At 35.0% G+C, this 64246-nt stretch overlaps 1 long non-coding RNA gene across 3 annotated transcripts; it reads right to left on the reverse strand.

Annotated features, from left to right (window-relative positions):
* Positions 1–43620: 43620 nt before the first annotated feature.
* On the reverse strand, positions 43621–49051 carry LOC127842926 (uncharacterized). 3 transcript variants are annotated; one of them, XR_008031986.1, is made up of 4 exons: positions 48573–49051; positions 45450–45621; positions 44686–44834; positions 43621–44496 (listed from the first exon to the last, which is right to left on the reverse strand). It is a non-coding gene; the product is annotated as an uncharacterized LOC127842926 (long non-coding RNA). The 3 variants fall into 3 exon arrangements; XR_008031987.1 differs by lacking the exon at positions 48573–49051 and adding an exon at positions 48103–48265; XR_008031985.1 differs by lacking the exon at positions 48573–49051 and having other exon boundaries at positions 45450–47582.
* Between the last annotated feature and the right edge of the window lie 15195 nt (positions 49052–64246).

A 64246-nucleotide genomic window follows, 5' to 3' on the forward strand; every position in this document is an offset into this window, starting at 1 on the left:
AACTCTTAAAAATTTTCGTCCATTCCATATGTACAACACGCTTTGTTTGTCGGACAAAATGGCGGCCAGATAAGCGTTGCTGAGGGTGTGTGTGAAAAATCGATATCTGATTGGCTGATCGAAAAATGTGGGCGGAGCGATCGATACTTTGGCGACTGGTCAATTGACATGACGCCTTATCAGTGATCGCTCCGCCCACTTAATCACGTGGCTCAGCGGGAAGAAAACCTAGACAAGCTAACACCAAAATGGCTTCTTTGCCTATAGACTGCATATAGATTTACGCGATATTCCGGATGATTTTATGGACTTGTTTAACACCATATTACACTTGTAAAGGGGTTGATGCCATTTAGTTATTCTGCAAATGCAAAAAATATACGATTAAAGAGAACATCAGCTATATATAACGAGTAAATCGGTACATTAAACACGCTCACAAACGCTTGCGCGCTTACCGAAATCGAACCCGTTATTACGTGTAATGGTGGTATTTGCAATAAATTAACACTTCACCGGTATTTACCCGTGTTATTAACAAAATTATTACCGAAACATGTGCCCCCCCTACCCGTGTATTTGACACGAAATAGCGCTTTATAACTGGGAATTCGGTGAAGTTTTACGCGCTTTCTGACGCCGGGTGGGTACCTCAATCCCACATGTTATTGCGTATAAAAGTGATATTAATCATATTAAACATTGCTTATGGGACATTTATCCATCACTATAATTTAAAGCGCAAAAACAACACAGTAAGTTTGGACATTGTCTGATATAAAATTAGCGTTGTACGAAATGGAATACGGTCAGGCTATTATAAATTAATAAGGATACCAATATCAGACGCTCGCGCAGGTACCGACTTCCCCGAAGTAACTGCATTTATTGGTTAACTAATATCAGTAATAATAACTTTTTTACAATAGCATTTATCGATACGTCTTTATTAAAATAATAACAAAATGGTTTTCACTTGTTTCTGACACACACAGAAACGCGATTGTTAACGGGGATTTCGTAAAGTTACACGAATTGGGTACCAAAATTCTCAATTATTTTACATGCACACGTGACATAATACATACTTAATAATGCTTAGTTATTGCTTATATGACATTTCAAGTTTGTGAAATGAATTAATGTTCTATAAAGGGGATCTCGGTAATTCTTGAAGCTTCCACTCGCTCTTGTCAAGACCGCATTGCCGCGTTGGAAATGGTATAAATTTAATTCATCTAACTTATCTTTCTGGATACCAAATGTCAGAGTTGCATTAACCCTTTTTACACCGTTTTGCCATATTTCATTTCCGTTTTTTAATCCGAACAAAATAAACGAAACTCGTTTAAAAAATGAGATCTAGGCATTCGAGCTCCTAGTGTGGATTAAAAGCGTTTATTTGTGACACCACATGAGTGCAAATGTGTAGATACCGTTAATAAGATAATATCACATGTCACCTTCAAATAACATGTATGATGTCAATTAAGTGCATTACTATCAGAGTAATACAACACAGCATGAGTTAGGCTTCATGCTGGGTTTTATTTCTCTTTAAGTAATGCAGATGAACCTCGCTTCTGACCTAGTATTGATAAAACTATTTAAAAAAAAAGTTAAATATTATGTGATAATCAGATCGATAACATAAACTATTTAAATCTGCTAGTATATCCGATAAAAATATATTATAATTGTCTTTGACAGTGTTGACGTTCAGTTGTTCGTGGTGACGACCGCATGTATTTATACATCTCTAACACTTCTCAAGATCTCTTTCGGCTTTGGAAACGATATAAATTAAATGTCACCAACTAATCTTTCAGGATATCGATTGTCCGAGTTACATAATCCCCATTGACACCTTTTAACCATTTTTAATCGTTTATTTTAAAGAGGAAAACAAAAGAAACTCGTTGGAATAAAAGTGAACCTAAACATGTAGCTTGTCTAGAAAATGGCGGACAGGTCGTTGCTAACGAGTGCGCCCGATTAATCGATCGCTGATTGGTGGATCAATTCTAGTAGGCGGAGCGATCATAGATAAGGCGTCATGTCAATTTCTAAGCCGAGTAGTATCAGATAATGGCCTCCGAGGCAGCGCGTTTGTGAATTAGTCATGCGTGAATAACCCCATGTCAGTATCAATCGATATGTTATACCACTTATTGGTCGGTAATGTGTACTCCTCCACGATAAAATCGTGGACTGTTATTTCGGAGTCTTTTGATGAAAAGCTCGATGTTATCATCGTGGCAATTGTGCATTTCATACATAATTCAGTTATACCAAAACATATATTTTTACCCATAATTACATTAAAAAACACAAACAAATTAATTATTTATCGATATCGTCTTTTAGATAATAAATTATTGAATTAATTACTGAAACGTATACTAATTAAACAAAATGCAAATCGCGTATTAGGCGTACGTATTAGACGATTTTACGTTGCTATGCGCACCTGTCGCTTAAATCATTTGACATTTTGACAACATGGCGGACATACATAATTAAATTGTGACTCGGCAAACATGGTAAATAACGTCGTAAACGATCGAATTAACAATGGAGATTATACATTCAGAAGGAATTAATGAAATGTCTGTGATAATCAACGATGCATTAAAATGTTTTGGATAGCAACAACATACCTATTTGTAATCTACACAGTGGGTGTATCACGATATTTCACGGAAACGAGTGCTTGCATATTGTTAGCGATCAGTTTACTCGCCATATTAAACATCTGACAAAATTATCGTTAGAAATGGGATAAGACAAACATGGTTTCATTTATATGTTAGTGGATCTGTGTATAATAAGATTCATATGCATATATTGCTTTATTATGTTTGTCGTGCTGTACAGTGTATTGAAACTGCATGGAACTTAAATGTGCATTGCAAGGTAAATATATTAATATATATCAAAGTAAGTTAAATGCATCGATAACTATATACCATTAAATGTGCTTGTTTATATTTTATGTTTTTCCACAACTGCCTCTGATGCGATTACATGTTTCGCCCTCATTCAGGTATTCACGGAACGTTTTTGCCCTTTTTTGCCAAAACTGCGCGCTAAAATGCCCTTTTTGAAAGTAATGCGCCATGCCCCTTTGCCCTCCTGGGAAAAACGCTATTCATCATACCCGTGAATCACAATCAGTTATTACAGAATATTCCAAATTTTCCGAAAATCCAGGCGAGCGGTCGGGAGTTTTTCAAGGAAACAACAAAAGGTTGTCCGGACACTTGTCCTTATTGTGTTAATCTTCATTGCGATGTGGATGCCACCAGAGGGGGTAATCACGTGATAATCAAGATGGCGACGTTCATGCTGATGCAGGTATGGTTCGCCGTTTTATACCCTTTATTACTTGTTTTTATTGTTTAAATGCCGCTCACTTCCCAGCCATATCAGCAAGAAAGTTACTATTATTTATTTAGTGTTGATATTCGCTCTTTATCTCGACTTTTCTCGCTGCGAAATGTCTTAGCGGGACTACCTATGTAAAGCTCCACTAACAAAATTTGCTGGGACTAAGGTCGAGATATAAAGCGAATTTTAATACGAAATAAATGATAATCACATGTTTACTGGCTGGAAAGGGAGCGTCAATTAAAAATTAAACAAAAGTAATAAAGGGTATAAAACGGCGAAAAGCGAAAAATAACCGTCTCGGCATGCACGTCGCCATTTTGACTATCACGTGATTACCCCCTCTCTCTGTGCCACTGTTCATCGTGACTGGATTGCGCCTGTTGAATACACAGGTGGTTAGCGCGTGGCTATGATATTAATTAGTAACAAGAACTATCTTTAAAAAAGATATACGGCGTTGATTGTGATTGGAGTTAATGAAAGGTAAAGAGTTCAATGAATGAGATCAAGGATAGCGAATGTCTTTTTCTGTGCAGTTCTTAGATGCATCACACGCAGTACGCGGAGTTTTCGCGGGTTATTTTACATTATTACATATTGCTGGTCATAAACCTATAGATATCAAACAGAAAAACAAAAGAGAATGGAAGTGAAATTAAAACATATGAGTCAACCGGCCACACGCGAAGTATCCGTACATATTTTAAATATTTATACGCACGTTCTTCGAACAAACCGATTTTAGTGGTTTGTCGGGCATTGCTATTTGATTCGATTATTAACAGTATCGAGAAACATCGCGCTCATACTTAATACATTAGTCAATATGGTGGAATAATTCTTGTTAAATTAAATTAAAACAAGGCTATTGTCAAGCAATATGAACCCTACCGGCTCCACCAATGTCAGACATTCCATCATTTTCAAAATATTTTTTTTGGTTGCCATAGCAACCACAATTTTTGACGTAGGAACAAAATGAAATGACGTGCATAATGTCCATATTGCCATTTATCCATGTTGCAAGTTTCATGAAAAAATATGAAGAACTTTCAAATTTATCGCAGGATCCAGAAAAGTGTGACAGACTGACAGACCGACGGACAGACGGACACACTATTTAGTACTAAATATGAGAACACAGCCTTTAAGTACAAACGTTCTCGCGCTGGCAATCATCTGAAAATAAAAGGTGCACGCACAAACTGTATTGATGTCGAGATTGAGTGTAAAACTGTTCTATCTATTAAGCCTTTTTATTAGAGATAAAATTGTTTCATGCTGAACACGCAGTAAAACAGTGTTACAAAGACGCGGACATGTTTCCAATGTTCTGGTCGTATTCTCAAATCAGCCCATGGGATAAATGAAGTGTATCGTAAACGATCGAATTAACGATAGAGATTATACATTCAGAAGGATTTAATAAAATGTCTGTGATAATCAACGATGCATAAAAATGTTTTAGATAGCAACAACATACCTATATGTAATCTACGCAGTGGGTGTATCACGATATTTCACGGAAACGAGTGCTTGCATATTGTTAGCGATCAGTTTACTCGCAATATTTAACATCTGACAAAATTATCGTTAGAAATGGGATAAGACAAACATGGTTTCATTTATATGTTAGTGGATCTGTGTATAATTAGATTCATATGCATATATTGCTTTATTATGTTTGTCGTGCTGTACAGTGTATTGAAACTGCATGGAACTTAATTGTGCATTGAAAGGTAAATATATTAATATAAATCAAAGTAAGTTAAATGCATCAATAACTATAAACCATTAAATGTGCTTGTTTATATTTTATGTTTTTCCACAACTGCCTCTGATGCGTTTACATGTTTCTCCCTCATTCAGGTATTCACGGAACGTTTTTGCCCTTTTTGCCAAAACTGCGCGCTTAAATGCCCTTTTTGAAAGTAATGCGCCATGCCCCTTTGCCCTCCTGGGAAAAACACTCTACATCATACCCGTGAATTACAATCAGTTATTACAGAATATTCCAAATTTTCCGAAAATCCAGGCGAGCGGTCGGGAGTTTTTCAAGAAAACAACAAAAGGTTGTCCGGACACTTGTCCTTATTGTGTTAATCTTCATTGCCATGTGGCTGCCACCAGAGGGGGTAATCACGTGATAATCAAGATGGCGACGTTCATGCTGATGCAGGTATGGTTCGCCGTTTTATACCCTTTATTACTTGTTTTTATTGTTTAAATGCCGCTCACTTCCCAGCCATATCAGCAAGAAAGTTACTATTATTTATTTAGTGTTGATATTCGCTCTTTATCTCGACTTTACTCGCTGCGAAATGTCTTAGCGGGACTACCTATGTAAAGCTCCACTAACAAAATTTGCTGGGACTAAGGTCGAGATATAAAGCGAATTTTAATACGAAATAAACGATAATCACATGTTTACTGGCTGGAAAGGGAGCGTCAATTAAAAATTAAACAAAAGTAATAAAGGGTATAAAACGGCGAAAAGCGAAAAATAACCGTCTCGGCATGCACGTCGCCATTTTGACTATCACGTGATTACCCCCTCTCTCTGTGCCACTGTTTATCGTGACTGGATTGCGCCTGTTGAATACACAGGTGGTTAGCGCGTGGCTATGATATTAATTAGTAACAAGAACTATCTTTAAAAAAGATATACGGCGTTGATTGTGGTTGGAGTTTATGAAAGGTAAAGAGTTCAATGAATGAGATCAAGGATAGCGAATGTCTTTTTCTGTGCAGTTCTTAGCTGCATCACACGCAGTACGGGATGTTACGCGGAGTTTTCGCGGGTTATTTTACATTATTACATATTGCTGGTCATAAACCTATAGATATCAAACAGAAAACCAAAAGAGAATGGAAGTGAAATTAAAACATATGAGTCAACCGGTCACACGCGAAGTATCCGTACATATTTTAAATATTTATACGCACGTTCTTCGAACAAACCTATTTTAGTGGTTTGTCGGGCATTGCTATTTGATTCGATTATTAACAGTATCGAGAAACATCGCGCTCATACTTAATACATTAGTCATTATGGTGGAATAATTCTTGTTAAATTATTTAAAACAAGGCTATTGTCAAGCTATATGAACCCTACCGGCTCCACCATTGTCAGAAATTCCACCATTTTCAAAATATTTTTTTGGTTGCCATAGCAACCACATTTTTTGACCTAGGAACAAAAAGAAAAGACTTGCATAATGTCCATATTGCCATTTATCCATGTTGCAAGTTTCATGAAAAAATATGAAGAACTTTCAACGTTATCGCAGGATCCAGAAAAGTGTGACAGACTGACGGACCGACGGACAGACGGACACAATATTTAGTACTAAATATGAGAACACAGCCTTTAAGTACAAACGTTCTCCCGTTGGCAATCATCTGAAAATAAAAGGTGCACGCACAAACTGTATTGATGTCGAGATTGAGTGTAAAACTGTTCTATCTATTAAGCCTTTTTATTAGAGATAAAATTGTTTCATGCTGAACACGCAGTAAAACAGTGTTACAAAGACGCGGACATGTTTCCAATGTTCTGGTCGTATGCTCAAATCAGCCCATGGGATAAATGAAGTGTATCGTAAACGATCGAATTAACGATGGAGATTATACATTCAGAAGGATTTAATGAAATGTCTGTGATAATCAACGATGCATAAAAATGTTTTAGATAGCAACAACATACCTATTTGTAATCTACGCAGTGGGTGTATCACGATATTTCACGGAAACGAGTGCTTGCATATTGTTAGCGATCAGTTTACTCGCAATATTAAACATCTGACAAAATTATCGTTAGAAATGGGATAAGACAAACATGGTTTCAATTATATGTTAGTGGATCTGTGTATAATTAGATTCATATGCATATATTGCTTTATTATGTTTGTCGTGCTGTACAGTGTATTGAAACTGCATGGAACTTAATTGTGCATTGCAAGGTAAATATATTAATATAAATCAAAGTAAGTTAAATGCATCAATAACTATATACCATTAAATGTGCTTGTTTATATTTTATGTTTTTCCACAACTGCCTCTGATGCGTTTACATGTTTCTCCCTCATTCAGGTATTCACGGAACGTTTTTGCCCTTTTTGCCAAAACTGCGCGCTAAAATGCCCTTTTTGAAAGTAATGCGCCATGCCCCTTTGCCCTCCTGGGAAAAACACTATTCATCATACCCGTGAATTACAATCAGTTATTACAGAATATTCCAAATTTTCCGAAAATCCAGGCGAGCGGTCGGGAGTTTTTCAAGAAAACAACAAAAGGTTGTCCGGACACTTGTCCTTATTGTGTTAATCTTCATTGCCATGTGGCTGCCACCAGAGGGGGTAATCACGTGATAATCAAGATGGCGACGTTCATGCTGATGCAGGTATGGTTCGCCGTTTTATACCCTTTATTACTTGTTTTTATTGTTTAAATGTCGCTCACTTCCCAGCCATATCAGCAAGAAAGTTACTATTATTTATTTAGTGTTGATATTCGCTCTTTATGTCGACTTTACTCGCTGCGAAATGTCTTAGCGGGACTACCTATGTAAAGCTCCACTAACAAAATTTGCTGGGACTAAGGTCGAGATATAAAGCGAATTTTAATACGAAATAAACGATAATCACATGTTTACTGGCTGGAAAGGGAGCGTCAATTAAAAATTAAACAAAAGTAATAAAGGGTATAAAACGGCGAAAAGCGAAAAATAACCGTCTCGGCATGCACGTCGCCATTTTGACTATCACGTGATTACCCCCTCTCTCTGTGCCACTGTTTATCGTGACTGGATTGCGCCTGTTGAATACACAGGTGGTTAGCGCGTGGCTATGATATTAATTAGTAACAAGAACTATCTTTAAAAAAGATATACGGCGTTGATTGTGGTTGGAGTTTATGAAAGGTAAAGAGTTCAATGAACGAGATCAAGGATAGCGAATGTCTTTTTCTGTGCAGTTCTTAGCCGCATCACACGCAGTACGGGATGTTACGCGGAGTTTTCGCGGGTTATTTTACATTATTACATATTGCTGGTCATAAACCTATAGATATCAAACAGAAAACCAAAAGAGAATGGAAGTGAAATTAAAACATATGAGTCAACCGGCCACACGCGAAGTATCCGTACATATTTTAAATATTTATACGCACGTTCTTCGAACAAACCTATTTTAGTGGTTTGTCGGGCATTGCTATTTGATTCGATTATTAACAGTATCGAGAAACATCGCGCTCATACTTAATACATTAGTCATTATGGTGGAATAATTCTTGTTAAACTATTTAAAACAAGGCTATTGTCAAGCAATATGAACCCTACCGGCTCCACCATTGTCAGAAATTCCACCATTTTCAAAATATGTTTTTGGTTGCCATAGCAAACACAGTTTTTGACCTAGGAACAAAAAGAAAAGACTTGCATAATGTCCATATTGCCATTTATCCATGTTGCAAGTTTCATGAAAAAATATGAAGAACTTTCAACGTTATCGCAGGATCCAGAAAAGTGTGACAGACCGACGGACCGACGGACAGACGGACACAATATTTAGTACTAAATATGAGAACACAGCCTTTAAGTACAAACGTTCTCCCGCTGGCAATCATCTGAAAATAAAAGGTGCACGCACAAACTGTATTGATGTCGAGATTGAGAGTAAAACTGTTCTATCTATTAAGCCTTTATTAGAGATAAAATTGTTTCATGCTGAACACGCAGTAAAACAGTGTTACAAAGACGCGGACATGTTTCCAATGTTCTGGTCGTATGCTCAAATCAGCCTATGGGATAAATGAAGTGTATTCATTCTGACCTTGTCGCGGGAAATTTTATTTGAATTTTATTGGACAGTTACAAAGGTCAGGTAAGGTGAAAAGCTGGCGTATACAGCTTTGCCGAAAAACATAAGTTTGAATAAAAAATAATCAACTATAACAAAAAATCTACTTCTCTGAATAACAAATTTACTATCAAATATACATATTTGCAGGAATTCAACAGTCCTATATTTCCCTGAGTGCATTTGAACAATATTTCAAAAGCGTTAATAATCCAAACATTTTTTTAACGCCTGATGAGGATGTTATCTACTTCTTGGAACGGTATGAGAGAAACGAGTTTAGTGTACTGCTTGATAAATTAAATAAGCCCATTTCAATAGAACTAATTAATAAAGCTATTAAGGAATTGAAATCTTATAGAAGTGGAGGATATTAATATGCATATTAATTGAGTTTGTTAAAACTTTTTTTCCATGGTAGAGACACCCTTTTGCAATATATACATACACTTTTTCACAAAATATTTGATAGTGATTATTTTCCAACTACCTTGTTAGAGGGTTTTGTTGTTCGTTTGCACAAGAAGGGTAGCTTAAATGACAAAATAACTAAAGAGGTATAACATTATTGGATACGTTAGGAAAACTGTTTACTCGCATTATAAACATTATACTCACACATTGGGCGGAACAGTATTATGTATACGTTGAAGCACATGCGGATTTTAGACAATATATGAGCCCTATTGATAATATTTTTGTACTGCATGGTCTTCTGACACACTTATTTAATCAAGGAAAACAGATTTATTGTGTATTTGTGGATTTTAGTAAAGCCTTTCATTTATGTAGTCCGAGAAAACCTTTGGAGCAAACTTATTGAACTAGGATTACGAAGCAACATTTTTAATATTGTAAAATCGATATACTCTTCTGTTAAATCTAGAGTAAAATATTGTAATCAATTAAGTGAAGATTTCGAATGTATACTAGGAGAATGCTTATCGCCGTTTCTGTTTTATATGTATTTAAATGATTTAAAATAAGTGCTCGCTGAAAGTGGCAGAAATGTATTAGATGTAGATAATTTCAAATGATTTCTTGTGTTGTATGCAGATGATATCATTCTTTTTGCAAATAACGCTGAGGAATTGCACTAAAATCTAAATGTATTTCATGACTATTGTAAACGCTGGAAGCTAGTAGTGAACAGCGATAAAACCAAAGTCATGATATTCAGAAAAGGGGGACGGTTGCCAAAAAAACATTTCGTTCCACTACAATGATATTGCAATTGAGATTGTTACTAAGTTTAATTACCTTGGTGTCGTATTCACACTGGTGGCTCGTTCTCTGATGCACAAAGCACATTAGCTGGCCATGCCTTGAAGGCTGTTTTCAAGATGAACAAATACCTATATAAATATACCGTCATTACGGTGAAATACAGGTTAGATTTGTTTGATAAACTTATATGACCTATTCTAAATTACGGAAGTGAATGTTGGTTTTTTTTCAAGGGCGATGCTGTAGAACGTATTCGTATGTAATTTTCTAAAAGCCTGCTGTCAGTGTTTTCATTATTATTTGGAACAACAGTTTTTTTTTAAAAATAAAGCAACAGATTAGGCCGGGGGTCTAGGGGGCAGCCTAGGCCCCCAGTGGGTCCAGGGCAACGCGCCGGTAGGGGGTTCAGGGGGGCGAAGCTCCCCTTGAAAAAAATGAATACGCAACTTTGGCTAATAGATATCAGTGCTCTGGCTGAAATTCTTGATTGGCAAAAAGGACATAAGCCAAGAGAAGAAAACAATATTATTTTCTTTTATTAAAATAAATTTTACCTGATGAGAACTTCACATTTTATTTACATCTCGCATGAGACTAGTCTCATGAGATGAGTCACTATCACTGTAACTGGCACTGCTAAATTTAATAAAATGTCTTAATAGCTGCTTTGATCTCTTCCCTCAATTCTTTCTGATCTAATAACATGACAGGGTCTGTTTGAACACAAGTGTCACTAGTAGTAGTAGAAGGAGTAGCTGAATCTATTTTCGTTTTCACTGACAAAGGTTGTGCTAATTTTTTTCTATTTTTAAAACTGAGCCATTTCGAAACTGCCTGCTTAACAAAGAATCCTCACATCTTGGCCCATTTATATTCACCTGTAACAAAGCTTCTAACATGTCATTGGATACTCTATTCCTGTGTATAGTTTTAATATTTTTTAAAGAACTCGCTCCTCTCTCCGGCCAGGCATTTGTAACAGGAAGTACAGCTGCAACTTCAGCAATAAATGTTATCTTGGGGAAGAACTGCTTATATACAGGGATAGATAGCAGTTGTATTAAAAACCACTCTGTGCTTGTCATCTTGGATGTAGAGTTATGTGGAAATGTTGGTTTCAAAATATCCCTAAGATGGTATTCATTCCATTCCACTCTGTTTTAAGCTGATCAGACAATTCTTCTCTTTTTTCTCCTCTGTAGTAATGTCTAGCAAGTATCTGTATTTCTATATTGCCATGTTCCTTAAACTGTGCTGTATCATTTGGAATACCCTGGATATCAAAAATACTAAATGAGGTTATGATTTCTGAAGTATCAGTAAACCTTCGGTCAATATCGTCTTTCAACGCAGCAATGTAATTTTTTTAATAAAGACTGAATTTCATTCATGGCTTTTGAGTTCAAAGAGAGTTCAGCACTGATGTTATTAATTGATTCTATATCACTTTGCAAAACCGTAATTGGTGTTTCTTCTTGAAGAATACTATCAAGTTTGTCTTTTGCACTATTGACTTCAGGGATAATGGCAGAAAAATTGAAAGAGCTACTCTGGAAAACTCTTGACAGATGTGACAACACAGGTAGTATATGTCTCAGAATGTAAATAACACCAAGAAATTTTATGTTTCTTATTTTCTTAGAAAGTCCCAAAACTGTAGCATCTTCAGTTTTAGCAAGATCTAAAGTTTGTAATTAAGCTTCATAGTCACTGTAGACTGCTGTAACAGAAGAATAAGACTTAACCAACTGATCCTACAGGCTTTCTTCAAGCGTGAAGCAACTTTCTTAGATGCACTTTTACTCAAATTCAATCCTTTAAGTTCCATTTGTACCTTAAGATAACATGCCATTCTTTTGGGCGAGTTTTCAAAATAGTTCCACAACTGCCTTAGAACAAGTTCTACTTCTTTCACATACTTTATGCCTTCATTGCTGTCTGTACAAGAGAGGGCGAGTTTATGACATATACAGTAAAGATTAATAAGAGTTGGGCACTTCTCTCTAAGTAATGTAGCAACCCCTCCTTTTTTCCCAACCATTACCGATGCACCATCAGAGAAAAATCCTGTAAATTTACCAAGATCAAGCCCATTGGTGTTTATTGACTCAAGAAAAAGATCAGAGATGGCCTTGGCATTTGCTGAAGAAAAATGTTCTAAAATGTTCTGACAAGAAAGAAATGATGTTTGCACACTGCCTAGCTCCTGATCAAAATACTGAATTAATGTAATCAAATGTTCTGTCACGCTAATATCTGATACTTCATCTGTCAGCAAACCATATGCTTGGGCCTTGTGAGCTTTCTATATTACACTATCTTTGACTGTATTACCAGGTAACAGAAAAAAATCCCTTTGTGAACCAGCAGACTTGTGGTTAACAAATCTTAAATTCTCATACTCAAAGACATTTTCAATCATATCAAACAATGGCAACAATTTCCTATTTGATACCAAGTTTTTCATAAAAAAGTAAACAGTGGAAAAACTTTTTCATATAAAGATGATTCAACATTCTTTTTGTGGCACACTTCAGTATGAAAAATTGACAATTTATGAACTATTTCTGTTTCAATGGCTGATTTGTGCATTTGAGAAGCAGCATGAACTTTAAGAGCATCCTCCAAGAATCTAGTAGCAGGTGCGGTAACAAAAACATCTCTTTTGTTTAAAGGGGCCTTTTCACAGATTTTGGCATGTTTTGAAGTTTGTCATTAAATGCTTTATATTGATAAATGTAAACATTAAAATTTAAAAGCTCCAGTAAAAAATCAAAAATAAAATTTTAAAAAAAGGAAAAAAGGAGCCCTCAGCAGGGCTCGAACCAGTTACCCCCAGAATCCTGAAGTAAAAACGCATTAGCCAACTGAGCTATCCTGCCAAGCATACATAGCATGCGTATTTTATACGTTATATAAGCAATCTTCGTAGTTGCACAAATTTAAACGACAACAACAGAACTCTCCAAATTATTCAATCGTTTCGCGTTGCAACGCTTTATAATTTTTCGTCAAAAGATGCATATAATGGGTATATAAGACCATGGCAAATGTTCAGTAATCCTTTTTCCTCACAAATATGATAGCTAAACCGAAAATTTGCGAATCTGAAACAACTTTTTTCAATTTTGTCAATTTACCAAACCGTGAAAAGATCCCTTTAATTTATGATTTAAGTTATGCTTTTTACATAATAAACAGTACATTCCCTGCCCCTCAATAAATGACAGCCACCAATAATCAGTTAACTTGCTATGATTAAACTTTTTTGGTGAAATTCTTTTCTTTTCAGAGTCAGAAATGTCGCTGCAGAAAGCTTGTTGACATAAATATCGACTGTTAACTTTGTTGGTACAACCTTCAAATAATGACTGTGTCAAAGTTAGACATTTATCAGTAAAAGGCTTGTGCTTTTCTTTACTCCCAGAATCTGATGATTTTTCCGAACTGGTAGGCTTATCCGTATCTGTCATATCACTTCCTGAAACTGTAAGCTGATTTATGTTGCTCTGCGATGGTGTCACATCAACTGCCATTGCTTCACTTGTGTTTAGGTTCGCAGAACCATCATTTGATACTTCAAAAGATCAAACCAGATTAAATTGCATTGAGCAGTTTTTTTCCTCATCATAGTTTTTCATATCTTTTTTATTTTATTATTTTAATCATTTAATTTGAAAATTTAGTGATCAAATTATTAAGTTATTTGAGCAGATCAAATTCTATCATCATTATATGTTAAGTTTCTGGCACCTAAAGATAAATTTACTCATAAAGTAAGAACAAAATCAAACTAATATTTACATTGTAGTAATTAATATGACAGGTCTAATTACAGAATATTTATATTTGTCCCTTTGTATTAAAATTATTAAATGAAAATTGTCCTCCGCTCCATTACAATGGCAAAACGAAGTCATAATTAATGTAAGAAGCTTTCAAACCTTACTTAATTTAAAACTAGATATATATATGAAAATCAAAGCGCTGAAGGCACTGAATTTGTTCGCTATTGCATAATATTAGAAGCAACTCATTTTTCAAACTTATGTTATAGCTTTTTATAGCGCAAGTTTGAAATGAATACAACCCATTCAAATTTTAAAGAGTTTGTCTTTAAGCACAAGTCGAGATGTGTGTGACTGTTTATCCTCATATTTATGTTATATGAATAACTTAGACAAAATAACAACAATATGTCTTTTTTTCACAATTGGTCGCTGCACTGGCAACCATCTTCAGAATTGTGGTTGCCTTGCTAAAGAATAACAAGCCTATAATAATGTACATGGTGTGATATGTGTATCTAATACTTTATCTATTTTCTTTAACTTATTGAGAAACAATTTTGCCCACATGACAGACTTTTAATGCAGCATTAAGCCCCGTTTTCCCTGAAAGCAGCCAACATGTACAGATTTCAATGATAAACTTACCATTGTCATGCACAAGCTGTTTTAAACACTAGACCGGCCAATATGTCCCACAAGCTCTAAAACCTATTGTTTACATAATTACAGGCAGTCGTCTGCTGGCATTTATCGTCTGCTGAATTTGACTGGAGTTATCCACACAGGCAGTTATAGGTTAAAATAATAAAAAGTAGCTAAGGCATACTGATTTGCAAAATTGCGTCTGCATTATTTGTGAGCTTCCCTCACAAATAAAAAAACGCAACAAACAAACAACAACTTCAAACAAGGGTGATTGTGTCAAACTATAAACAGTTGAATACAATTCGAAAGTTCAATTCTGATATTGCGGACAACAAACGTCACTAAGAAAAGTAACAACAATCGTGAACAAAGCCGATCTAAAACAACGCAAAAAAGATAACGAGAACCAAAACAAATATAACACATAGTTATTGAACAATAACTAACAATATAAACAGGAAGAAAAATCAACTGTGTCATTTTCTTTCTAACCAGATTTAGCTTTAAAGCCAAAAAGATTGCGTTTTCTTTTCTTGCCAACAGACTCCATGCTGAATTTATACATCGGTTTCTGTAACAACGCTTCTGATTGGCTCTTTCGTTTTAGACCGACGAATCGTCAACGATGTTTTAATAAAAACGGCGCGGTGTAAAATATTTCTGTTAAAACGCTTCTGATCAGCTCTTTCGTTTAAGACCAACGAATAGTCAACGATGTTTCATAAAAACGGTGCGGTGTGACACCACTAAATTTATTTCACTATCGGATAAAAAACAACCGATTTTTCGAGATTTTCAACCGATGATATGGATCGCCAATCGGTTAATAATGAAAACACTGCTGCTGGGTGTTAAAAAACGAAAAAGTACTTAAAACGATTTTATATACGGCGAACTTGGGCGTCTCGACTTTGACAGTCGAGATACAAGTAAATATTATAACATTATAAAATATTGGGTTAAAATATTACATACTAGTAGTAATAAATTCAATAAAAAAGTGTACCTTGCATTGTTGAGTGACTGCGAAATATACCATAATAAAAAAATGGTGTTCCCTACTACGGGATTTGCTAAGCATACTTGATTTTTACGATGCCTGGTATTTCCAGGATGTCGGTCACGATTCTGTATTTCTTGTGTTAAGAAAACTAAGTGCTTTTGTCTACGCCGCTTTTTAGGTTTGATCAACGAACATGTATGCGCCCATATGATGTTTTTTTTACCCATTAGCTAGCTGAAACGTGTAAATTGCTGCTGTTTTTGAGTGTGTATGTGAATGAAATCCTGTATAATGAGTATTTTTGTTTGAGTTCTTGTTTACGCCTTCTTAGTTCTGTTTGTTGAGTAAATGTACATGTATGTTAGAAATAATGCATTATGTATTGATAAGTAGGATTACTCCTCGTAATCTAAACGTATTTAATCTATGTATGCTGCCGAATATTTGCTTTAGCTGTATAATCAGTATTCTGTGTGAGTTCTTGTTTACTCTCTTTATGTTTTGTTTGTAGAGTAAATGTACGTTAAAATTAATGCAATATGTAATGATAAGTATGAGAACTCCTCTTAAATATTATTATTACGGTTAATATATATTTCCTGCTGTTAATTATTTATTGTCACTACTTATGTAATTATTATTTAAAACGTTGTTAACCTCGCTTACCCATAATATCATGTACTTGTTATAATCATGTTCATATGTCTATTACTGTTATTATATTGCTTGTACTAAAATGTGTCCACATGGGCCATTGGCCTTCTGAAAATGCTGTAAATAAAATCAAAAAAAAAATCTAAATCTATATAACAAGCTATTCATCTAATAATGACCCGAGAACAGGGTGCATCGCTTTGAACAGCCATAACTTAATCACTTGTGCAGCGATTTCCATGAACTCGGTCTTATTCAACGCACAAATGAATTTCCATTCTGTAATCCTTATCTTGTAATACTTTTACAAATGCTGGGTCAAATTTAAAGAAATAACACGATACACAACTCGCGTGTACTACTCGTCATGGATCAGACCCGATTAAAGTATAAAATCTTCAGGAGTAACGACCCACCTTCGCGTTGGACCAGTGAAATCACTCGTGTGTTTAAAATGTCGGCCAGTTGAAACGTATGTAAACAAAGCTTTCAAACGGCGCTGTTCATTTAGTTTTTATGCATAACATAACGACAAGAACGGTAAGAATGTTTTTTGCATACGTTTTATTGAATTATGGTACCGGGGGTCCGTGTACATTGCAGGGAAAATGCCCTTTATTCCATGTAGATTTCAGTCTTGGATCGGGTCTGATCGATGACGAGTAGGTCACGCGAGTTGTGTATCGTGTTATTTCTTAAAATTTGGCCTAGCATTTTTCAGAGAAGTTGAATTTTCTTTATGATTTGATCATTTTTCATTCAAAATGACGTTTTTACCAATTAATACCATAGCCACCCGCTAACCACTTGTGGTTGAATATGGCGTAAACAATCACGTGAATGGAATACATTCGAACGCGCTGATCTGTGCTGTCATACTTGCCTACGGTAACTCGGTAGTCAATGCAATAATGAGCAGATCAGTGTCTTCGTCTGGTTGTGGAACGCTGTGTTCCGGTGTGAAAAATAATTCCGGGCGAAATGAGACGATAATCATGGATAACAACCCCCGAACAAGCGTCCATCGTGTAACTATTGCAAGCAATCTGTAATTGCGAGAAATATACTTTCTATTATTAGAGTGTTGAATGATGCAAATCGTTACGCGTATTTACACATATACCGTTTTGTCGCCGTACGGTTTTTGTGCATATGTTTTATAGCGATGCGTTGTTGGTATAAAGATGAGGACTAAGGACCGATTCACACCCATTTATGGATGTGTGTTGTTTGTACACTGTAACAAAAACACAATATATCAACTGATGACAGTATGAAAGAGACTTTATTACATAATCAACGTTGCTTAAAATTATTAAAAGAAGTTATTTTATTGGTATGCGTTTGGCTCCCGTTGTATCATAAAATAAATTAATCACAAACTGGTTACTGAATAACCTTTTATACATACAATAAAGGTGTATTTTCAGATTGATTAATTGAACAAAACGTTATTTACTTTTATAAGATAGGTTTTTGAACACTCTAATCTAATCTCAAATGTGTAAACAAAGTGTCGGTAAATTAAATAATCTTCACATCAATCAATGAGTTAGTTTCATGTCAAACTTTAACGTGCATGTACAAGTCAACCCAATAAATTCGACAACAACAGACGCCACGCGTATTCCATACTTTTATTGACCCAATTCACCTCTAAGACGCGAGTCCATGTGCACTCAAAGTAAAATCTCCCACACGCTCGCATCAACTTTTATATTCAGATAATATGGTCTGTCTCATTTGTGAACATCACATTTGTGGGCCGTTTCAGTACCACTGTATGGAAATCCGTGTGTACACACTTGTATTGCCATGTTGCAAATTAAGACGTTACATGAACTAAGGTGGATTGTGTCTGTACGTTCAATCGCAGTGCACAGAATGCCAGTGTGGTATTGGCCGAATGTATTTTTTTTAGCATGCGAAAAGATTGTCACTTAAAGTATAATGATTACATGTCTTAAGGTTTATTAATGTAGGTACTTTATGCCGCTGCTTCTGTAAGGATCTAGTAGTATTTTTATGCCCCCGAATCGAAAGATCGGGGTATATTGTTTTTGGCCTGTTTGTCTGTCTGTCTGTATGTCTGTCTGTCATTGTATGTGTGTGTCACAAAACTTTTACCTTGGTTTAACTTTTATAACTTTTGCAATATTGAAGACAGCAACTTCATATTTGGCATGCATGTGTATCTCATGGAGCTGCACATTTTGAGTGGTGAAAAGTCAAGGTCAAGGTCATCTATCAAGGTCAAAGGTCAAATATCATTGTATTTTTCGTTCCTAAAACTTTAACCTTCGTTAAAGTTTGGTCACAACTTTTTTAATATTGAACATAGCAACTTGATATTTGGCATGCATGTGTATCTCATGGAGCTGCACATTTTGAGTGGCTAAAGATCAAGGTCATCGTTCAAGGTCAAAGGTCAAATTTATGGCTTCAAAGCGGCGCAATAGGGGGCATTGTGTTTCTGACAAACACATCTCTTGTTTAATAGACAACTGATTTGATAGGAATACGTTTTATAAGGTCATCGCTTTTCGCAGTTGATCTGTATATTGCAAAGTCACTCGGTTTCGTGTAGTATAAAACAGAAAGATTAGTTCGTGTCTAGGAGGAAACGGATATACGAATACGTTTAAAATAGGCCAGGCCAATTTCAACATTAAAACTGAAAAATCCTAACGTGTAAGTCGTGTTATTGCAGCAGGGTTAATTCGCCTGGAAATAACTATCGACATGTTTGAAATAGCATTATGGCACGAGTTGTTGAACAACAAAGATGTCGTGCAACAGGATAGAATTGAGGAAGGTCCTACATTTGTGTCGGGAATAAGTCGCACATGAGGTAATATTTCACTTTTTACTTACAGTTCGACCGGGATTGGGACGATTGTGGCTTACTGCGACTCGCTGGTGAAAACGTTGGTTAACGGATCGATTTACGTCACGGTTTGGAACGTGTTTTGTGGTTGTTTCAGACGGCACGGGAATAATGTTACTGCCCCGACCATTGCTTTAAACAACTCTGCAAACCCTGTCACAATTATCCATCCAGCCATTATTGTCAAACATATAAGTACGCTGTACTGGAGAATCAATCTTCATGCAAAGTTGTCGTTTCTTGCTCTCACATACACGAGAATGTAATGAAACCGTCGTGCGAGAGATTGCTGGGGAATAAGATTGCTAGCATCAATGCAGACAGGTTAACACATGGCGGCCAGGGGCTGTGTGTGTGCAGAGCTCGAAAAATTTGTCGAAATATTGAGAATCTCTTGAGAGCTTTTGCACGAGATCATTATCGATTTGCCGGTGCTTATTTATATTCGTGTATCCAGCTGTGCGGACAGAATATGCTGAGCTTTTTGCATTTACATTTACCCCGGTTGTCCAAGATTTTATATTTACCTCTTTGTATAATTTGTGTACACAAATGTTAAGTATAACAATATGGTTCCGTGATTTAAACTCTTGCGCCATTACTTATACACATAGCTATATAAACTGTGAGTGCATGTTTTAGTCAATAATGATCCTTCGATTGTTTGTTTGAAATGTATGCATTCTTTCCCAGCGTAACTGTAAAATACAGTGTACAAATATGTTTCAATGTCCAGAAATAGTGGGACATTTTTCCATTTTACCCAATTAAAACATTCTGCTATTGCATTGGTTAATTTTAAAGAAAAGAAAACACTTTAACAGTTGCGTTCTCCTTGTTTTTAGGGGAAGACAAAATGGACCAATTTGATTTCCTACATGGAATACGGAACAAGAAATTTCCAAAAACGTCAATAACCTAATAGTCCGACAGAATATGACATATATTCGATCTTCTGTTGTATAATTAAAGGTTTATGTTAGGGACATGTTTCGAATGAAGAATTCAAATTATTCCTGGGTTGTATCATTGAGGATTTTGAGAAAATTAAGATGCCGCCCAAGATGGCCGCCGTTTCGACCTCTATGATGATATAATCTTGCCTGAATCTATTATTTTAGTTATGTTCATCCTATAATAGAATGATGTTATGGAGGTTAATGTTTTGGAAGTCAATCCTACTAAAAGTCCATATTAAACGCAACATTGCTACCAATATGGTCGCTTATGCAAACAATTGTACTTAAAAGTCAACTCAATTGAATCGGAATTTCAAGCTATACAAATTGAACTAATTGTTTTTTTGAATGGAATTTTGGCATTTTGTTAATAACAAATAATATCAACAAATCCAATAAATGTATCATTTTATTCAAACATGAAGAGAAAAAAGACTGTAGACTAAGTCGCAAAACATATACTTTCTGATCTACAACTATATATAGTTGCTGTCAATATTATATGGACATTCCAAGTGACGTTTCAATATGTAATACTACATCTCGGTGGTATGCACTTTCTGTTGAGTGTTAGTGGGTCATTGGGAAATAGTTGGTTAGAAAAGCTGCTTGAGACAACATTTGCTGAGTCTCCTAAATCCTAAATGGGAAAATTTATCTACATAATGTTAGGGCATTAAGAATAGTGACAGAGAAGCTGTTGCGAAATGTTTTCATTGAAAATAATTTTCAGACATTTGATGATCTAGTTGTATCTTAACAACATAGTATCTACCAAGTGTACGTCTAAATTTTGAGTGGATTGTTTCATTAAGGCAGTATATGTTAATGATTTATAATGATGTCTGTTCGAGCAGAAAGAAATGGTCCTTTACTGATGCACTTGGTATCAGTTAAGCTCATGTTCCAATACTTCTTTGCTGCTTCACACCCAAACTACGTGAGGTACATCTTCTATCATCTAAGGGAAATGGAGAAAATGCATGAAAATGTACAAAACAAGTTCTTAAAGCGTGGGCATGTCATGAAACATGTTATGGAGATATGGAATGCAATATTGAGCGACATAGCGTTCATAGAAACACTATCACACAAACGGCTTTTGTTATTTATATCACTTATTGTTTGACTAACAACCATTCTAATTTGTATATCACTTATTATTACACATAAAATGCGAGAATGATAAGATCATCTCTTCAACAATTATAGAGGTTGTGTTGCTAATGTAGCAGACGTTCGCGCACTGAATCCCATTCCTTTCTGTATCCAGGGTGGCGAGCTTCCTATTACCCTTATTGTCCAACTGTAGGATAGTTTTGGAAGCGTATCGACATACCACCATCTGCAGGTGTAACATGTACACCCATTGGCGATTGTAATTCAAGATCCATGAAGGTGGCAAAGACTGATCCATCCGTTGCCAGAGTGAGGAGCTTGTACTGGGAGTCGTTGGTGACGTGCAACTTGCTGCCTGCCGGGCTCTCCGCAAAACTCGGTACTGCATAACAGAATACATTATTACAATTAATAGATACAAGATACAAGAAACTTTATTTAACGTCGGATATGAACAACAGTAAACATTAGCTCATGAGAAATTTCCCGACAAACAAATGTATATAGTATAACAAGTCTAAAATGAGCTAAAAAAAGATTAAGCATATTTTACACGCATTTAAAGTACATGTTAAAGCACATTGTTAAAGCACATAAAACACAAATTAAGTACAAGTGTACATTAAGAGCATAATATTTTGCATGCAACAAAACATATACATATAAGACAAAGGGTAAGATTACCTAAAAGCTTAAAGAAAGATTAAGCATATTATATAAGCATTTAAAGTACATGTTAAAGTACATAGTTATAGCACATAGTTAAAGCACATAAAACACCAATTAAGTAAAAGTGTACATCAAGATCATACTATTTTGCATGCAACAAACACATGCATATAATAGGTATAATTATGAGTAAAAATCACAAAATAATATTTTTAACATATTTGTGTACAAAATTAGTACTATAGTTGTGTTTGCAAACATTTACATAAGGGCAAAATGTTCAATAAACAATAAATTAATAAACTTTCCTTTCTAAGTCTTTTACGACAGTAATAAAAGCAAGCATTTAAATTATAATCACATACAAAATTGTGTTTTGTTTTCTGTTCGTGTATCGTTAACAACAATTTAACGACACACAAATCATAGTACATGTATATCATATATGGAACTAATTTTAATGATAAAACATATTAGCGTTAAATGTATTTGCTGACAACAAAATATTAACAATAGGCCAGAATGTGTGCTTTTCAAAGCTATGTAATTAATAGACTTGTTATGTAGTCAATATACATTATAGTTTATATACATTAATAACCATTCTTAAGAGTAATACTGACAATTTATAACTGATAGTTCTACACATGCTTTACTACCCTTTTAAACACTGTTCTTGTTTGTTAAGATAATTCCCTCATAATTCTCACCCGTGCGAACACCTCGTGCGTTATCCTCGTGCAGCATGTTGACTAGTTTAACACTCATTGAATACATGTACAGTACAGTAAATGAGCTGAGAAAAACAGGCCTCCGTGGCGGTGGGAAATATCTCTACATTCATGTTAAAACTGAAGTTGTATGTCTGTCACCAGTTTGTTGTTGTTCACTTTGATAAACTGGACCTCTGAACCAACAGTAACACCAACCTTACTCGGTGTGATCTGACAAATGCCCCATGACTAACCAGATAATTTACAGTGACTCACCACCTGGTACGACTGGCCAAGCAGCTCGACTTTCCCGAAAGGGTTATCTGCAACCAGGACTTGTCCATAAGGGTTAACACAAATGTTTCTGATAATGCATATATCTTAATAGTCTTGCACACTTACATAATACTCAGACTTCCAATCAATCCTTAATACTTGCTCTTGATTTCCACGCACTGGCATTGTCTTGATGCTATGTGCCATCCTTCCAAAACCAGACAATTTGGATAGGCACGAATACTTTCACGATAAGGCTGAAAAGTTATTAAAGATTTTACTTGAACAAAGTAATTCTTCAGAGTTTGCAGCCCTGAACATCTTAGACAACGACATCGACACCATAACCTACAACATCAAGTACCGATATGTCCTACTGTTATCGGCCGAAGAAGTACTTTGGAGTGAGAAGGAAGAACAAACCATGGGTGACGACCCAAATCATGGACTTATGTTACAAAAGAAGAGCGCTGAGGCTTAAGAAATACACCAGCCTGGACTCTAGGGCAAATTTCCAGAAAGCGAACAGGGAGTAAAGGAAGAAGATGAAAGATGCCAAGGAGGAATGGACTGAGGAACAATGTATCATCATCGACAATTAGATGATCACAGGCAGCAGAAAGAATGCCTACAGCACCCTCAAGACCCTCACGAAGACCAGTGAGCCCAAGGCCAGTGTTATATCAGACGCTGACGGAAATCTCCTTGCAAAAGTCCTAAACAAGTGGACTGAATACTGCAGTGACCTCTACAACTAACCGCTTCAACCAGACTCCAGTCTCCTTCAGAACGATCCTAAACCCGAAGCGATGAAAAGTCCGTCCATACTTAGGGCAAAGGTGAACCAGGCAGTTCGTATTTTAAGGCAGGAAAATCTCTGAGAGTGGAAAACGTTCCTTCCGAGCTGATAAAGCACGGAGGAGAAGCAACGACTGCAGCAATGACTTCACTGGGAGGAAAGAAGTGACCCAAGGAGTGGATCGATGCACTGGTCATACACCTACCGAAAAATGGTAACCTGAAGTTATGCGAGAACTACCGCACCATCATCCTCATCAGTCATCCCAGAAGTAATGCAACATATCATCTTAAATCGATTGAAAAGTAATGCCGAGGAACTGCTAACCGAAGAGCAGGCTGGATTTAGAGCTGGGCGGAGCACATTGGAACTGATCTTCATCTGCAGAATCATAATTGAGACACACTTGCAACACCAACGTGAGCTTTTCCATAACTTCATTGATGTTTAGAAAACTTTCGACCGTGTGTGACATGATGGCCTATGTCATATTATGAGAGAATTCTACATCGACGAATTCAATAACTCTAAGGAAACGCAAGCAGCGCAGTTCTTCTCAACGGACAGCAGGGGGACTTCTACAGGACATCAGAGGGCGTCCGTCAAGGATGTCTGCTCTATCCTGTCCTGTTAAATCTTTTCCTTGAGAAGATAATGCAGGAAACTCTTCATGACCACCACACCTCTATCTCCATTGGTGGAAGACCCATCTCAAACTTGACATTCGCTGATGACATTGACCTCATGGGTGGCACCAGCAGTGAACCTCAAGATCTCACCAACATACGGTATAAAAGATCAGGAGCATACGAGAGGGGGGTAGCAGGGCGAAGTTGAAGATCATGGTGAACAGCTCGACCAACAACAGTTCAGACATCACCATGAACGGCGAAAAGCTAGAACAAGTGAATAGCTTCAAGTTTTTTGGCTCAACCTTATCCAAGGATGGTAACAGCACCGCTGATGTCCGAATCAGAATTACCATGGCGACCGCATCGTTGACCAGACTGAGCAGGTTGTGGACAAACAGTTCAATCAGCTGCCCCACCAAGGACAGGCTCGACAAGTCTCTAGTAGTATCCATCCTACTCTACGGCTTTGAGACCTGGACGCTTCACGTGGACACAGAACGCAGGTTACAGGCGTTTAAACATAAATGTCTCCGTAGACTGATCCGCATCTCCTGGACGGAGCACAAGACCACCGAGTACGTCACGAACATGACTTCAACACGTGCTGGTCCACAAGAGTCCCTACTGGCGACCGTCAAACGACGAAAGCTGGCTTGGACACGTCACCAGGCACGACTCTTTACCAAGACTGTTCTCCAGGGCACGCTTGAGGGATGTCGACGTCGAGGCCGTCAGGGGAAAAGCTGGACGGACAATGTAAAAGAGTGGATATCCTTTCCAATGGATAAATTACTCTCAGTAGCACTCATCAGACCTGACAGGAGGAGTATTTCTGTATCGTTGTTCCTCATTTTCCCCCAATGACCACAAAGGTCAATGCGATGATGATGATGGCGATGATGATGATGATGATGATGATAATGATGATGACGATGATGATGATGATGATGATGATGCACAAAGGTCAATGCGATGATGATGATGACGATGATGATGATAAAGGTGATGGTGGTGGTGGTGATAGTGGCGGTGGTGGTGGTGGAGGAGGTGGTGGTGGTGGTGCTGCTGCTGATGATGTTGTTGTTGATGATGATGATGATGATGATGATGCTGATGATGACAGAGTTTCCTGTATCTTGTGTAACTGCTTATGGAATGTGTACGGACCGATAGCTTGCCTCTATGTTGCCTTGAAGCTCCTTCAGTTCTGCCAGAGTAGTTTTGATATTAACTGCTGCTTGTTTGAGGTCCGTGGAGACATTTTTACCAATTCTGATAAAAACATCACCGCTATGCATTGCATGTTTGAAAACAAAATTGTTTTTATAAAAACAAATGAATCTGTAATACTGAATAATAACCTTATTGTTTACCGCTTGATTAATGCAAAACTGATAAATAGTGATACGGAAACAATCATAGATTATCTATATGAATTTGATAATCCTGACAATAAAAATTGATTTGACACATTATATTATTTAAAGATCAACGGACCCGATTAAAAAATCCTGAAATACACCAATATTATGGGAGATTATAACGTTTAAATGCATTTCCATATCATAATTCGATTAAAACCATCGTATTCAGCGAGTATACAGCCGATAACTATGCCGATTTTTCGCACTTCGTGATCGAGTCGACATTTTTGTTTCAACCGGAAGTGACGTATGAGTTAACGGGCAGGTATAAAACCCGGAACTATCCGGAAATCTTTATGGTAAAACCCGGAACCGATATAAATGGTTATAACTTCATTATTATTCGTCCGATATTAATTATAATGGTACCGTTGTAAAGAAGATCCTCTACAGATTCTAACCATATCAAAATATTTTATGGCAGGGTCGTAGTCGGCCAGTAAATCGCGGACAAAGTCGGCCTGTTTTAACGTTTTTTTTTACACACGCAAATGCCGAAAAGAAAACCCGGAACCGATATAAATGGTTATAACTTCATTATTATTCGTCCGATATTAATTATAATGGTACCGTTGTAAAGAAGATCCTCTACAGATTCTAACCATATCAAAATATTTTATGGCAGGGTCGTAGTCGGCCTGTAAATCGCGGACAAAGTTGGCCTGTTTTAACGTTTTTTTTTACACACGAAAATGCCGAAAAGAAAACCCGGAACCGATATAAATGGTTATAACTTCATTATTATTCGTCCGATATTAATTATAATGGTACCGTTGTAAAGAAGATCCTCTACAGATTCTAACCATATCAAAATATTTTATGGCAGGGTCGTAGTCGGCCTGTAAATCGCGGACAAAGTCGGCCTGTTTTAACGTTTTTTTTTACACACGCAAATGCCGAGAAGAAAACCCGGAACCGATATAAATGGTTATAACTTCGTTATTATTCGTCCGATAGTAATTATAATGGTACCGTTGTAAAGAAGATCCTCTACAGATTCTAACCATATCAAAATATTTTATGGCAGGGTCGTAGTCGGCCTGTAAATCGCGGACAAAGTTGGCCTGTTTTAACGTTTTTTTTTACACACGCAAATGCCGAGAAGAAAACCCGGAACCGATATAAATGGTTATAACTTCATTATTATTCGTCCGATAGTAATTATAATGGTACCGTTGTAAAGAAGATCCTCTACAGATTCTAACCATATCAAAATATTTTATGGCAGGGTCGTAGTCGGCCTGTAAATTGCGGACAAAGTTGGCCTGTTTTAACGTTTTTTTTTACACACGCAAATGCCGAGAAGAAAACCCGGAACCGATATAAATGGTTATAACTTCATTATTATTCGTCCGATATTAATTATAATGGTACCGTTGTAAAGAAGATCCTCTACAGATTCTAACCATATCAAAATATTTTATGGCAGGGTCGTAGTCGGCCTGTAAATCGCGGACAAAGTTGGCCTGTTTTAACGTTTTTTTTTACACACGCAAATGCCGAAAAGAAAACCCGGAACCGATATAAATGGTTATAACTTCATTATTATTCGTCCGATATTAATTATAATGGTACCGTTGTAAAGAAGATCCTCTACAGATTCTAACCATATCAAAATATTTTATGGCAGGGTCGTAGTCGGCCTGTAAATCGCGGACAAAGTCGGCCTGTTTTAACGTTTTTTTTTACACACGCAAATGCCGAGAAGAAAACCCGGAACCGATATAAATGGTTATAACTTCGTTATTATTCGTCCGATATTATTTATAATGGTACCGTTGTAAAGAAGATCCTCTACAGATTCTAACCATATCAAAATATTTTATGGCAGGGTCGTAGTCGGCCTGTAAATCGCGGACAAAGTCGGCCTGTTTTAACGTTTTTTTTTACACACGCAAATGCCGAGAAGAAAACCCGGAACCGATATAAATGGTTATAACTTCGTTATTATTCGTCCGATATTAATTATAATGGTACCGTTGTAAAGAAGATCCTCTACATTTTCTAACCATATGAAAATATTTTATGGCAGGATCGTAGTCGGCCTGTAAATCGCGGACAAAGTCGGCCTGTTTTAACGGTTTTTTTTTACACACGCTAATGCCGTAAAGAAAACCAGGAACCGATATAAATGGTTATAAATGCATTATTATTCGTCCGATATTAATTGTAATGGTACCGTTGTAAAGAAGATCCTCTACAGTTTCTAATAATGTTAAAATATTTTATGGCAGGGACAGTGTTAACCTGTAAATCGCTGTGCGGTAAAAGTTGACAGAAAAATACCGTGTTTTTTTTAACACAGAACAATGTCTTGAGGAAAACACGGAAAAGCTAAAAGGGGTTATAAAAGCATCCTTTTCCCAACCGACCATACATTTTTGGTACCGTTGTTACGGTATTGTTCCACTGTTTCTAAATATGTAAAAAATATTGTGAGAAAGCATAATATGAAATAAGGCGAAGCATCAAAGCGAAAATGGTTATAAATGCATTATTATTCGTCCGATATTAATTATAATGGTACCGTTGTAAAGAGATTACCGGAATAAACCCCCTTCGGAAGAAACCCCCTTCCCTAAAAACGGCATAGCGGAAGAAACCCCCTTTCACATTTTGCATACGCGGAAGAAACCCCCTCGCTAGTTTTGCATAGGCGGAACAAACCCCCTTCGAGTTTTCAGACAGGCGGAATAAACCCCCTTCGTGTTTTCAGACAGGCGGAATAAACCCCCTTCCTAAGTGTTAAGTCTTTCACGCAGAGGTAGTAAAATCCCGACTCGAACGATTCCCAGTACATCCGTTTCAACCCGACTCTATTACTGCATGCTTGCTACTTTTCAAGTTTATATTCATTTCCCGATAATCCCGTTTATAACATTTTTAAAGCACTTTCTGGTAAATATTAACGATAAAAGCTCTCAATAATTTCTTTAACACAAACCTTGCCATTTTTTCTCTTGTATCAAATAAATTTCGGCATAAGTGACTATTTATAGACTTGATGAAATATTCCCTCCGAACATGCATCAATCCCCTAATATATATCTACAATAGGCGGTACATTAAAGGACCTTTCATATAATTAAATGAAGGTGCGAAAATCTATTTCCAAACTGTTATGTGCCGAGTAAAGAGGTGTACCGGCCGTATGTTCACAAGTTGTTAATGATGAGATGCTCGTGTGAATTTGTATTGCACTCGTTTCAGTGAGATTATACCATTTTATATGCGTTAACTTGTACTATATTGATAAAAATAACAAAAACACAAAATTAGCGCCCAGAGCCGATAGTGACGAAGATATTTCGTACATATTTTCCTACAATAACCGAAGCATTCGTCTTAAAAAAAAAATTGAATCATGCAAAAAAAAAAGTGATTCCCGGGAACTTTCTGAAAATGAAAGTGAATTTCTGTAAACAATTACCGTGCGTTTGAATGTAACTAAATCGTCTGAAAGGGGGTTTTTTCCGCTATGGAAGGGGGTTTCTCCCGCCTATGCAAAACTAGCGAGGGGGTTTGTTCCGCCTATGCAAAACTAGCGAGGGGGTTTCTTCCGCGTATGCAAACTATGAAAGGGGGTTTCTTCCGCCCTGCCGTTTTTAGCGAAGGGTGTTTCTTCCGGAGGGGGTTTCTTCCGTACACCTTGTAAAGAAGATACTCCACACTTATTAACCATGTCAAAATAAATTATGGCAGGGTCAGAGTCCGCCTGTAAATCCCGGTCAAAGTCAGCCTGTTTTAACGGGTTTTTTTACACACGGAAATGCCTTAAGGAAAACCCGGAAAAGGTAAACGGGGTTATAAAACAGTATTATTGACTCGATATTAATTATAATGGTATTGTAGTACAGGAGAACCTCCACAGTTTCTAACCATCTAAAAATATTTTAAGGCAGGTTCAGATTCAGCCTGTAAATCGCGGTCAAAGTCGGCCTATTTTAACGTTTTTTACACGCGCAAATGCCTATAGGACTACCCGGAAAAGGTGATAAAATCATCACTTTCCCAACCGACCATACATTATTTGATACCATTGTAATGCAAACAATGGACCTATTCCTACGGCCGTGTTAATACCAATATGAAAAGATGCCATATCCGAAGCATTCGTCTTAAAAAAAAAATTGAATCATGCAAAAAAAAAAGTGATTCCCGGGAACTTTCTGAAAATGAAAGTGAATTTCTGTAAACAATTACCGTGCGTTTGAATGTAACTAAATCGTCTGAAAGGGGGTTTTTTCCGCTATGGAAGGGGGTTTCTTCCGCCTATGCAAAACTAGCGAGGGGGTTTGTTCCGCCTATGCAAAACTAGCGAGGGGGTTTCTTCCGCGTATGCAAACTATGAAAGGGGGTTTCTTCCGCCCTGCCGTTTTTAGCGAAGGGTGTTTCTTCCGGAGGGGGTTTCTTCCGTACACCTTGTAAAGAAGATACTCCACACTTATTAACCATGTCAAAATAAATTATGGCAGGGTCAGAGTCCGCCTGTAAATCCCGGTCAAAGTCAGCCTGTTTTAACGGGTTTTTTTACACACGGAAATGCCTTAAGGAAAACCCGGAAAAGGTAAACGGGGTTATAAAACAGTATTATTGACTCGATATTAATTATAATGGTATTGTAGTACAGGAGAACCTCCACAGTTTCTAACCATCTAAAAATATTTTAAGGCAGGTTCAGATTCAGCCTGTAAATCGCGGTCAAAGTCGGCCTATTTTAACGTTTTTTACACGCGCAAATGCCTATAGGACTACCCGGAAAAGGTGATAAAATCATCACTTTCCCAACCGACCATACATTATTTGATACCATTGTAATGTAAACAATGGACCTATTCCTACGGCCGTGTTAATACCAATATGAAAAGATGCCATATCCGAAGCATTCGTCTTAAAAAAAAAATTGAATCATGCAAAAAAAAAAGTGATTCCCGGGAACTTTCTGAAAATGAAAGTGAATTTCTGTAAACAATTACCGTGCGTTTGAATGTAACTAAATCGTCTGAAAGGGGGTTTTTTCCGCTATGGAAGGGGGTTTCTTCCGCCTATGCAAAACTAGCGAGGGGGTTTGTTCCGCCTATGCAAAACTAGCGAGGGGGTTTCTTCCGCGTATGCAAACTATGAAAGGGGGTTTCTTCCGCCCTGCCGTTTTTAGCGAAGGGTGTTTCTTCCGGAGGGGGTTTCTTCCGTACACCTTGTAAAGAAGATACTCCACACTTATTAACCATGTCAAAATAAATTATGGCAGGGTCAGAGTCCGCCTGTAAATCCCGGTCAAAGTCAGCCTGTTTTAACGGGTTTTTTTACACACGGAAATGCCTTAAGGAAAACCCGGAAAAGGTAAACGGGGTTATAAAACAGTATTATTGACTCGATATTAATTATAATGGTATTGTAGTACAGGAGAACCTCCACAGTTTCTAACCATCTAAAAATATTTTAAGGCAGGTTCAGATTCAGCCTGTAAATCGCGGTCAAAGTCGGCCTATTTTAACGTTTTTTACACGCGCAAATGCCTATAGGACTACCCGGAAAAGGTGATAAAATCATCACTTTCCCAACCGACCATACATTATTTGATACCATTGTAATGTAAACAATGGACCTATTCCTACGGCCGTGTTAATACCAATATGAAAAGATGCCATATCAATCCACAACCCCTGGGTAGGTAGATGGGCACCTTAGACCACTAAGTCACGGTAACTATGTCTGTTACTGCTACTTTTGACATTGATATTACCAGTTAAATGTCAATTTCGTGACATGGTTCATGCAATACCCTGAAATTTTCCGGGGACACAGTAACAACAACTGCCAATTAAGGATACAATGGTCGCGATCACAGGTTAGTGCCACCCTTGTATATCTGCTCTTGGCATGTTGTTCTTACTTACTGTCAATCGAAGATTTGGGTCTTGGGTAGATATACAGCTTGTTGTCAAACCGTTCCGATCCGAATACTTAAATAAGAAGTTTTTTGTTAAGAAAAAATCATAACTGCAATACAAGTCTAGCTTTGATCACGATATAAATCATATAAACATTTTATGAATCGGTGTTGATATAAAGTGTGTTAATTGACCTTGTGCTCGAATTGTTGTGTTTGATTTTATTTACTAACAATGCCTTTAGTAGTGGGACATAGCCAGACAAAGTACTTGTCTGATTATTTGTGTAAGGGATCGTACACAGTGTTCTCGTATTCTGGATATAAAACGCTCCAGTTTATGTACGAGAGGGACGTTTTTGAAGTTGCGCCTTTCTTTTCGGTAAGTACCGTGCACAGTACATATATATATATATATATATATATATATATATATATATATATATTATGATATGATTATATATTGTATATATGGGTAGATTGCTCACTATGTATTGTTCACGATGTCTATACATAGTTATTTACGGGTGCATACAATAACCGCAAAGTACCGAAAAGCATCGAATAGCACCGAAAAGCACCGAAAATACACTCAATTTTTCGCTATATATATGCAATATATCGTTTCTAGTGTGTGTTAACGGGTTTAATTAGTTAATTAATGGTTATATGATTGTATGTCTATACTACAAAATTGGATAAATATCGGCAATATACCGACCGAAATGCTTTTCCTCTGAAGACCGAAAAGCACTCAATTTCTCGCTATATATATATATAGAGTTCCTATAAACGGATTTAAATTAAATAAAAGTTAAGAAAAACATGTGTGGAAAAATACCAAATAAGCCAGATACTTCATTCTGATTTCGTCAATACTGTACAGATCTTAAATTTACGGATCATTGTAATTTCCTGCAACGATATCTATTCATACGACACACGAACACTAACACGGATCTTAATTAAGCAGACAAATGCTTCTGCTATTCACAAATTCACACGAGCCGCACTTTTATAAAGGATAATAACTGAATATACACTTATTGACAGAGATCAACGCAAATGTATATTATGTAACCTAAATGACATCGAGGATGAATTTCACTTTGTTCTTAAATGTCCTTATTATAATGATGTTAGGAATGCATTAATTCCGAAATATTATAGAATCCGACCGAATATGTTCATGTTTATTAAACTACTTAATAGCACAAACAAAACTGTATTAAGAAAGCTAGCCATGTATTGTTTAACATGCTTTAAAATAAGAGAAAATGTCATATATATGTAGTGTTAAATAGAAGTACATTTTTCACAAAAAAAATAAGGTCAGAAATATGTTACTGTATCTATATTTTTGTAAACCTATATGCATAACATTGTGTGACCACTGTGTATTAAACCCATCCATGTACCATTCTCACGAAATATGTTCACGAAATATATTTCGTGTTTATTTAGATTATTTATTCTTTAAAATTATGTGTGTTTTTGTGTGTACTTCAACGCATGCTGTTATTTATATGTATGTTAATAACGATGAGCTTCACATGCTTAAGTCAAAAATAAACTATTCTGTTATATTTGCAAAGGCAGCAGCATCATACTAAAACAATCCCAGAAAAATAATGAATATCAACCGACATGACCGACAGAAATGATTCGATGCACGATGTGAATCAAAATTTAGTTTAAGTAATACGACACAAAGAAACTTTTTTAGTTTACGGATCATTTCGGCTTAGAGGACTAAGACAGTCATGTAAAATATCAAATAAAATATATAGTTATAATCAACTGGTAGCAAGTTATAAATATATCGGCAATGTACCAACCGAAAAGCACTTCATGCTGTTTATCATCTTATACGTAAATTGATGTAAATGTTTTAAGTTTTTCTAATTGACGTGAAACTCTTAAATAGAAATTGCAGCATGAATTTTAGTTAATGTGCTTTGTATTAATAATAGCGATTTTAATGGTTCCATTAAAACCATTTATTGCGCGAGCATCGAGACACTTTTGAGTTATTGATGTTAGCACAATGCAAGGTGACACAATAGTATCAGTTTTTAATTATGTGTAATTTCATTCGCACCTCTCGCTTAACTCAACGTTCAAAGGCACGCGCACTTTCACACTTTATTAGCGCCGTCTTTAATCTGTTCTATCTCTTTTTACAGAACAGATTGATGTGAACTTAATGAACACAATTATTTTAACTAATGCAAGTTTAGCTAGAATTAATATATGACTTCTTGCTATACAATCATTATCATTCGAAAATGGATCTTATTTAATTGTGGTTCCTTCTTTGAACTTATGCTGTCCGCCAACATATAGAATAGGTAGTGTCAGTAATAAATGTATTGCTTTAGATTCACATGTTTGTTTTTTTTAAGATATGTAAGATGCAAATGTGTCTAACTTATATTGTTTTCTGGTCTTTAAGCTATCTTATATATGTGACTACGTGCTATTTTGTTGGAGAAATGAAAGATTCAAATGTGTCTTATTTATATTTTATCCATGTATCGTGTGTATTCAGTGTCATGCGAAAATATATCTTATTTCTTAATTTCCACCTTCACACTTTATTAGCGCCGCCTTTAATTAGTTCATTAAATTAATTAATTTAATATAATGTGCAACGGTGAGGTGGATCAATGCTCGTTGTTAATTTAAATACACACCACTTCAGCAATAAATGAAATCAGTTATTTTGGCTGTAAATCCATTTTTTTCCGTACAGTAGCCATGTTCCTGTGTATTGAGCTGATAAGATCACCACAGCAAGTTGCTAATACACAGTGTAGACTTAAACGAAATTGGTTATTTTGACTGTAAATCCAATTTTTCCAGTACAGTAGCCATTATGACCATGTTCCTGTGTATTGAGCTGATACGATACCCACAGCAGGTTGCTTATACACAGTGTAGACTTCCCCTGTTTTATTATAGTATTTGTTATTTACCTGCTTGGAATAAATGACGTGTATTCATTCGGGTCTGATGGCGTTTTGTTAAAGGTCATTTAATGCAGAAAAGCTGGTTTTCTGACTTAATTTTTTAATCATTTCAATTTAAAAAAGAAATAATGAAACAATGAATGTGTAATTTAATTCTCAACTCTCGCTTAACTCAACGTTCAATGGGACGCGCATAGTTCTTTTTATAAATTATGTACAAATATAATATGCTGTACATTGTTGTTTATTTACTCAAGAAGTACCAGAAAGAAGCATTGTTATGTATAAAGCGCTTTACTTTTTCAAAATTCTACATTAAATAAAGAAATATCGTATTTTTTGGTTAAGTGTACGTGCTTGATATATATTCATAAAATAGCAGTTTTTTTTAAACATTCGGTCTTTAACCTTTAATTTGATGCAAATGAAAAGAAGAACTGCCTTTTTTATTTTTATACTTAAATCAACATTTAACGAAGTCATTATTGACTAAATAAATATGTACATTTTTTCACTCCATTAAAATCGGCCCTTATAGTTTACTTTCATGTATATATAGAATAATTGAGTGCTTTTCGGTGATTCTATGCTGGCGCGATAGTGCTTTTCGGTTGCAAATTAAAATACTATTGTGCGTGATCTTTACACTTAAATCAATATTTAACGAAGTGATTAATGACTTAATTAATACGTACATGTTTTCAATCCATTATAAACGGCACTTATGGCTTACTTTCATGTAAATATGAAGAAATTGAGTGCTTTTCGGTGATTCTGTGCTGTCGCGGGAGTGCTTTTCGGTCTTCACATGAAGTGCTTTTCGGTCGGTATATTGCCGATATTTATCCAATATGGGGCATTAATACATCATAATAAACACAAGGTAGTATAAATATGCATGAAATATAACCATTTTTATCTAATTTAGTCCATTAACACACAATAGAAACGCATTTTTGCATATATATTGCGAGAAATCGAGTGCTTTTCGGTCTTCACATGAAGTGCTTTTCGGTCGGTATATTGCCGATATTTATCCAATTTTGGGCATTAATACATCATAATAAACACAAGGTAGTATAAATATGCATGAAATATAACCATTTATAACTAATTTAGTCCGTTTACACACAATAGAAACGCAAGTTTTCATATATATAGCGAGAAATTGAGTGCTTTTCGGTCGTCACATGAAGTGCTTTTCGGGCGGTATATTGCCGATATTTATCCAATTTTGGGCATTAATACATCATAATAAACAAAAGGTAGTATAAGTATGCATAAAATATAACCATTTATAACTCATTTAATCCGTTACACACAATAGAAACGCAATTTTTCATTTATATACAAGAAATTGATTGCTTTTCGGTCTTCACATGAATTGCTATTCGGTCGGTATATTGCCGATATTAATCCAATTTTGGGCAAAATGTAGTATAGACATACATTCATATAACCATTAATAACTAATTAAACCCGTTAACACACGCTAGAAACGATATATTGCATATATAGATAGAGAAATTGAGTGCCTTTCGGTGCTTTTCGGTGATTGTATGGACCGACTTAAATACCAATAGAGCGTGACACAAACACAGCACAATTGTTTATTTCGGCAAACATTTTGATATTATTTGCTTTTAAACATAGCTTTTAATGACCATTGATAGATGAATAAAGTTATACTATTATTTGTAATTTCAAAACATGTTACTTGGTGATTTTATTCACGTTCTATAAATACATCAGTTATTCTTATTAACCTGATGCCTGTTGTCTGCTACTGTTACAATACGACGCTTAAAAATGTGGATTGCATAAAGTTAAAGGTCAAATTCCGTGTGCACTATATTACTTGTAATAATGCATTATAAATATGTCAAGCATGTTCACTTTAACAAATACGATACTTCTTTATGTAATGTAGAATTTTGCAAAGGTAAAGCGCTATATATATGACAATGTTTTATTTTTTCTTGTTGATTAAAAACAAAAACAAAATATAACAATACATATCATATGTGTACATACTTTTTTAAACCAATATAATGAATCACGTGATGTTTTTATAATTTTGTTAAGCGTGCGTGATATTGAACGTTGATTTAAGCGAGTTATGCGATTTAAAAACTGATACCACTCAGCTTGATTTATAATTCATGTTCCAACGCGCCAATGTATTTAATTAAATGGTTTCATGAAATTGTGTTTAAAAGCATAACGATTGAAAGTCAGTAAGAAACACAGTTTTGCACATAAAATGATCGCCAACAGACCCGAATTAATACACTTCATAAATGCCAATCAGATAAAAAACAATTCCAATAATAAAACAGGGGAAGTCTACACTGTGTATTAGCCACCTGCTGTGGTTATCCCTATTTATCAGCTCTATCTCAGGCACCTGGCTACTGTTATGAACAAATTGGATTTACTGAAAATAACTGATGTCATTTATTGCCAAATTGTTATGTACATATAAAATAAACAACGAGAGTGGACCCACATCATTGTTGCACATTAGTATAAACTTCACTGTAATCTAGGCGCCCCGTAATCTGTTCTTAAAATAGACATAGCCTTAATAAAGACGGCGCTAATTAAGTTGGATATTAAAGAAGCTACATTAAGCACACTGAAAAAGATGAATTGGACACATTTGCATCTTTCATTTATTACAAAGCATGTGAATATGTACAATACTTTTATTACTGACACATTATTCTTAAAGTCGACGGACAACATAAGAGGGAACCACAATTAAATAAGATCCATTTTCGCAGGATAGTGTTTTTTTAGAAAATATTCACATATTATTTTTAGCTTGCATTAGTTACAATAATAAGTTCGCGTGCCATTGAACGTTGAGTTAAGCGAACGGTGCGAATTAAAATCTGAAACTATTATGTCATCTGTACTAACAGCATTAACTCAATGGTGTCAAATCCTCTATAGTCAATTAAAGGGGCATTTTCATTTTTTGAAGTAGTTAAAAACCAACTTGTAGTGAGTGATATTTTGATGCAACCAATTGAAACTTTTGACTTTAAATGACGAAAAATCGGATATGGGTGCATTGTGTGTGCTATGTATAAAACATGACAGTCACTACAAAATCGTATATATAATATACTCTGTAAGAGACGTTACATATTATGACATTTCAAATTTAAACCACAAAATTGACAACTATCCAAAGATATATCATTCATTTTAGTGAAGGAATGATATATTATAATAACCATGAAAAGTTTTTCCGTTTGACTATGCCTTTAACGAAATAATTTTTCATAATAATATATATAAAATAAACGAGAGTAATGATACCTTCCTTTCATGTATAGTGTACATGTAAGACAAACAGATTCTTTAAATTCATCGCTGTCATTACATCAGTCTATTAGCATCTCATTCGCAATGAAATAATTTGCATTTCACGTGTGCAGAAAATGATTCATATTTTGGTAAAAGGAATTGTACTTCTCTTTAGCGTATCTTACAAAAGTATAAGCACGCATTGCAGAAAGCACTTTTTAGAACAAAAAAATCAACGAAAGACTGACTTGCCTTTCGCTAGTAGTAAAATCGTTTTAAACGTCTTATGTAAACAAGACCACAAGCTGAAATAACTGCACAAAAATATGAGATTGTAAACGTATATTGCATTTAACACCAGAGAGAGAGAGAGAGAGAGACTTGAACGCTCCAAGGCTGCGGGTAAAAACTTGTACGAATTGGTCCAAAATCAACGAATTAGTATGCATTCATAGTGCAATATTCTCGTTTAAAGTAAAATTCACTAAAAAACTCAAATTCGTATATTCGAGCTCTCATCATGATTTTGATTTCAGTCTTCATGAAACGAGTCTTAATTTATACAGATTTTTTGTTATTGTACGAATGAGTAAGTGCTAATTATTAGATCTAGTTGATTAAGTGCACACTGATTTTGAAACATGAAATAATAATGTAAATAGCATTCATTTCTGTGAACTCAGGTTTATTCGCGAATATTAGTATGTTCAGTAGTCAGGCTAGAGACCGGCCGGAATGAAAATAATGAGCTATGTAACAGAACTTGTTTTCATTGTACAGATAAGATCGAGGATGAAATACATGTACTCGTTCACTGTCCGTTGTATGTTGATGTTCAGGAGGGTTGACATAATTTATAACTGATATAGTCTTTAATTGTAAGCTATGTAAATATTGTCGTTGTTTTTAGGGTCTGTTAGTTATAAATCAAGCGTGGGTAACCATTGCTAATGAGTTAATTTCCGACCTGGTCATAATATACTTGATTTCTTAAACCATTTTATATTATGCGCGTTAGTGCATCTTATCGCAGTGTCATTGTTTTACGTAAATATATTTATATATCTATAAACGGTTACTAGATTTACCGAAAGCGCGGGTACAAATTAATGCTCGTGTAAACACGTTCATAAAAATATAAATTGCATCAAGATTATGACTTTGTTGAAATTATGATCTGTTTACGTCGTATTTGCTCAATCAGCATTTAGTAGTATAAGTCTTATAATCTAAGTAATTTACGTCATCAACAATGCCACCAAAACCGTTTATGCGATTCTAATTAAGAGCGCAGTATTTAGCAGATTTGAATAGAAACCAACACTCGTTAAGTCATGTAACGCGCTAAAGAAAGTATATAATGGCCATTGAAGAAACATGCCTAATTTGTGAAATTTCTGAAGTCGCGAATTCTTCAGAATTGTTAAAATGAGTCGCGAACTTGCAATATTTGCGAAAAAACGTGAGTTTTCCAAATTGTGATTTTTTAAAGATTAAATGTAGTAAATAGTTAGTATTCAATAATTTCATTTTTTTTACACTTCATTTATTCGGAAATTTAAACATCGCATGCCATTAAACTGAAATAATGACCATATGATTATATCTTCAATATACTTAGTATAAGAATAATTTTGTGTGAACGCATCTCCTTGCAATTTCAATTGATTTTCTTTCAACTCATGGACATTATTCAGGGCGACATGCAGTTGTGCGTAATTGCGGAAAGTTATGTACTGTCTATTATTTAGAAAGTTATGGCCATTGGAATATCTGATTCTATTAACCCCAATTGTTCCTGAATCTGAATACCTAATTCCCCCATACAAAGGTTAATATTTATGTGTAAATTGTTATTCATGATAACAATTCACTGTCTCAGTAAAACGGCTATTACCGTCAAACACAGTATTTATACAGTATTCCGTATATGAAAAAGTGTTCATTTTTATAAAGCATGTATGTTTCCTTGGTTAAGAAAAAAAAAAATTCATTTGTTGAATAAGGTTGAGCATTTTGATCGAGGCAATGTAAATAAAAACACGCTTGTATGTGTTAGTGTTATTCTATTATATCATTAAAACACCCTTGTAAATGTTTGGTCATATCTTCTGACCACATCTAGAATATCAGAACCATACTACGGAATTTCAATAACATCTTTTGCAAAAATTGATTGTGTATATTTGTAAGTATTATACTGAATAATACAAATAAATCCGTATCAACTCGCTTTCAACTGTGTTTCTGTTTTTGAAGTTTTTAATATGCATTGTTTATTCGTACACAGTACGGTGTGCCATACCTGTAATAGTGAGAATTGAGCCATGAATACATTGTATCCTAAATGAATACACAAGATCCTTATCAGTGAATTCATTATAGGATTTTCTCCAGAAATGAGATACACAGTAAATTCGCTGCCGCCTAATACACAACTCATAGTGAAACATTTGTAATTGAAAAATAAATGACCGCACACTATAGAATCGTCATTATAATTATCATGTTTCTTGATATTACTTGTTTTATCACAATCGTATATAAAGTAGGACGAGATTATTAATAGCACTATCCGGATTCCGTACTTTAATAATACTTGTTAGGATTTTCAACTAAATTTTCTGAGTCCCCTAAACCGAAATTTTCATAAAGGACCACACTCGTGTCACTTATATGCAACGTTATGAATGCCCTTCGTAACGGTCATTTGGTCACGCTTGGTCAATATTTGTGCCCGCCTGAGCCCCTCCCCTGTGATGACCCCACCAATTTAAGGTAAAACCTAAGAAACTGGTCGTATGCATGCGCGATAAGAATTTTCATCCTTCTTTGTCCCCATCTCACCTGAATCTTATTTTTCTCAATTTCTCTTGTATGAACGGAACATGAATATATTGTTTTTTCTTCACATCAAATCCCGTTCATTGTACATTAAACCATATTTACAGGTTGTTGTTTTCGTCGTCGGTGCAAATGACATCGGATCTTCTTTACAACGGTACCATTATAATTAATATCGGACGAATAATAATGAAGTTATAACCATTTATATCGGTTCCGGGTTTTCTTTTCGGCATTTGCGTGTGTACAAAAAAACGTTAAAACAGGCCGACTTTGTCCGCGATTTACAGGCCGACTACGACCCTGCCATAAAATATTTTGATATGGTTAGAATCTGTAGAGGATCTTCTTTACAACGGTACCATTATAATTAATATCGGACGAATAATATTGAAGTTATAACCATTTATATCGGTTCCGGGTTTTCTTCTCGGCATTTGCGTGTGTAAAAAAAAACGTTAAAACAGGCCGACTTTGTCCGCGATTTACAGGCCGACTACGACCCTGCCATAAAATATTTTGATATGGTTAGAATCTGTAGAGGATCTTCTTTACAACGGTACCATTATAATTAATATCGGACGAATAATAATGAAGTTATAACCATTTATATCGGTTCCGGGTTTTCTTTTCGGCATTTGCGTGTGTAAAAAAAAACGTTAAAACAGGCCAACTTTGTCCGCGATTTACAGGCCGACTACGACCCTGCCATAAAATATTTTGATATGGTTAGAATCTGTAGAGGATCTTCTTTACAACGGTACCATTATAATTAATATCGGACGAATAATAATGAAGTTATAACCATTTATATCGGTTCCGGGTTTTCTTTTCGGCATTTGCGTGTGTAAAAAAAAAACGTTAAAACAGGCCGACTTTGTCCGCGATTTACAGGCCGACTACGACCCTGCCATAAAATATTTTGATATGGTTAGAATCTGTAGAGGATCTTCTTTACAACGGTACCATCATAATTAATATCGGACGAATAATAATGAAGTTATAACCATTTATATCGGTTCCGGGTTTTCTTTTCGGCATTTGCGTGGGAAAAAAAAAACGTTAAAACAGGCCAACTTTGTCCGCGATTTACAGGCCGACTACGACCCTGCCATAAAATATTTTGATATGGTTAGAATCTGTAGAGGATCTTCTTTACAACGGTACCATTATAATTAATATCGGACGAATAATAATGAAGTTATAACCATTTATATCGGTTCCGGGTTTTCTTTTCGGCATTTGCGTGTGTAAAAAAAAACCGTTAAAACAGGCCGACTTTGTCCGCAATTTACAGGCCGACTACGACCCTGCCATAAAATATTTTGATATGGTTAGAATCTGTAGAGGATCTTCTTTACAACGGTACCATTATAATTAATATCGGACGAATAATAATGAAGTTATAACCATTTATGTCGGTTCCGGGTTTTCTTCTCGGCATTTGCGTGTGTAAAAAAAACGTTAAAACAGGCCGACTTTGTCCGCGATTTACAGGCCGACTACGACCCTGCCATAAAATATTTTGATATGGTTAGAATCTGTAGAGGATCTTCTTTACAACGGTACCATTATAATTTATATCGGACGAATAATAATGAAGTTATAACCATTTATATCGGTTCCGGGTTTTCTTCTCGGCATTTGCGTGTGTAAAAAAAAACGTTAAAACAGGCCGACTTTGTCCGCGATTTACAGGCCGACTACGACTCTGCCATAAAATATTTTGATATGGTTAGAATCTGTAGAGGATCTTCTTTACAACGGTACCATTATAATTAATATCGGACGAATAATAATGAAGTTATAACCATTTATATCGGTTCCGGGTTTTACCATAAAGATTTCCGGATAGTTCCGGGTTTTATACCTCGCCTGAGTTAACCACTTGCTACGAGTTCATAACAAAGGAAACGGTATCAGCTTTTGTCTTTTTAAAGTTCGTCATATAACGTGTTTTTATTTTTCATAGTACACATCCACAGGACATCGCATCTTGACTGTTTAAGTATTTAATTATAATTTAATCAGGCAAATATAATTGACACATTGAAAAGATATAATTATTCCCTGAAACTGATCGACGTACGAATGCCAGTCCAAATTTACTAACCGTTCAAGTTCAACACTTCAACAACGTACTAGTTGAAATAAATAATGTTGATTTGAAATGAATAATTCTTACGTAAATGGTCGTGTCATTTAATACTAAATGACCGAGAATAGATGTTTTATTTCTTTTGCTAGTATCTTAACATGGCCATTTTGTTGAAACCCGATGTGTTCCCTGCACACGATTTTTTATTTATGGTAAATTGATCTCATTTATGTCGACATTCACTTCAAAGTTTGAATGATCTCATTTCTGTTGTTTTTTAATAAATATTTTTTAATAATTAGTCTTGATTTTATATAAATATGACGCAATTGAATTTTTCTAAACTCTCCACGAGCGAGGTGACTTAATATTATTAATGAGAAATAGCATGTCAAATTTTTACTCTCGATGTTTTTGAAATGGAGAAAACATTTCAACACAACAATATATATGTAGCATACAAGTTTATTGCAACATCTAAAAATATAAATTACCACAGACACAACAACAGAACAACTTGTAACCTGACGACAAGTTTTAGAAAACTGGACGGAATAAGTAAATGAGCTTTACTAGCACAATGTTGCAATACAACTTGTCATGGAGTCAAATTAAGTACCTTTAACAAAATGACTTTTAAAACATCTTTTACAGACCAATACTATCACACAAAAAACACTACATGGTCCCAACATTTAAAAATAAAGGTGTTGACATTAACATTTTTATACTAACAGTATAGCACACAATGGGAAAACTATTATTACAGCATATTTGTCAAAATAATACATTCACATTTTTCAAAAAAATAATTGTAGTTGCTATGTTAATTTGAAACAATACGTGATCAGTGCTTCAGCTAGGTTCTAATTTGTCAAAAGGGCACATTCGTAGACATTGTCATATAAAACTTGGGGCATATCATGTGTTCACGTCCAGTCTGCACAGTCTTATCAGGGACACAGGCTAATATGGGACGAGATATTTTGCGCACGCTTTGTCCCATCTTTCCAGCGCGAGGATTTTTTAAATTAATTACAAACATATATGGCACAGGCTAATCTGGGATGACACCTTACGCACGTACACTAAACCCAGCTGGAGCAACACATGACAAATGGCATGCCAAGTTGTTTCCAATTACTGTAATTAATTAAACCTAGAGCGGTGCAACTGCACTGCTTCATTTTTTAAAATTTTCTTCGCATATGATGCTAATGGTGTTGGAGAGAACAGAATGGAAGAAGATGCCTGCTTAGCAATCCGGGTGCTCTTGAACTGTTGTTTTAATTGCAGCAATTCAACCATGAGCTCTGTGACATAATCTGAAAAAAGCATCAACAATTTATTTTTTACTACTTGGTTAAACTATGCACATTGAACAAATAAATAAAAATACACATATTATGCATAAAAAACAACAACAACAGTCAACTTAGTCAGTTTCACTGTTAGGTTTTTGTATATTATATATTAGAATGCCAATTTTCTATTTTGCTTAGAAGGACCATTACCATAATTGCAGGCCTCTTTGACAGGTTTCACGACATGGTGTCCCGCCTTGTACTTTGGATACGAAATCCTGTAGCGCTTTTGGCCGTTCTTCGTCTATGCATGTTTCCTGTGCGCATTAGAAACGGAATGCAGGGCTGCCAGATGCAATCTGGATTACAAAAAATAGCCTTTAATCACAAATTATATCAACAATTACTATTTCATATAACAACAAGGCTTGTCACCATAGGATGACATATGCCCCCTTTTTCCAAATTTGTCTAAACCTAAACGCAAAGTGTTTTTCCACATTTTTCGAAACCTAAACGCAAAATGTGACGGAATTTCAGACAGACAGACGGACAGACAGTGCGATCACTATATGCCCACCTTCACGGGCATAAAAAGGAACTAAAATCATTTTCACAACTAATGCATATTTATTATGGACATATGCTCATGGGCACTTGATGGTTTATGAACTGCAAAAGACAATGTTTATTAGTCAACTAGGATATTAATTTTACTCGAATTAAAGATCATATTTTTGGTTGTTAGAATTTCCGCAACCAATGCCGAATGTAAAAAAACCCAAACCGCATCATAATCAAATGTTGTTCTCATTAAACTTGCACAAATATTTATCAATCGTGTAGGAAATAAACTTATTTTTGCCTTAAAGTTGTAGTTTTATAAATTATTACCACTGGACTATGAAAGACAAAAACAACATGCCTGCGCTAGCTCTTCTGTAGACATAATATTAATCGATCACAATTCATACCTCTGTTTCATTGCTGCGTATGAAAAGCAGACAAATTTTGGCGCAAATTGGCAGACCACCTTGTGTTGAGCCTCCAGCATCGAGGTCTGTTCAGCTGGTGACAGCATGCGAATGTCAGAGAGAAGACGCTTGCTTCCGATGACCAACAGTAATTCCTTGTGCGCCTTCGAGCCTAAAGACAAGTAATAGTCCAACTTTCATGGCAACACATGTCATTGAACAAAATTTCATAATCATTTCATTTACATTAATCGGATGTTAAATATATAATCCGATAAATGTATATGAAACAAGGGTTGTTTGTAAAACATGCATGCCCCCCATATGGGCTGTCCGTTGTAGTGGCAGCCATTGTGTGAATACGTTTTTTGTCACTGTGACCTTGACCTTTGACCTAGTGACCTGAAAATCAATAGGGGTCATCTGCGAGTCACGATCAATGCACCTATAAAGTGTCATGATCCTAGGCAAAAGCGTTCTTGAGTTATCATCCGAAAATCATTGAACTATTTCGGGTCACCGTGACCTTGACCTTTGACCTTGTGACCTCAAAATCAATAGGGGTCATCTGCGAGTCATGATCAATCTACCTATGAAGTTTCATGATCCTAGGCATATGCGTCCTTGAGTTATCATCCGAAAACCATTTTACTATTTCAGGTCACCATAACCTTGACCTTTGACCTAGTGACCTCAAAATCAATAGGGGTCATCTGCGAGTCGTTATCAATCTACCCATTAAGTTTCATGATCCTAGGCGTATGCGTTCTTGAGTTATCATCCGGAAACCATTTTACTATTTGGGGTCACCTTGACCTTTGACCTAGTGACCTCAAAATCAATAGGGGTCAACTGCAAGTCATGATGTGTTCTAAAAACACTGTATAATGTGAATTGAGAATAAGACATCAAACAGGGAATGGACATCATTTTGGTGATTTTCTCAAACAAAACTATTCATTTCATGATCTACATTTATTTTTGCAATATAGTATTAGTATCTTTAATTAAAGCTTTATACCGGTAAGCAATTTTCCATGACTATTTCATTAAAAATGGTTGTTGTTTTTTTCATTTTAACTGTATTTTAAAACTGTGTCCATGCGCAGCATTATAGCTCATTTCATGAGGATTTGTTTTTTAATTAATAAAAAAATCAAGTTTTGAAGAAATGTATTTAAATGATGCCAGTATTTATGCAAGTATCTGTTTTAATTATAATTTGTCAAACTAAATAAATACAATATATAAAAAAAAATATCCCAATTAAAATAATACAGTGTTTAAATTAAAAGAAAGCATAAAGACAAGAGACAAGAATAAAAGTGTAGATTGTTGTTCTAAATAAAAATGTTATTTATATTTTTTGCTGTTGTTCAAATTAAAATGTTATTTATATTTTTTGCAATTTATTTCCTATTCTATTTATAAATACTGTTCTATCTACTAGTGCAGTATGTTGTATATTCAGTTGTTATGATTACTGCAGTCTGATAATCTGCTTGTTTTATTACTGTCTGTGCCAAATACAATTGATAACAGTAGATCACTGATAACAATACTTGACTTTACAGAAACAAAGAGGACCATCTATTTTATGACACCAGCTTGATTTATGGCAGCTGAAGGGTGGTAATACACCACATTCTGCCAACTTGGTGCCTTGTTGGCATGGTGATTTGCAAAAATTCAGCTAGTTTAGTGACCAACTTATTTTGTACAGAAACCACCTAATTGAAGCAACTTTATAAATAAAATATAAAAATGATAACCCGAAAAAAGCTTATTTAATTTTACACATATTATAATGCTGTCATTTATTTTCTACAAGATTTGTAACACAAAATTGTAAAATAAAGTAAACTTTGTATTCATAATAGTAAAACTACATGTTTTTCTTTTTTCCACTTCAGAAATTAATCAAACAACACATCTTTAGTACATTGAATGCTATAATGAAATCTCAAAATGGCTAAAGCCCATAAGGAGCAAAATGAGTTTATTACACTGAAAACTGTTTCCAATGCAATTAATGCATGTAACAATATTAATTTGAAAATATAACATTTATTCAGTCTTAAATTATAAGCCAGACATCCCGGGTCTGGTAAGATGTTATTTGGGCTTCTAGAAATTAATAATTTATATAGTCAGGCTATAGGATTTTTCTCCTGTTTCTAATATAGAACAATGATTTTGGCTAAATATATTACCCTGAAGACTGAAATTGAACTGTTATTTAAATTATCATGGCACTACCAGTAGCCTAAATAGCCATCAGCTACTAAGTACTAGAATCAGTTGCTGTTCAATTTATGAAAACACAAAAAAATCAAGATGCATTTTATGATTCACACTACATGAAGAATAAATGGTATATAAATAATAAAACACCTGTCGGCTACTAATTCAAATTTCTTTTTTATTCTTTTAACAGTTAAATGGCACACTATTTCTAACTTATCATCTCTTTTTCTAAACCAGCATTAATACATTATTGGAAGTCTGAATGTATTTACTAAAAAGCCCTTGCGTTTTCACATTTTAAACAATAAAAAGATAAGCAACACATTATTAATTGAATTTTTGGTAAATAGGTAGAAAATATGGCTTGTCAGCAACTGCTTTACATTAGAACTTGAGCTAAATTAACCGTGGTGGAAAACAGTAAGAGGTCACGGTGGTGTAGTGGATGCGGTGTCCGTCTAGCGATCGGGAGTTCCTGGGTTCGCTCCCTACTCAGGGAGCTTTCTCATTATCTCCTCCATAGACACCAAGTACTGGTTCTTCCCAGGAAATGGACTCAACAGTGTCCACTGCTTGAAATGCTAATTGTGTCGACTAGCAGTATATTTAGATAGATACACATTTGTTTTACTATTAAGATCGAAATGTGTTGATTTCAAACTGATGCCTGTCAAAACACTTACAATAAATAATTAGATCTTGCCGTACTGCCAAAGTCAGTTTGGTTACTAGCTGCCAACTATTCTAACTACATACAATGATTTTTAATTCAAAAGTATTTTTTACATTTTAAGTGTTTGAGCTTTTTGAAATAACATAGAACTTGTGGTATTAAGATGCATATCTGATCATTGACCTTATTAATTAAGTTCTTACCGTTTTGCGATTTCTCTTGGAAAAAGCACCATAGTTGTCACGTTTCCGTTTGGGGGCTCCTAACTCGTCTGGCCTTAGGGCTTTCGGCTGTAATGCCTTGAAGTTGTCCGTGTCAGGGAACAAAGTTGGCACTGCATCAGGATGCAGCGACAGTCTCATCCCAAAGCCCGCACTCGCCATCACACTCGGGGGGGGGGGGGTGGACAAAGCACTTATCCTCAAAATGTTTTATGCAGAGTTTTGCATATTTGCTTGGCGTAAAGTCCACCACCTTTCCGTCGATAATCCTTCGTGAATTCACGGCTAGAATCCATTTCCGCTTAATACTTTCGTCCTTTGAGAAGCCGAAGAATCCTTTCTTCTCCGTTTGCTTTTCAGAACGAGCATTGCAGCCAAACGCTGCACATTGAACCATCTTATAAATCAGTAAATCCTCAATGTCATGTAAAAGTTCGACTCGTAATCAACACAAAAGAGATTAGAAATTAAGTATATGCAAGTGAATGATCAACACAGTCTTGTAATCCTTGAAGTTTTGAGGGAAATTTGCATAACATAAAATCACATACAGGAGTTTCAAAACTTTTAATATTGAATCATACAATGCAGACCTTTGTAATTTAAATATTGGCGGCTACACATGTAATTCAGAAAACTTAGATTCAGTGTACAACAAGTTTGAAAATGACGTTGTTGAAGTTATGAATAAACATGCTCCTTTTAAACAAGCATACAGAAAATCTGTTCAGCTACCTTACATGAATAAGGAATTAAAGAAATCTATCTTCAATAAAAAGATGTCTTTTAATAAATATACTAAAGATAAAAGTTCAAAATCTTGGGAACAGTATCGTAAAAACAGAAATCTTGTAAACAAATTGAAACGTAAATCTATAAATAACTATTTTCAAGAAAGGTGTACTGGTGGCTGCAAATCTAAGGATTTTTGGGATACAATCAAGCCTTATATGTCTAATACACGCCGGGTATGCGAATACTTCGTTTACGGATGGCACTTCACTTACAGAGAACAACAAACGCCACGCGCGAGAGGTGAGTTCTTCAGCTTTTTTGTATTTATGTTCTGTTTATTTGGTTTTTAGACACAGAACATTGTTTGGGTGATTAATGGTATAGCACTTCGTATTGCGAAGAAAGAAATTCGCGGAAAAACGGTGAATTATTTAAAAAAAAACGATAAAATTTCATCGATAATCAGCATGAATTGAATGATCAGTACATATTTAAACAAAATAAACATACTTGGAAATAAATCAAGAACGTGCTTACTATTCGAAATAAAAGATCAATATATCCTGTAATGTTACAACATGTTACATTTTAGTTTACTAATGTATTTGAGAAAATTCAAATGTTTTAAGAGTCGCATGCACATTTTTCATCTGCACTTCGTTTACCGATCATCTAAAAAGCAATGGCACTTCGTTTCCTGACATCTAGACACTTTTTTCCAGATATAACACACTCGTATTTTTTGAATCAAAAATGCAGAATTCGCTGTGGAATACTGTTAAAGTAAGCAGGCAATAAATAAAAATGTATGTACTTAGTACGCAAATAAAAAACGAATAACCGAAGCATGTTCTTATCCCTTTGAAATATGATTATGATTTGGTATAAATGTGAAAGATAAATGTTAAACAAATTGGATATGTCTAATGAGTAAAATCTATATGACCATATATTTTAAATTACGTTCTAAGCGGTTGATCTAAAGCATTTATCTTTATGTCCAAATGAAGGTACTAAGGCTATTTTCTTTTATATTAGATAGCATGTCATGAATAATCACTCTGCTTAAACTGCCTCTCAGAGATTAATATCAGCAGCGATGCAGGTTCGAAATTCTATTGGAACTTTTTGGCTCAATGCCAATAAACTAAAATAGCAATAAAAGAACGGGCGGGGTTGATTTAATCACACGATAGTGGTGTAAAAATTATGCATATCCGTCTTTTTTTTAATATAAACACAACACATGCTGCATATGAAGTTCTATCCAATATAGCACCCTAAACTTCGTTTGTGTGGGTATACTAAGTACTGACTCCATAATATGACATTTAAACATTTTATGTACGCATTCCTTTTTTTCCAGAATCAGTTGATTTTACGATTTAATTTTAACCGTGATTCTTAAAACTCAACCAATACAGTGATTTAGGGTCAGGTGAATCGCACTTCGAGCAAACGTTAGCGTTGCGTAAAGGGAAGTGCTCCCTATAAGCAGGGCTCAAAATACAGGGAGTTTTACCATTCTCTTTTTAATTTTGTTGCTACGCATAAGTATCGTCTTGATGATGCGATTCAAATAAGCACAACCGACATGGGATTTTATGAAGAACAAATGTGTATTTGCGTCATAAAAACCCCTTCACTACCGTTATCTAGAGCCCTGCTATAAGTAAAATTAAACACGATTGTGTGGATTCGCATTATCCGTACACATATATTTAATAATAAATATTATCTTATTTGAAAATTGCAATTATAATAAACATAGTATAAATTAATAGTCATGTGATTTTTGAAAAATATATTTAAAAAATGTTTCGTATGAATAGCCATAATATAAATAAATGCATATGAGGTAGAAGATAAAACTCAGTTATTAGAGTGCCCGCTTTGTTGAAAGTCTCCGTAATCTGAAGTGCCCTTTATCGGTAAACAAAGTGGCTGCAACTTTATGTATGCCACCTATTACAAAATGTACTATCTTTGTTTATATTTCATTGAATGCTATCAAAATTTCAGTATTTGAAGCACAGTGATTACTCTATATGGTGGAATAGCAAAAAATTTCTTGCAATAATTCTAAGTAGTTTTATTTTGTTAAAATGTTTACTGTTCATCCAGTTTATGCTGTTTTCCGATCAAATTTTCTATTTTTTGGGCAAAACTGTTCCATTCTTCCGTGAAATTGTGTATTCCCAATACAAAAGGATACACCATTTATCAACTCGACCATGTGTCTTGTCTTAAAAACTAATCTTTAGGATATAACTTTAAATAAAACAGAGGAACTTACCTCTAGCGCGTGGCGTTTGTTGTTCTCTGTTAGTGAAGTGCCATCCGTAAACGAAGTATTCGCATACCCGGCGTGTAATAAGTCAAAGAATAACCAGAGTAAAATAATTTTGAATGAAAACCAAATAACTTTGTCAGATAATAATGAAGTAGCTGATATTTTCAACGATTTTTACGCAAATGTTGCTAAAGATATCGGAAAAGATTTTACTTTTGATGAAAAAAACCATCCTAGTATAGAAAACATTCTAGAGCAGAATATCTCTCAAGATTGTTTTAACTTTTCACATGTTGAACAATCCACAGTTTCAAATATTTTAAATAAATTTAATGCTAAAAAAGCTACAGGCATTGATAAAATATCTGTAAAACTACTCAAATTAGGTTCGCAGTCACTGGTCCCTTTCTATACACATTTTATAAATAAATCTATTGATACCGGAATTTTTCCGGATAGACTAAAGCAGGCACAGGTAACCCCAGTATACAAGAAAAACGACCCCCTAGAAAAATCAAACTACAGACCTGTTAGCATACTACCAGCTCCATCAAAAATCTTTGAAAAAGTACTTGCAAACCAACTTACATTACATTTTGATAAAATTTTCAATAATTTCTTATGTGCCTTCAGAAAAGGACATGGATGCCAAACAACTCTATTGAAACTTGTCGAGGATTGGAAAACTGCATTAGACTCTAACCAATATGTCGCTGCTGTCCTCATGGACCTATCTAAGGCCTTCGATTGCCTACCTCATGATATTCTTTTATGTAAATTAAAATGTTACGGCCTCTCTAAAACCTCAATCGACCTCTTAACATCTTACCTTTCCCATAGGAAACAACAAATTAAAGTTGGCAGCTCAGTAAGTTCATGGGCACACATTATCAAGGGCGTGCCACAGGGCTCTATACTCGGTCCTCTCCTATTTAATGTATTTATAAATGATATATTTTACTTCATTCATAAGGGCACACTCTATAACTATGCTGACGACAACACATTATCGTACTGTACCTCAAATTTTGATGAGTTAGTAAATGTTCTACAAAAAGAGAGCAATATTCTAATAGACTGGTTTACTTTTAACTGTATGCAAGCCAATCCCGACAAGTTTCAAGCAATCGCTGTAGGAAAAAAAACTTCTTCAAGAAATCCCTCTTTTGATATAAGAAATGCTAACATAAAATGTGATGATGTAGTTAAACTCCTTGGTGTAAACCTGGACTCCAACTTAAATTTTAATAGTCATATTAGTAGTATATGCAGTAAGGCAGCTCAGCAACTTAATATCTTGAAGAGAATAGGGAAAAACCTCTGTCGCTTAAGTAGACTGACCATTTTTCATTCATTTATTTTATCAATTTTCAGTTTTTGCCCTTTAACTTGGCATTTCTGCGGTAAAAGTAATACAGATAAAATTGAAAAAATACAGGAAAGAGCACTCCGTTTTGTATATGATGATTATTGTAGTTCCTATGATCAATTACTTAGTAAAGCAAATCTACCTAGCCTGTATATCAGAAGAATCAGATCTATGGCACTTGAAACTTTCAAAATTATAAATAACATGGCACCACCTGTTTTAAATGACCTAGTGTTTAAACGTGACTCTTGTTACCATTTCAGGTACACCAACTTATTAGAGATTCCCCAGGTTAAGTCATCAAAGTACGGTAGTAACAGTTTCCGGCATGCGGCTCCAGTTCTGTGGAATTCCTTGCCAAAAAAGCTTAAGAAAAGCGAGCAATTTTAATCAATTTAAGAGCTTAATTGTGCACTGGAATGGTAAAGAATGTAAATGCTCAGCATGCAATGTCACATAGGCTCGCATAGCTGGCACACAGATCTGGAGCGGCATGCCACACTGCTTCCTTTTGTTTTGTTCTTCGGCTGCTTGTGCTGTCCTTATTTCTGCTTTTGTATTTTATTTTTGCTTTTGTACTTTATGTTGCTGTAATATATTAGTTTGCCTGTGCCTGCTCATAGTTGTGTTGCTCATAGTTGTGCTGCTTTTCGCTATGTTACTAGTTTTATTGTGAGAAAGCTGCTGATCAGTTCACCCCAAATCTGATTTGAGATGATATTCGTTCTTAGATAAGTTTTATCCGGTCGCACTTTTGTGTTTCTTTTTGTGTTCAGTTTTTTATTTCCTTTTCTCTTATTGCAGTTTTTAGTCCTATCCACAGGAATAGATCAGCAGCTTCCTACACAGCTTTTAAACTCTCATATTGTTTTATTTGTGGTTGCAAATGTACGATTAATTTTGCTTTATATTGCTTCTGGTTTCCATCGATGCTTTATTACTACCTGGTCATTTTAAATAACTTCTTGCACTGACTTTGCTGCTGGTCCAGCTAATCTACATCCTTACATTGATGTGTTTGTTTTAAACATATTTTACCCCGTGCGTGCCACGATGATGATAATATCATGACTTAAATTGCCCCTCCTAGTGCAACACCAGCAGGAAAGTAAGGAATATGTCTACTGTAGATTAATTTGTGTTGTATGCCTTAAATTGTATCGACTGTTTGTGTATTTGTATTTCTTATGATTATGTATTTGTATTTTAATACCCAGAAATTGTCTTTCTTTTAACTAGCTTCTTTACTCTTGTTTTACTGTTTACATTTGTTGTATAGTCGGTTCAAAAGCTTCACAGCTTATGTTATTTGTTATTGTCTTGCCGACTCAAAATAAAATTTATTTGATTTGATTTGCATGCTTCAGTGCATACTGTACATAGCATGGGAATATTCGTCATGCGCAGTGGTGCACACATACGTCATCGGGGTAAAATAGCGGCGGAAATTGCCGAACGCGTTACGGAAATTCCCGATCATCAAAATCATCGTTCTTTTAGCTCTAACTTTTTTGTTAATTTTATTTTTTTACTTTGTTGTTATAATATGGTATTACTTTATAAAATATGAACAGTTAGTCAGATTTCTTCTGTTAACCTTTTACCTTTGTTTAATCAGGTTTTTTAAGAATCAGTAGCTTTAGTTTAATTAAAGCGGGTATATACGATTTTTTATATGTGTTTAATTGTAATATATTGATAAAATATGTTACAATAACACAAAATAAGCAAGAAAAATTATACATTAAAGCCGAATTTCATAAAATGCAGCAAAGACAAATTAGTGCCCCGAGCCGATAGTGACGTACATATTTTCCTACAATAGCCGAAGCATTCGTCTTTGTATAAGGATCGGAGTTAGTGTTCGTGTGTCGTAGGAATAGATATCGTTGTAGGAATTCAAATAAACCGTTAAACTAAGTTTCGATTCAAATCGTACATGTATGGTATACATGCTGGCGAATTCGGCTGTACAGCCGTTTTCAATTTCAGAATTAAAAATCTGGCTTATTTCGCATTTTTCGACACATGTTCTTCTTATCTTTTATTTTAATTTATATTGAACTATATATATAATAATTTATTTACACAGTTTATATAAATTCATAAATATTTGACAAATCGTATATACCCGCTTTAATACATAATAAAACAATCTGTTTCCTGGGTAGGACCAGTATTTGGTTTCTAAAGGGTGATCTAAAGAACGCTTCCACTTAAAGGATCAATACCGTTGTTCTAATGTTATCTTGTTGTAGTCACGGATTCTAGATTACACGGATAAGAAACGGGACCGTTACGCCAAATATCTTGTTGTGTCTAAGTCACGTGACCGTGTCGTAACTATCGATCTTTTATCGAAGCGCCGAGGTTATAAATTTGATGTACCCACTCACTTATTTTGTCTATGCATGTATATTGAAATATCTTTATAAGTTAACAGAGTTATAAATATATAGAATTCTAAATTAAAACTCTGTATTATTTGTATTTTTCGGAAAGATTATTTAACCCCGTTGTGGTCAAATGAGATTGCTGTTTTTAATTATGTTTTTCCGTACACTACCATACAATCTTTATAGGACTACGAAATGACGGAGCTTTTTTTTTACCGGTACCCGCTAAATACGTTAAATGTTAAGTATTAGATTTTTTAAATGTTTAAAATGTACATGTATAGGTATTAAGCACTTATAATAATTGTGTTTTAGCTGGCTGACATCTATACAGTATTTAGTTTATGGCAATCTGTATGGGCAGATGACTATAAATGTTTTCAATACGCTACATATCTTATAAACGCAAAATTGAGTATTTGGCGTTACATTACTCCAAGAAATGACCACTAATACCACGAGAAGACATGGAGGTATCATAAAAAGTGTAATCTGACCAGACATTGCCACCTGTGGTTAGGGACCAATATACAAGTATAGGTCCCTGCTGTGGCGTATGACACCATAGTGTTATTTAGTATTGGTCGGCACAGTTTCTGATCATAACGAGATAATTGGTTTGTGCTGAACACAGGGGCAATAAAACCACAGATCTATCAATAAACAAGATTATTGAGATATCTTTTTTTGAACACCGCGATAAAAATGCTCAAACCATGGACTCTAGATTACACGGATAAGAAACATGGCAACATTCTCAGAATCATCACTGCTATATGTGTAATCACCTAACAATTCGTCTAAAAATAATTTATATATTTGAGTTGAAGACGATGTACTGTTGTTTAAGTCTGAATAAACTATCTGTCTGCCTGTCTAAATCCAAGCCGTCATCGTCCCGGTGAAAAAAAATCTGATTTTCAATAGTTGGACATGATGCCCTGATGTCAAAATACGAAATGATCCGCGTAACACGGACCGTGATTTTCAAGAATCTTTAATAAATTGATAATTTAAGGTTAATAACATTTCAAATAATTATACATAATTACCTTGTTGATAATAAACAGCAAACGATGAATGTTTTTGACACCCATTTTATTTCAAGTATGCATGCAAAGCCGAATAATATCGAGAGGGTCCGCTATATACGCTGTTTCATCATAAATTTTACACCCTTTCTGTGTTATAAACAAGAGCTGAAATCGTTAATTTATTAAGATTCATTTATAATAAGCTTTATTGATATGTTTCGTGAACAAAATACTACAATATATTCCATAAAAAATATAATAAGATGGCAAAAGAAATTCAATGGCCGGTTTCTAAACAAAAGCATAATCGCCAAGACCGTAGCATCAGTTCAGTGCGTTAGGAACGCGCGCTACATTTTCCCGCCTTCATTCCTTAATTACTTTCGTTTTTAAACAAATTTTTTTTCTATCGTATACAGAATTCTATTCTCCTAAGCAAGAGGTAATTTTTAAAACTGAACTCCAAATATAAACGCTACAAATTGGTATTAAGTACGAACATGTCAACCATAAATCTAGATTCTAAAACTCCAAAACGGTATGATATCTGCAAAAGTTAAAGTTATAACTCGCCGGGCTGTCGAAATCAGAAGAAAAACTTAATATATATTGATATATCTGTTTACTACGTACTGTAAGCTTTCTAATGATATATAATTTGTCAAAATCGGCCGAGAAATGAAACTATAATTTAACAAAAGACGTGAGTGGGTACATCAAAATGTATAACCTCGGCGCTTCGCTGTACGCGAATCGTAAAAGATCGATAGCCACAACACGTTAAAACGCGCGGTGGTAAAACATAAAATGTGTATTTCTTGTGTTTAACTCGCTATAAATCCATTAATAACAACGGGAATATACTAAAAGTTATATTTTTTTGAAAGAGGAATTAATAAGCAACAAAACTGCCTCTCAGAGATTAATATCAGCAGCGATGCAGGTTCGAAATTCTATTGGAACTTTTTGGCTCAATGCCAATAAACTAAAATAGCAATAAAAGAACGGGCGGGGTTGATTTAATCACACGATAGTGGTGTAAAAATTATGCATATCCGTCTTTTTTTTAATATAAACACAACACATGCTGCATATGAAGTTCTATCCAATATAGCACCCTAAACTTCGTTTGTGTGGGTATACTAAGTACTGACTCCATAATATGACATTTAAACATTTTATGTACGCATTCCTTTTTTTCCAGAATCAGTTGATTTTACGATTTAATTTTAACCGTGATTCTTAAAACTCAACCAATACAGTGATTTAGGGTCAGGTGAATCGCACTTCGAGCAAACGTTAGCGTTGCGTAAAGGGAAGTGCTCCCTATAAGCAGGGCTCAAAATACAGGGAGTTTTACCATTCTCTTTTTAATTTTGTTGCTACGCATAAGTATCGTCTTGATGATGCGATTCAAATAAGCACAACCGACATGGGATTTTATGAAGAACAAATGTGTATTTGCGTCATAAAAACCCCTTCACTACCGTTATCTAGAGCCCTGCTATAAGTAAAATTAAACACGATTGTGTGGATTCGCATTATCCGTACACATATATTTAATAATAAATATTATCTTATTTGAAAATTGCAATTATAATAAACATAGTATAAATTAATAGTCATGTGATTTTTGAAAAATATATTTAAAAAATGTTTCGTATGAATAGCCATAATATAAATAAATGCATTTGAGGTAGAAGATAAAACTCAGTTATTAGAGTGCCCGCTTTGTTGAAAGTCTCCGTAATCTGAAGTGCCCTTTATCGGTAAACAAAGTGGCTGCAACTTTATGTATGCCACCTATTACAAAATGTACTATCTTTGTTTATATTTCATTGAATGCTATCAAAATTTCAGTATTTGAAGCACAGTGATTACTCTATATGGTGGAATAGCAAAAAATTTCTTGCAATAATTCTAAGTAGTTTTATTTTGTTAAAATGTTTACTGTTCATCCAGTTTATGCTGTTTTCCGATCAAATTTTCTATTTTTTGGGCAAAACTGTTCCATTCTTCCGTGAAATTGTGTATTCCCAATACAAAAGGATACACCATTTATCAACTCGACCATGTGTCTTGTCTTAAAAACTAATCTTTAGGATATAACTTTAAATAAAACAGAGGAACTTACCTCTAGCGCGTGGCGTTTGTTGTTCTCTGTTAGTGAAGTGCCATCCGTAAACGAAGTATTCGCATACCCGGCGTGTAATAAGTCAAAGAATAACCAGAGTAAAATAATTTTGAATGAAAACCAAATAACTTTGTCAGATAATAATGAAGTAGCTGATATTTTCAACGATTTTTACGCAAATGTTGCTAAAGATATCGGAAAAGATTTTACTTTTGATGAAAAAAACCATCCTAGTATAGAAAACATTCTAGAGCAGAATATCTCTCAAGATTGTTTTAACTTTTCACATGTTGAACAATCCACAGTTTCAAATATTTTAAATAAATTTAATGCTAAAAAAGCTACAGGCATTGATAAAATATCTGTAAAACTACTCAAATTAGGTTCGCAGTCACTGGTCCCTTTCTATACACATTTTATAAATAAATCTATTGATACCGGAATTTTTCCGGATAGACTAAAGCAGGCACAGGTAACCCCAGTATACAAGAAAAACGACCCCCTAGAAAAATCAAACTACAGACCTGTTAGCATACTACCAGCTCCATCAAAAATCTTTGAAAAAGTACTTGCAAACCAACTTACATTACATTTTGATAAAATTTTCAATAATTTCTTATGTGCCTTCAGAAAAGGACATGGATGCCAAACAACTCTATTGAAACTTGTCGAGGATTGGAAAACTGCATTAGACTCTAACCAATATGTCGCTGCTGTCCTCATGGACCTATCTAAGGCCTTCGATTGCCTACCTCATGATATTCTTTTATGTAAATTAAAATGTTACGGCCTCTCTAAAACCTCAATCGACCTCTTAACATCTTACCTTTCCCATAGGAAACAACAAATTAAAGTTGGCAGCTCAGTAAGTTCATGGGCACACATTATCAAGGGCGTGCCACAGGGCTCTATACTCGGTCCTCTCCTATTTAATGTATTTATAAATGATATATTTTACTTCATTCATAAGGGCACACTCTATAACTATGCTGACGACAACACATTATCGTACTGTACCTCAAATTTTGATGAGTTAGTAAATGTTCTACAAAAAGAGAGCAATATTCTAATAGACTGGTTTACTTTTAACTGTATGCAAGCCAATCCCGACAAGTTTCAAGCAATCGCTGTAGGAAAAAAAACTTCTTCAAGAAATCCCTCTTTTGATATAAGAAATGCTAACATAAAATGTGATGATGTAGTTAAACTCCTTGGTGTAAACCTGGACTCCAACTTAAATTTTAATAGTCATATTAGTAGTATATGCAGTAAGGCAGCTCAGCAACTTAATATCTTGAAGAGAATAGGGAAAAACCTCTGTCGCTTAAGTAGACTGACCATTTTTCATTCATTTATTTTATCAATTTTCAGTTTTTGCCCTTTAACTTGGCATTTCTGCGGTAAAAGTAATACAGATAAAATTGAAAAAATACAGGAAAGAGCACTCCGTTTTGTATATGATGATTATTGTAGTTCCTATGATCAATTACTTAGTAAAGCAAATCTACCTAGCCTGTATATCAGAAGAATCAGATCTATGGCACTTGAAACTTTCAAAATTATAAATAACATGGCACCACCTGTTTTAAATGACCTAGTGTTTAAACGTGACTCTTGTTACCATTTCAGGTACACCAACTTATTAGAGATTCCCCAGGTTAAGTCATCAAAGTACGGTAGTAACAGTTTCCGGCATGCGGCTCCAGTTCTGTGGAATTCCTTGCCAAAAAAGCTTAAGAAAAGCGAGCAATTTTAATCAATTTAAGAGCTTAATTGTGCACTGGAATGGTAAAGAATGTAAATGCTCAGCATGCAATGTCACATAGGCTCGCATAGCTGGCACACAGATCTGGAGCGGCATGCCACACTGCTTCCTTTTGTTTTGTTCTTCGGCTGCTTGTGCTGTCCTTATTTCTGCTTTTGTATTTTATTTTTGCTTTTGTACTTTATGTTGCTGTAATATATTAGTTTGCCTGTGCCTGCTCATAGTTGTGTTGCTCATAGTTGTGCTGCTTTTCGCTATGTTACTAGTTTTATTGTGAGAAAGCTGCTGATCAGTTCACCCCAAATCTGATTTGAGATGATATTCGTTCTTAGATAAGTTTTATCCGGTCGCACTTTTGTGTTTCTTTTTGTGTTCAGTTTTTTATTTCCTTTTCTCTTATTGCAGTTTTTAGTCCTATCCACAGGAATAGATCAGCAGCTTCCTACACAGCTTTTAAACTCTCATATTGTTTTATTTGTGGTTGCAAATGTACGATTAATTTTGCTTTATATTGCTTCTGGTTTCCATCGATGCTTTATTACTACCTGGTCATTTTAAATAACTTCTTGCACTGACTTTGCTGCTGGTCCAGCTAATCTACATCCTTACATTGATGTGTTTGTTTTAAACATATTTTACCCCGTGCGTGCCACGATGATGATAATATCATGACTTAAATTGCCCCTCCTAGTGCAACACCAGCAGGAAAGTAAGGAATATGTCTACTGTAGATTAATTTGTGTTGTATGCCTTAAATTGTATCGACTGTTTGTGTATTTGTATTTCTTATGATTATGTATTTGTATTTTAATACCCAGAAATTGTCTTTCTTTTAACTAGCTTCTTTACTCTTGTTTTACTGTTTACATTTGTTGTATAGTCGGTTCAAAAGCTTCACAGCTTATGTTATTTGTTATTGTCTTGCCGACTCAAAATAAAATTTATTTGATTTGATTTGCATGCTTCAGTGCATACTGTACATAGCATGGGAATATTCGTCATGCGCAGTGGTGCACACATACGTCATCGGGGTAAAATAGCGGCGGAAATTGCCGAACGCGTTACGGAAATTCCCGATCATCAAAATCATCGTTCTTTTAGCTCTAACTTTTTTGTTAATTTTATTTTTTTACTTTGTTGTTATAATATGGTATTACTTTATAAAATATGAACAGTTAGTCAGATTTCTTCTGTTAACCTTTTACCTTTGTTTAATCAGGTTTTTTAAGAATCAGTAGCTTTAGTTTAATTAAAGCGGGTATATACGATTTTTTATATGTGTTTAATTGTAATATATTGATAAAATATGTTACAATAACACAAAATAAGCAAGAAAAATTATACATTAAAGCCGAATTTCATAAAATGCAGCAAAGACAAATTAGTGCCCCGAGCCGATAGTGACGTACATATTTTCCTACAATAGCCGAAGCATTCGTCTTTGTATAAGGATCGGAGTTAGTGTTCGTGTGTCGTAGGAATAGATATCGTTGTAGGAATTCAAATAAACCGTTAAACTAAGTTTCGATTCAAATCGTACATGTATGGTATACATGCTGGCGAATTCGGCTGTACAGCCGTTTTCAATTTCAGAATTAAAAATCTGGCTTATTTCGCATTTTTCGACACATGTTCTTCTTATCTTTTATTTTAATTTATATTGAACTATATATATAATAATTTATTTACACAGTTTATATAAATTCATAAATATTTGACAAATCGTATATACCCGCTTTAATACATAATAAAACAATCTGTTTCCTGGGTAGGACCAGTATTTGGTTTCTAAAGGGTGATCTAAAGAACGCTTCCACTTAAAGGATCAATACCGTTGTTCTAATGTTATCTTGTTGTAGTCACGGATTCTAGATTACACGGATAAGAAACGGGACCGTTACGCCAAATATCTTGTTGTGTCTAAGTCACGTGACCGTGTCGTAACTATCGATCTTTTATCGAAGCGCCGAGGTTATAAATTTGATGTACCCACTCACTTATTTTGTCTATGCATGTATATTGAAATATCTTTATAAGTTAACAGAGTTATAAATATATAGAATTCTAAATTAAAACTCTGTATTATTTGTATTTTTCGGAAAGATTATTTAACCCCGTTGTGGTCAAATGAGATTGCTGTTTTTAATTATGTTTTTCCGTACACTACCATACAATCTTTATAGGACTACGAAATGACGGAGCTTTTTTTTTACCGGTACCCGCTAAATACGTTAAATGTTAAGTATTAGATTTTTTAAATGTTTAAAATGTACATGTATAGGTATTAAGCACTTATAATAATTGTGTTTTAGCTGGCTGACATCTATACAGTATTTAGTTTATGGCAATCTGTATGGGCAGATGACTATAAATGTTTTCAATACGCTACATATCTTATAAACGCAAAATTGAGTATTTGGCGTTACATTACTCCAAGAAATGACCACTAATACCACGAGAAGACATGGAGGTATCATAAAAAGTGTAATCTGACCAGACATTGCCACCTGTGGTTAGGGACCAATATACAAGTATAGGTCCCTGCTGTGGCGTATGACACCATAGTGTTATTTAGTATTGGTCGGCACAGTTTCTGATCATAACGAGATAATTGGTTTGTGCTGAACACAGGGGCAATAAAACCACAGATCTATCAATAAACAAGATTATTGAGATATCTTTTTTTGAACACCGCGATAAAAATGCTCAAACCATGGACTCTAGATTACACGGATAAGAAACATGGCAACATTCTCAGAATCATCACTGCTATATGTGTAATCACCTAACAATTCGTCTAAAAATAATTTATATATTTGAGTTGAAGACGATGTACTGTTGTTTAAGTCTGAATAAACTATCTGTCTGCCTGTCTAAATCCAAGCCGTCATCGTCCCGGTGAAAAAAAATCTGATTTTCAATAGTTGGACATGATGCCCTGATGTCAAAATACGAAATGATCCGCGTAACACGGACCGTGATTTTCAAGAATCTTTAATAAATTGATAATTTAAGGTTAATAACATTTCAAATAATTATACATAATTACCTTGTTGATAATAAACAGCAAACGATGAATGTTTTTGACACCCATTTTATTTCAAGTATGCATGCAAAGCCGAATAATATCGAGAGGGTCCGCTATATACGCTGTTTCATCATAAATTTTACACCCTTTCTGTGTTATAAACAAGAGCTGAAATCGTTAATTTATTAAGATTCATTTATAATAAGCTTTATTGATATGTTTCGTGAACAAAATACTACAATATATTCCATAAAAAATATAATAAGATGGCAAAAGAAATTCAATGGCCGGTTTCTAAACAAAAGCATAATCGCCAAGACCGTAGCATCAGTTCAGTGCGTTAGGAACGCGCGCTACATTTTCCCGCCTTCATTCCTTAATTACTTTCGTTTTTAAACAAATTTTTTTTCTATCGTATACAGAATTCTATTCTCCTAAGCAAGAGGTAATTTTTAAAACTGAACTCCAAATATAAACGCTACAAATTGGTATTAAGTACGAACATGTCAACCATAAATCTAGATTCTAAAACTCCAAAACGGTATGATATCTGCAAAAGTTAAAGTTATAACTCGCCGGGCTGTCGAAATCAGAAGAAAAACTTAATATATATTGATATATCTGTTTACTACGTACTGTAAGCTTTCTAATGATATATAATTTGTCAAAATCGGCCGAGAAATGAAACTATAATTTAACAAAAGACGTGAGTGGGTACATCAAAATGTATAACCTCGGCGCTTCGCTGTACGCGAATCGTAAAAGATCGATAGCCACAACACGTTAAAACGCGCGGTGGTAAAACATAAAATGTGTATTTCTTGTGTTTAACTCGCTATAAATCCATTAATAACAACGGGAATATACTAAAAGTTATATTTTTTTGAAAGAGGAATTAATAA

The sequence above is a fragment of the Dreissena polymorpha genome, chromosome 8 (genome assembly GCF_020536995.1).
Source record: "Dreissena polymorpha isolate Duluth1 chromosome 8, UMN_Dpol_1.0, whole genome shotgun sequence".
Taxonomy (NCBI): domain Eukaryota; kingdom Metazoa; phylum Mollusca; class Bivalvia; order Myida; family Dreissenidae; genus Dreissena; species Dreissena polymorpha.